The sequence below is a fragment of the Emys orbicularis genome, chromosome 1 (genome assembly GCF_028017835.1).
Source record: "Emys orbicularis isolate rEmyOrb1 chromosome 1, rEmyOrb1.hap1, whole genome shotgun sequence".
In the NCBI taxonomy this organism is placed as follows: domain Eukaryota; kingdom Metazoa; phylum Chordata; order Testudines; family Emydidae; genus Emys; species Emys orbicularis.
Genome location: NC_088683.1, coordinates 48,697,505 through 48,769,593, shown reverse-complemented (window position 1 = coordinate 48,769,593; position 72,089 = coordinate 48,697,505).

Here is a 72,089-nt window from a genome sequence, read left to right as displayed (position 1 = left end):
CTGAAAATTACAAATTACAGAAAGGGGGCATCACATCAATCTCTTGTGGATTTGTAATGTACTAATCAGGATGCTCTACGTTTAAATAAGGACATATACTGTAGTTTGAATAGATGTATGCCAATATTTCTGAATCTGGACATGTGAGCCAGGGAAAATATCTTTCCTCACAATATATGCACAAAGTAAGATATCTGATTTTTATATATAAATTTGATGCACTTTGACTTATAGAAGTTTTTTGTCTAGCCTAATATTCAGATTCTTATTGCTTATAGTGTAAAATGTGAATGGCTAGTAGTCATTCCAGTGACATACAGCAGTATAACTAAAAAAATAGCATTTATCCTATTGTAAGGCATTTGCATCATGAAACCACATTGCAGGAGCATCAAACATCAATAAAGTACTTACTGCAATAAGATGAATGCCAAGGGTCCAGTATTGCCCTCCTTTGCATGGGTGAAGCTCCTATTTATTCATTATAATTTTATTTATATTACAGCAGCAACTAATAGTTACAAATAGATCAATCACTGCCCCAGTGAGTTTACAATATAAGATTAAGAGCAGACACAGCAAATGGGTTTAACAAAGAAATGGAGATGGGTAAGGGAGGAGAGATGAGGTGACACTAATACAAAGATTTAACATAGATGAGCTTTGCACATGATTTGTATGCAGTGACGGTTTTTAGGTTATGTGATAAACATATATATCAATGTAAATGAGGGAAGCATGGGACCTAACTCTTTAGTTTAATCCCACTGTAGAGCATTTTGATTATATATCACCCTATTGTCTGACAAAAAAATGGCATCAGAACTATGACTCCTCATTTTCATGGAAACAGTTATAAGAATAGGGAAAAGCACAATATGATCTGTTCTCTGGATGATGAGAGAAAGTTGTCACTGTTACATTCATATTCATCAATGGCTTATGTATTTTTTGCACTTGATGTTCATTGCTGTTTTCTCTTTTGGAATCTCATCCTGCTCTCAGTGAATTCAAAGTCAGACCCCCATTTACTTCTTTGGGATAGGATCAACTTCCTAAAGACAAGCTGCCTCTTACTCCTGCCATGCTATCCCTGAGAGATTCAAAGCTACAGGGGTTTCTTCAACCCTCCTCTTCATTATAGAAGTTAGTAATCTGATGTGGGAACAGAAAAAAGTGTGACTTAAGTAACCATCATGGCTAACTGACACACCTCACATTTTGAATATTAAGCACTGAATCATAATGAACTGTTCATGAGAAATCCATAAAATAGTCTGAGTTCCATAAGTAAATTTGAATAACAAATTATTCAAGCAAATTGTGATCTGGTAGTGAGCATTTTGGCAGCAGATAAAGAGGCTAAATTATCAAGTAAATTATTCATTGAATTATTTGCTCCACTCTAATAGTAAAATACAAATGTGTAGAGCTACATGAGGGTGAGCAGAAGCCAAAAATGTGATGGTTAAATTATTATTGCCTGATATATTTAATAACTATCCATTATATATATGTGTGTGTGTGTGTGTGTGTGTATGTATGTATACACACACACACACACACACACACACACACTTTTCAGTCTGCCTTCTCTTTAGAATTTTCACAGACTGGAGAGAACCTAATGTCTAATGAAAGTTTAGTAAAATCTCCATGAAAATCTTAACAAGTGAGAAGCTCATTTTGTTGTGTACTCTTGTTGCTTTAGTTATATTAATAAATAAAAAAAGAGGGAAGTTAATCACCATACAGTCCTGGAGTTATACAGCATGTGTGAATGAAATAGGGGCATATTTAAAAGGAAGAGAAACATCTGAAAACTATTAAAGCTAACATTACAGATGGAAACCAGAAAATATTAAGTCTTACTGGCCATTTGCAGGTTTCCTGTAGAAAGAAAAGTGTTTGAAGCAGTGGAGGAGAACATAAAATCATAGCATTTATGATGGGAATCACGAGATGGCAGTCTTACACATTATCTTTTACTTTGTTTTCTGTGGCTAGGTCTACACTGCAGCGGGGTTCCGACCTAAGATACGCAACTTCAGCTACGTGAATACGGTAGCTGAAGTTGCGTATTTTAGGTCGGCTTACCTAGCGGTGAGGACGCGGGAAAGTCGACCGCTGCCGCGCTGCCGCCGACTCCGCTGCCGCCTCCTGCCGAGGTGGATTTCCGGAGTCGACGGCAGAGCGATCAGGGATCGATTTTACCGCGTCTTCACTAGACGCGGTAAGTCGATCCCTGAAAAACCGATTGCTACCCGCCGGATCGGCGGGTAGTGAAGACAAAGCCTTAGTGTTCTTCCTTTGAAGAAATGCTGTCTTGTTAGTTTTGTGATGTAGAATTTTTAGGGAAAGCAGTTGCAAACAGCAGCAGGAGAGTTCGCTCTGTGTCTTCATCTCTCTAATAAGAGTCAATTCTTGGGGCAGGGTTGTTTCCTGGGAATGGATATTGGTATTTGAGCTGACATTCCTGCAGGTGTTTTTTTTTTTTTTTTGTAGGAGTGTTGGTCCCAAGATATTAGAGACAAAGTGGGTGAAGTAATATCTTTTATTGGACCAACTTCTGTTGGTTAGAGACAAGCTTTTGAGTTTGCACAGAGCTCTTCAGGTCCTCCTTTTAATTGCCATTCAAAGGATTGATTATTCAAAGGGTTGATTATAGCCATTTCCCCCAGGGATAAAAGCATAGGTACTCTTACCAAGAGTATATGGACCTGAAGAAGAGCTCTGTGTAAAGCTCAAAAGCTTGTCGTTCTCACCAACAGAAGTTGGTCCAATAAAATATTACCTCACCCATCTTCTCTCTCAAAAGTACTTGCTGTAATAAAAGATACTGGATTTAGCAGCAGGGCATAGGTTAATCCTTAATTAGTTAAGGAGCTAGAATAGATAATGTGGCCAGGGCCACGCAAAACTTTGCCTTCCCTAGTTCTGCATTAGAGAACTTGATGAGGTAATGTAATGTGTATTCAGCTTTATTAACATGGTTCCTCCTCTCTACATCCAGGCTAAAATCCTGGCCAGACTGAAGTCAAAGGTAAACTACATTACAGCCACAGTTTTCAAACTTGGTTGCCTATCAGTGGAAGCTGTACATGCTCAGTATCTTCTGAGAATTAGCCCACTTATTTAGATGGATTTAGTTTTTCAACATTAGATACACAAGTTGGAGAACTTCTAAATAAAATTTGGCATCAGAAAACTGATGGCTCTGGTAGACTGGATGGAAACACTAGGTTCTTCTTTTCAACATTTTCACTTTTATACACAGAGTTGTATTTTAGTTGAAATAGTAGACAAAGGGAAAGTCTTAACTGAAAGAGACACTGATTTCTTATAAATAGTCAAGTTATTGGTATTATCCCCTGGTGCTCTTTTATTTCTGGTGGATGTTGACTAATATTGTGTGAAGGTGAATGATTAAAATGAAAAACTTTGCTACTGTTTCTCCTCTTAAAATTTTTTTTAGTGGGGAAACACCCATTTGCTTCAGTTAAGTATTTACTGAAGATAAATGCACACTCCCCTGTACACAGATGATTCTTTAATGACCCTTTGCTTAACTGATCTATAGAGAAAATTAGATACTTGAAAACCTATTGCACAGTGCTCTTTGTATTTCTAATAAATAAATAAATGGCCAGCTACTATGGTCAATGTTAACCATCCAGTAAGGCCTGAATCTCTGCAAAAAGGAAGCAAGACAAGAAAACTACTAGTTTCTCTTCAATAATTTATTTGTACTATTAATCTTCTTTGCTTCTCATCTACATGGAAATAAGCCTGAACCGCCCCCACAGCCTTCTACACAGCTAACAATCATTCTGTAGATTTTTTGCTCCCAGGGTCCTCGCAGGTCCTGGTTCAACCTCTGGAGGAGCAGCTAATGTGTACGTGCCTTTAAGATCAAGCAGAAGAACTGTCTCAAACTCACTTTCACTTATTGTTCATCTTGGTCTTGACAACACAGGCAGCAATAGTTTCGTGTGGCCACTAATCTACTGGCCCTCCTCCAAGTAGAGAAAGAATATGGGGGTGGGGTGAGAGTGGTGGTGATGGTGGAGAGCTGAGAATACTCAGTAAAGTGTGTGTGTGTGGGGAAGCTAAGCAAAAGGGGTGCAGAGAAAGGCGACAAAATTGCTCATGGGGAGAAAACGGACAGCAAAAAGGATACTCACTGCAATTGAATACAAGTGTAATGAAAATGTGGCTTCTATGTGCTTTGACATGGACAGAAAAGGGCAGCACCATTGGTTGGTACAACAGGGAAGGTCTCCTCAGATCTTCCTGATAATAAGGTGAGAAGTAGTCTCTCAGCTTGAAGGATTCAAGGCCATTTAGGGCTATAAATATAATCCCCAACCATTGAGTTGCAAGCTGAAGTGAATAGGAAGCCAGTACAAAGACTTCAGAGCAGATGTGGTGCTTGCAGTAGGTTGTCCTAACTAGAAATTAGGCAGCTGTATCCTGCACTAGTTGAAGCTTCCAGATGGGCTTCAACTGTAGCCTCAGGTAGACTATAATACAGTAGTGTATTCTGGGAGTAATAAAAGGAATGGATAACTGTTGGGAAACTTGCATTAGAGAAAATAGTCACAGCCTCCTGGGTAGTTACATCATGAAAGGCAATGTAAGCCACAGCTGCTACTTGAGAATCAAGGTACAGTAATGGGTACAAATGGACCCTGAGATTGCAAACAGGTTATATGTCCAAAATTATCTAGGTTCAGTTGTAGCTGATTCACTTTTGTCCAGTCAGGCATTGGTTGACTAATTAGGCTGCAAAATCTGTGTGTGAAGAAAATGAGACAAAGATGAGTCATCTGCATATTGAAGAGCATGCCTCCCAGAAGGTCGCTTAGGGTACGTCCAGACTACCCACCGAATTGGCGGGTAGTAATCGATCTATCGGGGATCGATATATCGCGTCTCGTCTAGACCCGCCACACCCTTCCTTGCTAACCTGGTGGTAAGAGACACAGGACCAGCCTTGCGGTTCAGGTTTCTCAATTCTTGAGTGAGGGATACAGTGCTTAGAAAATGCTAAGCGCTATCAAAGCTGACTAGGGTTTACTTGACTAACTTAAACTTAAAACAAAACCTAATAAACAAACTAAGAATAAAACTTAGGGAAACCAAGCTTAGCCTAGTTCCCTTGAAACCTATTACAATACATCAAATACTTAAAAGATAACAAAAGATCTATCTATCTATCTATCTATCTATCTATCTATCTATCTATCTATCTATCTATCTATCTAGATATATACAAGCAAGCAGGTAGGTTTGTCCTATAGGCTACAGTAGCTGTTCTTTGTCATGGGGAGAGAGCTCTCCCGGCGACAAAATAAAACCATTCCCAACAAAGGGCAGTAGCTTCATCGACAGGAGAGCGGCTCCCACCAACGAAGCGCTGTCCACACCGGCACTTTTTGTCATTAAATCTTTTGTCATTCAGGGGCGTGTTTTTTTCATACCCCTGAGTGACAAAAGTTTTAATGATGAAAGTGCCAGTGTTGACAAAGCCTCAATCTCTCCTTAGTGTATTTATTTTTTTACACATGCTGAACAGGAGGGATGACAAAATGGAGTGCTGTAGAATCTTGCAGTGTATGGGCCCTTTGGAAGGATGAGTTATGTGCAAAGTGCTTCCACCTTTAAAGAGCACCATCTCTTCCTTCCACCATGCATTTGCAGTATGCACAAAAACTTCCCATTTTCTCCTGTTTTGGAGGGGAAACTGTCAGGACCTGACTCAATCATCTCAATGCCTCTTGTGCAACTGCTTGTGCTGAACAGTGCTCTGAGCACATGTAAGCAAGCACAAGGCAACATTAGGAATGTACAGCAGAATTCTTTTGACCCAGTAACCATGACAGACAATGAAAGAGATGGAAAGACGTTGAAGCCCCCAGAATAAAAACATAATTTCTTGCCTTTTGTGGTTTAGTTAATGGAATTTGTAGTTTACAACTAAAGTTAAAAAAAAGAAAAATGAAATGTAAGTAAGTAAAATTCTTATGAAAACAATCAGTGTAGTTTTTCTAACATTTCTAGAGCTGCCCTTCAGAACACACTGAATACTTACCAGCAATTAGCTTTGTACTGATTGCAGTAACATTTTCTACATATCTAGACTATACTGATTATAGAGTACTCTCTGCTGTAGTCTTTGCTGAGAGAAAGGGCCATCTATTGTGTCAGTCATGCTCCTCGTTAGCTGTCCATCCCCACCACTGCACCTGCACAAGGACTCTCTCTCTCTCTCTCTCTTTTTTCTTATGTTATGTCTTCATTTCCTTACGTGTAAAATAGTAACATCAACAAGTTGGATGCCTGGCTTGGAGTTTCACTTGATGTTACATGATTCATTCTTTTTAGCATTAGATGCTACAGATCCTATCTTTAAATAAACCAGCTCCTTTCATTTCTCTGTCCTGGTGCACTTCTTGAACACTAATACATTGGTTCAGTAGGGGGCCAGCTACCTCTTACCCTTTTGAAGCACTTCCATATGTGCAAAATGCTAATGTAGTATGATTAAAAGGGTGGACACAGTTGTTCCCCCCTCTGCATTGTCTCATTATTGTCTCAACATGACATTCCTCTTCTGGACATATTTCACATGTAAATGTCAACTCTCATCAACCTTCTTTCTTCTTGATTACTTAAGACAATTAGCAGCTTCATTATTTATTCAGCTGCCCTCATTTCCCCTCACTTTAAATTCATCACTGCTTTGAACTTGGTTTGGCTAGCCTGGAGATCTTGAAGAATTTAAAGCTTATTTCTTCTTTTTAAATGGCAAGTTTGCTCACCAGGTGGATTTGTCTGAGTCCTCCCAGGTCCTAAATATACTGGAATGTACAGTTTCCATCCAATGGTAGCTTTAGCAAGGGCATGTACTATGAAAGGGGAGGGGATTCTGCTATACACATCACCCCCCATTTAAATGAATGTTAAAGATGGGGATGTTCATCAACAGAAGGAACCCCACAATTCTAATGCAGTGGTTAGTGGCTCTAGCTCTTTCCTTTTAACAGACAGCTTGTATTGGAATGCCAAAAGTAAGGCCTCATTACTGAAAATAATAGAATCATAGAAATGTAGGCCTGGCAGGGACCTCTAGAGGGCACTGAGGTAGGACCAAGTAATTTAGGCTATCCGTGACAGGTGTTTGTCCAACCTGTTCTTAAAAAAACCTTCAATGATGGGGATTCCACAACCTCTCTGGAAGCCAGTTCTAGTGTTTAACTATCCTTACAATGAGAGTTTCTTCCTAATATATAACCTAAATCTCCCTAGCTGTAGATTAAGCCAATTACTGGTCCTGCCTTCAGTGGACATAGAGAACAAGTGTCTTCTGGACTCTCGCCAATTTATCCACATTTCCCCTCAAGTGCGACACTCAGAATTGGCACAATAGTTCAGCTGAGGCCTCACCAGTGCTCAGTAGTGGGACAGTTACTATACCCCAGAATGCTATTAGCCTTTTTCAGAGCTGCATCACACTGACTCATTCAATTTGTGATCCACTGTAACCACCAGATTCTCTTTAGCTGTATTACCGTGTAGCCAATTAGTCACCATTTTGTAGTGGTGCCTTTGATGTTTCCTTCCTAAGCGTAGTCTTTATTGACTTTCCTTTTGTTGATTTAAGAACAATGCTCTAACTTGTCAAGGTGATTTTGTATTCTAATCCTGTCCTCCAAAATGCTTCCAACCCCTCCCAGTTTGGTGTCACTTGCAAATTTTATAAGCATATTTTCTACTCCATTAACCAAGTCATAAACAAAACTATTGAATAGTACCAAACCCTGGACTGACCCCTGCAGATACGTTCCCCAGAGTCTGACAGTGAACAATTGATAACTACACTTTGAGTAGGATCTTTCAACCAGTTATGCACCCACCCATTTTACCATAATTTCATCTAGGCCAGTGGTTCTCAAAGCCGGTCTGCCGCTTGTTCAGGGAAAGCCCCCAGTGGGCCGGGCCGGTTTGTTTACCTGCTGCATCCACAGGTTTGGCCGATCGTGGCTCCCACTGGCCGCGATTTGCCACTCCAGGCCAATGGGGGCTGTGGGAAGCGGCGCAGGCCGAGGGATGTGCTGGCCGCCCTTCCCGCAGCCCCCATTGGTCTGGAGCGGTGAACCGCGGCCAGTGGGAGCTGCGATCGGCTGAACCTGCAGACGCGGCAGGTAAACAAACCAGCCCGGCCCACCAGGGGCTTTCCCTGAACCAGTGGCGGACCGGCTTTGAGAACCACTGATCTAGGCCACATTTTCCTAGTTTGCTAATGAGAAATTCATGTGGGACTGTCAAATTCCTTACTAAATATCAAGTTATCACATCTATAGCTCCCTCCCCACCTCCATCCACTAAGCCAGTAAACCTGTCAAAGAAGGAAATTAGGTTGGTGTGGCACGATTTATTCTTGACAAATCCTTGCTGGCTATTCCTTTAACCCGATTATCCTCTAAGTTCTTACATACTGATTGATAATTTGTTCCACTCAATATCTTTCCAGGTATCAAAGTTAGGCTGACTGGTCTAAATCCCTGAGTCCTTTGTTCTCTTTTGTAAAGATAAATACTATGTTTGCCTTTTTCCAGTCCTTCTGGTACCTCACCCATTCATGAGTTCTCAACGATAATTGCTAATAGTTTCAACATACCCTAGGATGAATTTCATGAGGCTCTGCTGACCTGAACGTATCTAATATCTTTAACTTGTTCTTTGTCTTTGCATTCCTTCCTCTTTTTAATATTAATTGCATTGAGGATCTGGTAACTATTTACCTTTTTATTGAAGACTGAAGCAAAATAGGCATTAAATACCTCAGCTTTCTTGATATCAATTATTAGTTCTCCTTCTCTGCTAAATAGAGAATCAACACTTTCCTTTGTCTTTCTCATACTCCTAATGTATTTAAAGAACCTCTTTTTATTGCCTCTACATCCCTTTCTAAGTGTAACTCATTTTGACCCTATATGCTGGTGCTATTCTCTTGTATTCCTCTTTAGCAATTCATCCATGGTTTTCACTTTTTGTATGATTCCCTTTTGATTTTCAGGTCATTAAAGAATATCATTCAGTATCTGACCTGTTTACTTTCAGTTTGACTGACACATGAACCAATGTTAAATACTTATGCAATGTAGTTTTGTTGTGAGGGCATAATATTCAATCTAATAGGAAATCTTCTGTTCTCTTGCAGGAGTTGCATTTGCTAAGTAACATGAATAAACTCCTATTTGACTTCAGTGGGGTGAGGATTACAACCTATGAGACCTAGTCCTGAGGTCCTTACTCAGAAAAACTCATATTGAAATAAAGTGGACTTCTGCCTGCATAGGGACTGGTTGAAGGCTGATGTGTGACTCTAAGATTTGGCCCATGCTTACTGGATATGTGGGTATGAGAAATTTTTAAAATTTAGGACTAAATCCTGCTTCCACTGTAGTCAAGTTGAAAACTCCTATTGACTACAGTGGCACAGATTAGACCCTTATTCCCACTGTCCAAAGCCAGACAAGAACAATTTAAATACCACAAATAGAAGAAATTAACGTTCATTCTGTTTCAATTTCTCAGATCAAATTAATTTTTTTTAAATTTTGGTTTTGTTTATTCTGGTTTCTGAGCCCTAAATCTCTTCATTAGAGACCTGAAATGTTATCATCCTAGAGGTCCTTTTCGTCTTATGAAGTAAAGAATGAATCCCCGGTTAAATGCTGCTCCAACACGCTTAGGACAAGTCAACGTGTACTCATACTTCATGACAAGTTGCAGTGTAAATCCACAGTGCTCCACTGTCCTGCGCACTGAGTGCCTGTGAGGACCCTGCTGATGCACCCTAAAAGTTCCTAGTTTGCTTTGACATACAGCTGTTTGAATCAGCAGTACATCAGCACTGTAGATTTTGCCATGCAGTAAGCGTACATGTAGACATGCCCTTATTTGAATTCATGAACATGCAATGACAAAAATAGGGGACATATGTACTATTGCTTCTGCTGCTGTAAAAATCAAAACACTGAATATTCAAGTTCAGTCTGAGACAATACTCCTAGTGGTTTCTTTTTATTTTATTCTTATGAAGTATTAGATAAATAATGTGAATAATAACACAAATCAGCTATTCCATTTCAGTAGGATAGCTTTACTAGGCCATATCACAGCATGATGCACACAATTTTAATCCAGGGAATTCTTTTAAATGTATAGTATAGCAAACTGTGCTATTGTTTGTGAGAGATATGTATAAATCTGGAATCTTGATTTTTTTTTTTTTTTTTTAAAGCTGGGAATTTAGTTATTTAAAAGGAAGCCTATTTTAAAAGGTTTAATTTTTTTGTTATACTGACATTCTATAACAAGCAAACTACATTTCGCAGTCAGAAATTTTAGTTACAATGAATCAATGTACTCTAAATAACTGATTTTTATAAAAAGGAAAAAAAAAAAAAACTACCCAGGGACCCATTCAGTGCTCAGAGGTCTTATTCTAGCTCACACTGCCAGGTGTTTTGTTAGACACAACCAGCTTGTCCTTCTGTATCAATGATTGCCACAGGCACTGTTTGCACTTGAGTGGCTTGATTCCAAAGTAAGCTGTAAAACAAAGTTGAGAAGTTCACTCCCATAAATTATAAGCAAGACTTTACCACCTGGTGGGTCTTTTCTGGGTTGTCCCTGGGGAATTCAAGAAACCTGCCTCAGATAGGTGGTGAGGGGAAGGCCGCATTTCTAAAATAATGTAATTCAAACTGAGGTCTACAGGTTATCCAACACTCTGAGCACCTTTTCCTAATAGGATATAGGCTATCTTATACAGCGATCCCTGGCCTACTGTTGTTAGTTACTATTTTAATTTCACGGTGTGACACTCTGTATCTCGAGGGAACACCATGTTCATCCTTATAATATGATTATATGGTATCCAATGCAAAGTTTGTCATGTCGGGTGTCCTTCGGAAGGCTCATGATGCACTGAGCATTGTTGTTATAGTAATGTTATAGATTGTAATTTCATGTATATAGTTATGAGGCTGAAAATGTGTCCTCATGGCTTAAAACAAGCCCAGGCAAAACTCTCCAGGAACAGAGGGGCAGTTCACACCTCATCAGGGCATGTATGGGACAAACCCAGCCCAGCCTCACAGGAACAAAGGACACTGGCCTAGGCAACAACAAAGGATCTGCTGGACACTTGAGTGAGTCACCCCCCTTCCCTTGGTCAGTTTGGGACTACGATGAGGTAATGCTCACCTGACCCTGAAGGGTTGGGGGGCAAAGCCAAGATAGAAGAAAGAACATGATAAAAGGGAGAGATGTTTGCTATGCTCTTCCTCTCTCTTCCACTTCCATCTACAGACACCATCACCAAGCGACTGAAGCACTGATCAAAGGGGAGAGCCTGGCTGAAGGGTAACCAGCCAGCCTGCAGTGAGAAGCATCTAAGTTTGTAAGGGCACTGAAAGTGTTAAGATCAGCTTAGAATGCGTTTTGCTTTTATTTCATTTGACCAAATCTGACTTCTTGTACTTTGACGTATAATCACTTAAAATCTATCTTTTGTAGTTAATAAATTTGTTTGTTTATTCTACCTGAAGCAGTGCGTTTGGTTTGAAGCATGTCAGAGACTCCCCTTGGGATAATAAGCCTGGTACATATCAATTTCTTTGTTAAATTGACTAACTCATATAAGCTTGCAGCATCCAGCGGGCATAACTGGACACTGCACGATGGAGGTTTCTAGGGTTGTGTCTGGGACTGGAGATATTGGCTAGTGTCATTTGGTTGCACAATAGCTGGGAGCAGCTTACATGCCAGAGGCTGTGCACGAACAGCCCGGGAGTGGGGGTTCTCACAGCAGAGCAGGGTAAGGCTGGCTCCCAGAGCCGAGGATTGGAATGGCCTAGCAGATCACTGGTCCAAATAACATCAGGGGAATGTCACACATGGGTTCAATAATGCTTAGCTAGGGGTTGCCTGAAGTTTATCATCAGGTAACAAATAAAGTTCCATTTAATCTATTTGCTTGCTCATGAAACAAAGAAGCCCAATGCAGAATTCCTGCTGATTTCAACAGTTGCCAGTTAGGCCCGCCACCACCATTTCCAAGAATGTTGGGAGAAGAGGATTCTGATATTAATCTAATGTGGAATTTCAGGACACATGGAAATTTTTCCACCAGTCTCTGCTTTTGAGATCATGGATGTGAAACAGCTATCAGAATGTTCACAGTTACTAATGTGTGGAACATCACATTTTCCTTTTGTCTTAGGTTGGAAATACAGGTTCTGTCTGTAAAATAGCTTCTGTGCTCTTCTTCAAAGATTTGTAATTTATGTACAAAGTTTCTGCTTCTCAGAAACATTGAGGCAGATGCTTCACAAAAGCACGTTAATTTTACCAGAATTTTGTTTAGGAGGAAAACTTGGGGGAAAAAAGTTACAGCAGTGTTAAAATGTCCTGTTTCGACATTTTTTGGAACAAAACTTCTTTGATTTTTGTTTGTTTCGAAATGACTCTCCTCACAGCTAGTGTTTTAGGCTGTCCACATGAATTTGCTGAATCACTGCATCACTCACATACACCTTTCACATATTGCAGCTCTTCACAGCCATGTGGGACTTCCTGTTTTAAAATGTGAAAGCTGAGATTCTGATGTAATCACCTGACTCCAGGAACTGGACCCTATGCTGGAGCTGTAGTGCCTCTGGCCTAATCCATCTGTGCAGTCCCTCAAGTTCCTTTGGATTTGGAAGGACCAGTGGCCCTCCCCATTAGAAAATAGAAGATGTTGGAAGCAGCCCAGCTGTAATACTCTTCAGGATGAATACCAAAAGCAGTGGGAGGGGATAAGGCTGTTGGCTCTTCCCTGAAAGATGGCAATAGGAAGTATACGGTCTGGATCTTGGTGAGCAGTGATAGAGAGAGGAAGAAGAGAGAGAATGGGGGACTTTGCAAAGAAAGGTGTGAGATGCTCCACTGGAGGTGTGTTTAAGAAATTCACACTACTGGAATAGCAGGGTTCAGCTTGTAAATGCTGCCACCAATCGCACCCTGCAAAGTTCACACCGCTCTACTCCTGAATCCCATAGGTTGTAGCTCTAACTGCTTAATACCAATTCTTCCTTTTCAAATTTATTGGTAACTCCCATGGTAATGGTGCAATTACCATGTCAGCTGTAATGCTGTTAATTGTTGTTGACGAAAGCTTGTAAATTAAAGCTTTGAATTCTACAGCTTGTATCAACAGCAATATGAATTAACATGATAGCTAATTAAACCACAGTACTTCAGCATGGTACTGAGTAGTGGATTCATTACCAAATTCTTAACTAAGACTTTGGATAATCCTCACTGAACACATGAGGAAACAAGCATAACTGCACGGCGATTTTTTTTTTCATTGCTACCACTCTGACATTAGCATCTATTGAAATTTATGGGGACAATTTTAATAGGCCACCAGATGTCAGTATGACCTTTTGTAATGTAAAGTAATATAATTAACTCACTTTCCATCAGGCACAACTGGGGAGTTTGTACATACCACCCAGTGTTTTACGAAAAGTCCTATTTTCTGTGAATGAGAACAGCACATATCATCCATTGTTAAATGCATCCTCCAGCTGCCAGCAAGACTTTTAGTTTATGCAGAAGGAAGGGCAAAGAATAAGGCTATGTCTACACTTATGGCAGCGTGTAGAGTACAATGGAAGGCAGGCTGCATCCCATACTTGTCACGGAAGTGTGTAGCAACACACTGCTGTGAAAGGCTCTGGCAGGGGGAAGGCAGTGGGGAAATTATGAAATTCTCATTCACTCATTTCCAGAAGCTGGGATTTAAAGTAAAATATTTGCTATCTCAAGCTCTGCAATGAAGTCATGAGAGGAGGCCACACTGCTAGAGTTCCAGTATGTAGGAAGCTGTGACATAAGTTGATTCTACAGATAACCTCAGTCTCTTTCTCCCAGTCAGGAAGTGGGAAGTAGTACACTTGCAACCATAATGCCTTGTGTTGAGATGCCATAATCACTTACAAACTAAGCAGACTCTGGCCAAATAAGGAGACATAAAAACAAAATCTAGAATCAGCAGAAGGGATATTGGGGATTTAGTAGGTGGCACTCTTTTAGCAAAGTCATTATTAAACTGGTCACACTTTTTATATTAAGGTTCCATTTATGTGTGGCTTATAAGTTAGAGATGTTATAAGCATGGTGTAGACATGAGTAGTGCATGTTTTAGATGATAATAAGCATGTCAATAGGAGTTTATAGGTGGTTATAAGCTGTGGTTAAAAGCAACCCATTGATCTGTTGGAATCTATAACAATTGATTAACCATTTATTAAAATATCTATTAATAATGTATTAACCCTTCACAATGGTTAAGTATAACCATTAAACCACATTCCTTAGAATCTAATTAGGAAGAACATAAGAAAATAAGAATGGCGATACTGTGTCAGACCAAAGGTCCATCCAGCCCAGTATCCTGTCTACCGACAGTGACCAATGCCAGGTGTCCCAGAGGGAGTGAAACTAACAGGTAATGATCAAGTGATCTCTCTCCTGCCATCCATCACCACCCTCTGACAAACAGAGGCTAGGGACACCCTTCCTTACCCATCCTGGCTAATAGTCATTAATGGACTTAACCTTCATGAATTTATCTAGTTCTCTTTTAAACCCTGTTATAGTCCTAGCCTTCACAACCTCCTCAGGCAAGGAGTTCCACAGGTTGACTGTGCGCTGTGTGAAGAACTTCCTTTTATTTGTTTTAAACCTGCTGCCCATTAATTTCATTTGGTGGCCTCTAGTTCTAATATTATGGGAACAAGTAAATAACTTTTCCTTATTCACTTTCTCCACACCACTCATGATTTTATCTACCTCTATCAAATCCCCCCTTAGTCTCCTCTTTTCCAAGCTGAAAAGTCCTAGCCTCTTTAATCTCTCCTCATATGGGACCCGTTCCAAACCCCTAATCATTTTAGTTGCCCTTCTCTGAACCTTTTCTAATGCCAGTATATCTTTTTTGAGATGAGGAGATCACATCTGTACGCAGTATTCAAGATGTGGGCGTACCATGGATTTATATAAGGGCAATAAGATATTCTCCATCTTATTCTCTATCCCTTTTTAAATGATTCCTAACATCCTGTTTGCTTTTTTGACTGCCACTGCACACTGCGTGGACGTCTTCAGAGAACTATCCACGATGACTCCAAGATCTCTTTCCTGATTAGTTGTAGCTAAATTAACCCCCATCATATTGTAGGTATAGTTGGGGTTATTTTTTCCAATGTGCATTACTTTGCATTTATGTAAAGGCAATGCACTGCTGGAGGAGCCCTTATTTAGATGAGGGGTCACATTTTCAAAAGAGCTAAAGTGACTTAGGAGTGTCGGGAGCCTCAGTTATAACAATTTACACTTGCTGTGGATGTGCTCCTGAATCCCATTGAAACTGAGGTCCTGAACACTGGTTAAAAAACCCACTGTTTCCACAAGAGGAATGTTTTTTAACCAACTTCAAGTTCCAGCACAGAACTGTATTCTCCTATCAACACTTCCTCTCCTCTCCACCTACAACATATCTTGACTGGATACAGTATCCTTCACACTTTGTTGTCTTCATTAGGAACTGAGGATGCTCTACATAGGACTGTGCCAATTTTGACTAATATTAGTTAATGACTGTACAGCATTTTCAAAATGTAGTAAACTATATATAGGTGCCAAGTATTCATTATTATGGAGAGGCAGTAGCTTCTCCACTAGAGGTGTTCAGAGGGTGGAAGTACCATTTTATGAAGGATTTCAAGATCTTGAAACTGGGTTTTGTTCCAAATCAGAATAAAACCTGACAACTGCAAAATTCCCTGTGAAGGAAAATTTAAAGTCATTTTGGGTTTGTTTCCTATTTTGGGCACTGGCCTCTCTATCGGGATTTTCAAAAGCATTCAGAGACATCTGGGGGTTTTTTTTGTATGTGTGTCTCCTTACTTGGTCAGAATCTGTCTAGTTTGTGGGACATGATGGTATCTCTACATGAGACGTTATGACTGCAAATGTAATACTTCCTACTTCTGACTGAGAGACATCTGCTACATACCAGAATTCTATTTTATTTTGAAATCTTGCAATTTTTCATGTTTTACTTTAAATCCCAGCTGCTGGAGACAAGTGAATATGAGAATCTGTTTTCATTGTTTTTAAAAAAGTAAGTTTCTAGCATTCCTGGTTTCAGAAAAAGACTTGAAAATGCACCCAGACGACTCAAAACCCAGAAGCAAATAAGAACTCCAAATGTATTATCTTTGGCTTAAAAATAAAAAATATTAATCTTATGATTTTGGGGGCACTGACCTATAACTTCTTGTTTTGTGTCAACAAAATTGAAATGTTTCATTTTGACTTTTGTATTATATCCTTTCTTTGACAGGATAACAAGCCTTGTGGATGGGGGGAAGCGGTAGACGTGATATATCTTGACTTTAGTAAAACTTTTGATACTGTCTCGTATGACCTTCTCATAAATAAACTGGGGAAATGCAACCTAGATGGAGCTACTATAAGGTGGGTGAAAAATTGGTTGGAAAACTGTTCCCAGAGAGTAGTTATCAGTGGTTCACAGTCATGCTGGAAGGGCATAATGAGTGGGGTCCCGCAGAGATCAGTTATGGTTCTGGTTCTGTTCAATATCTTCACCAATGATTTAGATAATGGCATAGAGAGTACACTTACAAAGTTTGAGAATGATACCAAGTTGAGAGAGGTTGCAAGTGCTTTGGAGGATAGGATTAAAATTCAAAATGATCTGGACAAACTGGAGAAATGGTCCAAAGTAAATAGGATGAAATTCTATAAGGACAAATGCAAAGTACTCTACTTAGAAAGGAACAATCAGTTGCACACATACAAAATGGGAAATGACTGCCTAAGAAGACATACTGCAGAAAGGGATCTGGGGGTCATAGTGGACCGCAAGCTAAATATGAGTCAACAGTGTAACGCTGTTGCAAAAAAAGCAAACATCATTCTGGGATGTATTAGCAGGAGTGTTGTAAGCAAGACACGAGAAATAATTCTTCCGCACTACTCCGCAGCTGATTAGGCCTCAACTGGAGTATTGTGTCCAGTTTTGGGCACCATATTTCAGGAAGGATGTGGATAAATTGGAGAGAATCAAGAGAAGAGCGACAAAAATGATTAAAGGAATAGAAAACATGACCTAAGAGGGAAGATTGAAAAAAAAGATTTTGTTTAGTCTGGAAAAAAGAGGACTGAGGGGGAACATAACAGTTTTTAAGTACGTAAAAGGTTGTTACAAGGAGGAGGGAGAAAAATTGTTTTTCTTAAATTCTGATGATAGGACAAGAAACAATGGGCTTAAATTTCAACAAGGGAGATTTAGGTTGGACATTAGGAAAAAATTCCTAACTGTCAGGGTGGTTAAGCACCTAAATTGCCTAGGGAGTTTGTGGAATCTCCATCATTGGAGATTTTTAAGAGCAGGTCAGACAAACACCTATCAGGGATGGTCTAGATCAGTGGTTCTCAAAGCCGGTCTGCCGCTTGTTCAGGGAAAGCCCCTGGCGGGTCGGGCCGGTTTCTTTACCTGCTGCGTCCGCAGGTTCGGCTGATCGTGGCTCCCACTGGCCGTGATTCGCGTCTGCAGGTTCAGCCCACGTCGCTTCCCGCAGCCCCCATTGGCCTGGAGTGGTGAACCGCGGCCAGTTGGAGCCGCAATCAGCCGAACCTGCGGACGTGGCAGGTAAACAAACCGGCCCGGTCCGCCAGGGGCTTTCCCTGAACAAGCGGCGGACTGGCTTTGAGAACCACTGGTCTAGATAATACTTAGTCCTGCCATGAGAGCAGGGGACTGGTCTAGATGATTTCTCGAGGTCCCTTCCAGTCCTATTATTCTAATATATAGGATTATAATAATAATACAAATCATTTATGGCTTTAACTTTAATGTATGCTTACTTTTGACCAACTTAAACAATGGCTGAATAGTACTACTCACCATTGATGTGACGGATGAGGTTGTTCAAGCAAACCAAACACAATGTTTGGAGTGATAGATGTCAAAATCTTGACAGCTCTGTCTGACAATTCGGGCAACTCTGCTCGCATTTGGATCCAAAACTCAATCAACTGCTTTTGTTGGAATTCGGTCTTGAGTCTGCCGTCAATTGAGATGTCCAGAAGATTCTCTTGTTTTTTTTTATTGACAAGTCTTGTGGCATGGGTACTGCAGAAAAATTTGTGGAAAGGTACGGACCCGTCTGTTTGCGTTTCCCATTGATGGGAAAGTACTCACGTAATTGCCTCGTCAGTTCAGTGAGATGTTGCTTGATGTCACCTTTGACATTGTCCTGCAACTGTAGTTCATTTGTTGTCAGGAATTTATGCATGTTTTGGAAAATGTCAGTGTTTGCCTTCACATAGTGAGCCCAGGATTCCAGCTTTTTTATCATCGCTGTCCAACGCTTTTTCATAGTCAATGAAGGCAATGCATAAAGGGAATTTGTGTTCCTTTGAGTGCTCCAATAGGTGATTTATAGTGAAGATATGGTCCAATGTATTGAAATTCCTTCGAAAACCTGCCTTCTCTCTCGGCTGCTGCTCGTCCAGATTCTGTGAGAGTCGATTTGTTATTATTTTGGTAAATAGCTTGTAGACATATGAGAGTAGGCATATTGGATGATAATTCTTTAGATCTTCGTGATCGCTTTTTTTGTACAGCAAATGGTGTTGGACTCCTTCCAGTTGGATGGTATCTTCTGCATTTCCAAGTAATGGCTAAACCTCTGCACAAGGGTTTTCCAGAGGTCATGGCCTCCAGCTCTTATAATTTCAGTTGTCAGTCCATCTTTTCCTGGAGCTTTTCCTTCCTTCATTTGGTAAATTGCATGTCAAACTTTGCTGACGAGGACCAGGAGTACGCACTCATTGGTCTGTTGAAGTGTTGGTAGTGGGGCATTTATCTGAGACACAAACAGCTTGGTGTAGAAATCTTTGCAAACAGCTTCCATCCCTGTTCTGTCACTTACTACTTTTCTGTCCCTGTTCTTCAGCGCCATTATTGTCGACCTGTACAGCGTCTATTCCTGTTTGCATTTTTGAGGCTTCTGCGATCTTCAGCCATCTTTAAGAGCCTTTCATTTTGGTACTTCTTGAAGTCCTCCCTTTAGTCGTCTTCTTATCAGCTTGCAGAGGAGGGAGTACTCGAGTTTGTTGCCATCATTTCACTTCATATTCCTCTGCTTCTGTAGCAAATTCCTCGTTTCCGCCAAGATTCTTCCCTTCGCTTTTTTTGGTTTTTCTTTCTTGGCTAATTTCACACATTGCCTCAACTTATCAGCAAAGTTTTTATAGTCCTCATCACAGTTATCTATGAGACTCCAGTCTTCCTTGGAAATGTTCACTTTCAGGATTGCCTCGTTGAATATTTTCGGCCGCTGTCTCTGATTTGGCATCTGCAGAGCTTTCTTCTCCACCTTTATGTTGAAGTTAAGCCTCGCTCTCAGCAAGCGATGGTCACTACCAGTGTTGAATTGTGGCATTACTGAGATGTCTTGTATGATGCGCTGCTTGTCAATCGATCTTGTTCTTGTTCTTTGCATTGGGCATGATCCATGTCCACCTTCTCTTAGTGTTTTTCTTAAACCAGGTGTTGCCAATGAACATTTCTTTTGTCTCTTCCAGAGTTTCCAGTCGCTCTCCTTGTGAATTCTGTTTGCTGATGCCACACCGTCCAATGAACTTTTTGCCTTCTTTCTCTCTTCCAAACTTGGCATTAAAGTCTCCCATCACAATCATATATGTGAATTTTTGAGTGAGGGTTTCCTCAAGCTCCTGATAGAATTCTTCTACATCATCATCTTCACTTGTGCTTGTGGAAGCCTAGATCTGGATAATCTTGAGGGTACTGTTCTTGTTCAGTTGGAGGTACAGCACTCTGATGCGTGATGACTTGAACTTGCAGGAGATGATTTTTAAAGACCATTCCTTGTTGATGATAAAACCAATTCCTCCAACAGTTCTCGTGCCTTCTCCTTTTCCCAGCATGATGGTGCTTCCATCTCTCCACTTCATTTCCATTTCCTTTCTTTGTCGTGTTTTGTAGAGACCAAGGACATCACAGAGTCTCCTGGCCCTCTCCTCCATTAGATGGGTGATCGAGTAGTCCCTCGTCAGTGTCCTGCAGTTGTAGGTACACACTGAGAGGGCAGTCCTTTTTCTGGCCCCTGAGACTCTTAGCAACCTCTCATTGATTGAACTCCACGCTGCCGCAGAATGGATCAAGGGACATACAAGGAACTGGGGCCCATTTATTCATGTTATTTTAGCCATTTCTTCAGCCACCCACTGGCTATGCTGTCAGTGACATGTTTACCTCCTCAACGTAACTAGCACCCAACCTCAAGAAGGAGGACAACTGTCCCCTCCCTGGTTTGGCAGTTTGACATCTTAATAGCATGGCAGGAGCTACTGGAGAATACACTCTGCTATCATCACTGTCAGAAAAGCCAGGGTCACTGCTGCATCACTTTGAGGCATTGAGGTAGGATTTTGCTGCAGGAGGGCACAGAGGAGGGAATCGCTTCAGTGACACTAGGTAGGACAAAGAATGTGTTGCCTATGAGATCTTTTGTTTCCAGACTTCTGAACATATTTGGTTATCCCCATATTCTGTATTGCCCGATTCTAGTTATACACCTTGATCACAGTAATCAGGAGAAAGTTCCACGTGAGATGGGCACATAATATATATATATTTATATAAGGTATGGAAGGAATCTAATTTGTAAATAGAAATCAAATCTACCTGAGACTGAAACTGGAAGAGCAGCTGCAGAAAACAGGTAGTTCTGCACAGGAGGTGAGGGGATGAAATGGGGCTTAGCTGGGGCCAACCTTCCCCTGCAGTACCCCTTGAACACAGAACTGTGCAGGCTAGGAACCCCACCCTACTCCCAGCTGGTATCCATGTGGTGTCCCTCCCTGCCCCCCAGTCTTTTATAAAGGAGGAGCCAGACACGGACTGAAGCTGGCAGAGCAGGTGCAGAAAGTATTTTTGAACAGGGATTGAAGGATACAGACTGCTTTTTGCAGTTTTCACTGAGTATTCTCTCCCATGTGCTGACTGGCTGTTTGATCAACCTCTTCTGCCCTCTCAACCCCAGTCTCCAAGCCCTCCTGCCCTCTCCTTCAGTCTCCTTTTCCCTCCTGCCTTTCTCTCTTTCCACCTAGCTCATGTCCTCCTAACTTGACTCCTCCAAAATGATTTAAATAAAACAAAAGCAAAAAAACCCTGTGGCACAAACATGACATTTCCAGCCATGGCATCATTCACTATGCACTGTTCCCCTATCCTTTGTCTATCTTGTCTATTTTGATTGTTCGCTCCTTGGGGTGCATGGTCCTATCCTTTGTTGGCCCTTAACACAGTACTGCAATAAATATGAGAAAATAATAATATTACCTAATATATTCATTCTTGTAGCCACATGTCTTTAATATCTGTCTGTAAAGTAAAACTTAAACTTTAAATTGTCCATTAATGGTTCTGAATACGGAATCTGATACATTTGAATTGGTGAGTGCCTTAAGTTAGTGTAATATACCCCAGGATATACTGAATAAAAGATTTTCTCAAGGGTACTGGTAACTGTGCAAGGTATGGTAATATTAGTCTGCAATGCACCAAATGGAGTTAAGTCATTTTCTATGCTGAGAGAACCATTTTACAGTTAGGCAAATGTGAAAGGCTAAGCAATATAGGTCCAAATCTTGGAAACCCATTCCCTCTTTCTTCCAGGCTCTTGTTAGTTTGCTGTGGTAGAAGCTTACCTGTCTTTGCTCCCCTGCATCCCTCCCAAACAAAATTCAAAATGCTTGTATTTAAGCATTTAAAGGTAGCAGGGGAAAATATCATAGGTAACGTTCCCATTAAGTATGTTTATTTCCTATGTTCATATTTGTAGCTTCAGTGTAGTTCAAAAGACAGGGGTTGTTCAAATTCTTTTCATAATTTAAAAAGATCATCTCAAATAACATCACACAATTTTACTTCTTGATACATGATTTCTGTCCATGTTGGATGGAAAAATGTTGGCACTGAGTGGAAGCTGGTCTTTTTCGCTATGTCTATTAAATTAAATGTGGTCCAATTAACTTTAAGTAAATGTCCAAATTTCATGATTAGATTAAAAAGTAGAGGAATAGATGTAGACTGCTTCTAACATATCACTATACCATCAAAATAAATGTTTATTTATACCACTATAAATGAGTAGAATTAGGCCCAATGTATATGTTCTTAAACTATGTTAGGAACAATGAAACAATTATACTGAGAATCACTGTCATATTTATCCAGTCCCACAGTGCGCTTAATATCCCTGGACAGGGTAAAGATTATTCACTGAAGAGTCATTTGGTTAAGCAAAAATGCTGAATGCTGAAAGTCTCTGCGTGGTCCTACCTGCATTAATTTTTGAAATTGTACTATTTGTCTATACAAAAAACCAAAACAACAAAAATGTTATATTTTAACACTTAGGCTGTGTACTTGGTGGGAGCATGTGCTATTTTCGAGGGTCGCACAGAGATTTTTGGGGGCCTGGGGTAAAATCTGAAACTGAGGCCTCCCATCCTTCCAAAAACCAGGGGTGCAAAAAACTCAGAGGTGAGGCCCTGGGGCGGCTGGAGAGCGAGCCTGCCCCATAGTCACCCTATTGTAGTGACTCCTGTCCCACAAGTCTGGGCCTGGCTCCCCACTCCAGACATTGCGACCTGGCACATGGGGTCACGGCACCAAACCTGAATGACTGTTGGTGCTGTCAGCATTTCTATTACAGTAGCACATAGATATCGTAACAGAAACTGGGGCCTCATTATGGAAGGCAGTGCAGAAACACAGTAAGAGACAGACCCTGCTCCCAAAAGATTCTGCACTCTAATTATCCATTAGATAAAGGATGAGAGGAAGGTAGTGTTATGCCCATTATACAGGTGAAGAACTGAGGCTCAGAGACCAAAGGCTAGATTATTGAAGGCATTTGGGTGTCGAGTGGGATTTTCAAGCGGGCCTAGGTGCCTAACTCCCATTGAAATCATTTGGAGTTAGGCACCTTGGTGCTTTTGAAAATCCCATTAGACACCCACTTGTATCTTTAGGCACCTAAATGCCTTCAACAATCTGGATCTGAGTGACTTGTCTAAAATCACACAGGAAACTTATGGCAGGGCCAGAAATTGACCCAAGGACTCCTGAGTCCCAATTCAGTGCCTTTACCACAAGACCATCCTTTTTTAAAATTCGATGTGTTGATGTTTCCTCATTTGTGGACATACAAAGTACAGGAACTAGAAAAGTGCACACACCTCTTATCCTATTAAAAATACATAGGGCTAGATTATGACTGTGGAGCCACAGCTCTGAGTAGCTAGTGGAGGGGAGCAGCACCTCCCAGGAAGACACTATCTCTCTGGTGCTGTTCCTTTAGCATGGGGCTGCACAGATGGAGAAGACTGTCCGCCACAGAGTGCTAACCCCCCTCTGCAGACCAGCATGGAAGATGGGCACTTCCCTGACCCAGTCTTCTGCTCTCACTTTCCTCTTCACCCACTCTTTGGCAGCCAGGAGGAATAGGAGCAAGCAATCTCTCAACATCCAAGAATGCAGGGACTGAACTGTGAGAAACCTCTGGGCAGCCATGCAAAGGGGAGCTTCTAGTTCTCTCCCTCTGGGCAGGGACACTCAGTCTGGCCTTAGAGTGCCATTAACCCGGACAACTTACTTACAAGAGATACACAATCAGGTGTAAATCATTCTGTAGATAACAGCATAGTAAAGCACAACAATACAAATTACAGGTGCAAACTGAATCCAACTCCAAATTCCCCTTTATCTGTTAAAATATTGCCTGGGCTCATTCTACTCTGCAGCCCTAACTTCATAACAACCTACCTCTAATGTGCTTTTCCAGACTATGTGTCCCTTCTTAACTCTTGGTTCCCCTCCCATTTACTCCCCAGGATTAATAATCACTCTTGCACTTCATAAGTCCTATAGGGAACTTTCCCCCTCGTGCTCCAAGAGTCACTTCCTTTCTTTAAATCACTCCTTAAAAGCTTTCTTATCTCTTTAGCACAGGATTGACTGTGTCTGTAAAAGCATTTTGTGATCCCATGTATGAAGGCCACTATATACAAATACATTGTACTGTGTCTGAAATGATATTTATTACTTGACTAATTTGCCACACAACTGAACAGTAGTGCAGGGTCTGAGTTGTGTGGAGATGGCACATTACATAGATTAACAGCAAGGTATCAGGTTGAGTGTGTGTTTGAAATGCAAGAATACTACTAATAGGGTACTAAGTTAGTGCATGATTAGAAGGCTCAGCTTGGAAGCTGATACAGCCAACTGTATTAAAAATTGAACTCTCTTTTCTATGCTTCATGAACACTTTGTCCCTTTGGATTTCTTCCACTGAATTTAATAAGGGCTAACTTTTCCCTATTCTGTCACTTCAGTAGCAATGTAATTGACATATTTTGTCAGATAAGCCCATAATCAAAGCAGGTTGGCATACTTTAATATTTTTGGATTTAAATAATATTTCCCAGCTTGACTCCAAATTTATGTTTCTGCAGAATGGATATCTTGCAGAAGTTCCAAGTAACAGCACCATGTACATCAGAGGAAAAAGAGCAGAATCATGCAACCAGAAATAAAAACCACAAAGCAATTCAGTGTCCAGTAATTGAGTAAAATTCATGGGAAAATTTCTCCTACAAGATGTACCTAGTAGTTCTCCACTCCAGTATTTTGCTCTTCCTATATCTACCAAACTCTTATTATTCCTCTGTGATGCAGTGTTATGCTGCAACCTTCTAGCAAGAGTACTTAGATTAAAAACAAACGTTCTGTGTATATGCTGTGCACATAAATTAGACCAAAAGGTGCAGCTTGCATCTATCAGGTACCCATGTATCATGGTGATGAACATGGTATAATGCATCCGACGAAGTGGGTGTTCACCCACGAAAGCTCATGCTCCAGTACATCTGTTAGTCTATAAGGTGCCACAGGACTCTTTGCTGCTTTTACAGATCCAGACTAACATGGCTACCCCTCTGATACTTAACATGGTATAAGACTCACTGAAGTTAATAGGTGTCTTTCCATTGGCTTCAGTGGCCGTTGGATCAGGTCCTAAATGCTGAAATAATTACACAGTTGTGAGTGGGAGATGTGGACATGAAGAGAGTACATGATACCAGAGCAGAGAGATTCCAGAGGAGAGGTTCTCTTTAGCAATCCCTGTGACAGATAGGGCAATATCCTGGACAATCATTATTGAATTAAGTTTATGTATCATTGTGGGCCAAGGATTGTATGTAATTTCATGGGAGAACAGGACAATAGCCCTCAAGAAACTAAGAACAGTAGGAGGTGATAGGCATATGCACTCAGGTTGTAACTCCTCCAGAGAGCTACCACTACCTGGAGAGAGGCTCAGATATATTGGTCCAAACTGAATTCTCCAGGGACCAAGAGACAAAGAAAGGGCTTTTGGTTAAATTGCTTGAGTTAAAATTGACTCTGCCTTTGATCTGATCCAAACTTCTGTCCAAAGGGCCCCCCAATCCTTTCCTGGAATGGTAAGAAGGACTTGGCCCAGTCTGAGCCAAAGTGGTTGTGAACTGGTAAGCACAGAGAAAACTCTTGCTGTGATTTGAAGAACTGCTCACTAGTCAGAGCCTGGAGTTTCAATGATCTCTGGTAAGCTTATTAGCAAGCATGTGTAACCTATACCAAGGAAAGTAAGTCAAGTTACTTAGCAACTCTGTGCTATAGAATTCCTCTGACAAAATATTTGCAGAGACCATTAATTCATATTCTTGCAAGAGACTACAGCTGTTATTTTCTATAGGAATCCTCTAAATACTAAAAGCAGAAAATTATAATAGGAGTTACTTTCTTGTTTTTTTCTTCTGGAATCCAGTGCCAGCCTCTTCCATAAGACAGTCTCTCTCACTCACTCTCACTTAGCAATTTCAAATATCTTTTTACTGACTAACACTCCAAAGATAAACCATTACAGTACAGTATTTACAATGAACCCCAGCTAGACTAACAACACCAATTACAGTTTGTTGTTTTTCATTTAAAATGAAACAAAACAAAACAAAAACCCCACAGGGCCTAAGCCTTAAATATATATATATATATAAACCTCACAAAATAAGTACAGGAATTGGGACTTCTGACAATTGGAGATCTTCTGCTTTCACGTAGGCTTACCCAGGTTTTTATACTGGCAATTAGATAAAACATTTAGTTGTATCACATAACCAGGTGTTTCTGCATCCACAATATTGAGCACAAACACAGCTTTAAATATGAAAATCTGACAATTACTTTAGTTGCTAAGCTCACACACTCTGGTTCAATGATGTAATACAGCTCACATTTGGCCTCCAGTCGTGATTCCTCCTTATGGTGTTTTCCAAGTCTCAACCCCACTGACTTCTGTAAAATTACAGGAAACTGTATTGAGATCCAACCCACAGGTTCAGTCTGAGTTACCCCTGGCAGCTCTATGTTCTCCATGAACAAATTTGCACAAATACAAGTGTCCTACTTACTAAATTCTAAGCTTTCTTCTTAGAAGAACAGAGTAAGAAAGCAGACTTTTAGGCAAGTGGCAAACGTCACTGTCCCCTTAACTATAACCCACTGTGTATGTGTATCTGCATGTATTCTCTATATCTGTATCTATCTATAGCTATATAAAATAAAATAAAATAAAATAAAATAATTTTTCTTCTTGAGAAGGAGGACTTGACAGATACCTTAACATATAACTGCTGCAGACCAATAAAGTCCAACTAACCTATACAATTATAGGAAACTGCATTGAGATCCAATGCATTGATTCAGTTTGGGATACTCCTGGTAGCGCTATCTTATCCTTGCTGGGCTGGTCAGGATCTGACTGGTGCTCAGAATGGTTGCCAGTTTTGTATTACTCATCAGTCAGCAGCTTCCAGCTCCTAAGGAAGGGGGTATGTGTGTACATGCAGGAATGCCTGCCCTTAATTAAGCCTTCAACTCCAGCTTCAGAACAGCTACTGAGCATGTTTAACAGCTTCCCGTACTTCCTTTAGTGTGCTGAAAAAGCAGCTACTTCTTTGCAGTCATTCAAGCCTATATACTGCCACCTTGTCTTGGAATCATAGGACTGGAAGGCACCTCAAGAGGTCATCTAGTCAAGCCCCCTGCACTCATGGCAGGATTATGTAATAACTAGACCATTCCTGACAGATGTTTGTCTAATCTGTTCTTAAAAACCTCCAATGATGGAGATTCCACAACCTCCCTAGGTAATTTGTTCCGAATGTTTCCATATCAACTCAGAGCAAGTAGAAACAGCAGCTATAATTTCACCAGTGAAGTTTTTGGCTGAATACCAAAAAAATAAGGTGAAAAAAGAGAGAAAAGGGGATTACATGTATAGGTTCTAGTTATTATTATTTCAGTGTTTTTTTCTGTAGTGGTAACATAACTGTGGGCATTACACTGTTTCCCATCTCTGAGATGAAAAGTAAAACAGACTTGTTTAGGCACTCTGACTTTGTTGGGGAATTCACAGTGTAGGCAGCCTGAAAATACCTTAGTCAGCAGGGAGAGAGATGTGTGTCTCCACTTGATAGGTGACTGCTGGGAAGCAGGAAGCCTAAGAGTGGGTGCCCTTGCGAGACCATTTTTCCTCATTTTTTTTTGCAGACAATAAAATCCATCTCTGGATATCTATTCTATTAAATCCAGTAAGTCCTGAAATAAGGACTGCAGCATCCTTCCTTGTGACCAAAGTACTCATATTATGGTGCTGAGGGCCATGTGAGTCACAAGCTAGGGAAACTTTCTATCGTCCTATCTACGTTTTATGTTACTTCAACACTGAAATGGGTGTTGCAATGTCAGACTTGTAACAAGTCTGGGATCTGGACTGTGTTGACAACTTCTAATTATTATTCTTCCTGTGCCAGTTTCTCAATATAAGACCAGAACTTGCACTTGGGCTCTCTCTCTTTGACTCCCTGGTGGCTGTGACTCTTTAGCTGCTAATACTTTCCATGGAAATGCTTTAACACACAGCAGCACCTGCTGCCTGTACATGTCAGTGAATTGATAGGCCTCCTTTATGAGTTTCTCAGCCATCAGCTGTAATCTATCTTGAGGTTTTTTGGCAGCTGTGAGTACCCCCCAAATGACCAAGTCATCTTTTATTTATTCCGTTTGTCCTATACATGTTCACAACCAGGATCAAACACAAACAGGCTTGTAGCACCAGTGTGATACTGCTGTCACAGAGGAATGAATTCTTGCAGATGAGCTGGTCGGTGTGATGTTATATAGACTCCTGCCTAAGCCCCTCTCTGGCTGGCTCCTCTGCCCTTGTACAACTGGCACGCTACTTTGTGAAGGGGCACAATGCCATCCTAACAGATGGACATGAATGTATGTAGCTGAGAGAACATGTTTGGTTGTCAAATGTGTTTGTTGCAAGCAGCATTTCACAGCCAGAAATATTATATCAGCCATTCAACCTGAGCTTCTGTACTTATGGTGAAGACTGATAGTCCAATCAGAGCTGCATTAACTTCCAAATTATTTTTTTAAAGTATGCATTTCCTGCTAACGTGAGATTTTTGGCTCTGGAGAATTAACATTTGTATTTCTTAGAGGGTAGGTATGGGGAAGGAGTAGTATAACTAAGGCTACGTCTACACTGCAGACCTTACAGCGCCCCAGCTCTACCGCTACAGCTGCGCTGCTGTAAGGTCTCCCATGTAGCCGCTCTATGCTGGCAGGAGAGAACTCTCCTGTAGGCAGAATTAAAACACCCCCAATGAGCACCGGTAGCTATGTCGGTGGGAGAGCATCTCCCGCCAACTTAGTGCTGTCCACACCAGCACTTTTGTTGGTGAAACTTATGCCAGTCAGGGGTGTGTTTTATTTTTCACACCCCAGACTGACAAAAGTTTTACTGACAAAAGTGCTAGTGTAGACAAAGCCTTAGTCTTCAGCTACCTGGGTCTATTTCTAAAAGACTTCTGTGAAGCAGAGTAGTAAAATGTCTCAGTGTAGGGACCAAACTACATTGAACAGGTAAGAAGATAGTGAGGAAGCCTGTTCCATTGTAACGTTTCACCTGAATAGAGACCATTGTCATTATAGAGCAAATCATTAAATTTTATTACATTTTTAATTTTGTATCTTGGACTCAATTAGCTATATTTAGCGGAAGCTGGAATCTGGCTTATTTGGTGAGATATCATGAGATATGCATTAATCAGTATTTTTAACTGTTTTTCCATCTCTGCTCCAGCAGAGAATGAGTCACAGAAATAAAACTTCTGTTTGCTCCTATTAGACTGCACATGCTTAATAATTAGCTCTAAATGTTACGATTCTCCTACATGAAATACTTAATCTGTGAATTTTGCTACAAAGTGTTGCACTACATGATATTAAACAAGATGGTTAGCTATATTGATTAGATGTGGGGTGAAAAGTTGCTCCTGCTAGGTGTTAATGTCTTGGATATTTCCTATAACCTATTTATTTCAGCTTGCTGAAATATTTATTACTAAGCTGTGGAAAACCTATTGGAAGTGTACAGTTAAACTGCATGTTAAGCGACTTTGCGCATATCCTGTGATAATCTTCCCCCCCTAATCAGAGTCTCTCGCTCTCCTCCTCCTCCCACTCCTTTTTCCCAGGATCTTTTTGAAGAAGGTTTTTAATGAAGTAGGGATGTGTGGGACAGAAGATCATTGTCCCATGCTGAGTAATTTGTCCTTAGAATAAGATTCCAGAATAAGGTTAAATATAGTCCCTCTTACTCACAGATGATTGTTTTATTACTTCCAACAGTTCTTATGCAAAAGAAACAATATTATGTTGTTCAATGGTCAGAGTACGTCCACTTTGCACAGAGTATTTCCCTGTGACAAATTAGCAGGCAAATAATTAATGAGGGTTCCCATAATAAAATGTTGGTAACTATTTTTTAACCTGAGCATCTTTACTATGGAAAGAATACTTGTGTATTGCTGCAAATGTAAGTAGAAGATTCATTCCTTTCAACCAGTTAACAGCCTGTCCAACTGGTTACTCAGTTAAATGTCGAAGTCTGAAAATATTTTGGCATCTGTTATAGAAAGACAAAAGTCCATAGCTTTTACTTTTTAGATGACCCTAAAAGTAAATAAATACTAGGTTATTTTTCATCCTGGGTAAAACCTTAGGGTCCAGGTCAGCAAGGTATTTGGCACATGCGTAACTTTGAGAATGTGAGTACATTGAGAACATTGAAGCTGCCAGAAGCTGGGTGTGGACGACTTGATAATTGCCCTGTTCTGTTCATTCCTTTTGAAGCATCTGGCATTAGCCACTGTTGGAAGACGGGATAGTGGGCTAGATGGACCATTGGTTTGACCCACTATAACTGTTCTTATGTTCTTAAGTTGATCGGACTACTTGTACTTAAAATTAGGCACATGCTTCACCACCTTGATGAATCAAAGATATTGTCATAAATATGAATCTCAATATTTTTGACTGATATTATTGTTCTTGAATTCTGGAGTCATGAGGGCTAGTCAACATTTCTAGATCTTACTTTCCTACCTCAACCAGTAAGTTGTAATGTTTTGAATTATAGACAGGCATATGAACCCCATTCTCCTAGCACAGCAGTTCTCAAACTGAGGGTCCTGACCCAAAAGACTCATGGCCTTCTGTCTTCCTCCCTTACATGCTCTTTGAACTTTGATCTTCTTCCCCTTCCTTGCACTTAAAGTATGAGTTTTTCCCGTTTCATTCCAAAATCAAAATTACTTAGAAAAAAAAATAGTGCACATTTTCCACTCAAAAATAGTTTCTTTCGATGAAGAAGAGCCCATTTTCAAGGGAAAAAAAGGTGAAGTTTGAAAAGCAAGGGAGAAATTTGCAATGAAAGCACATGAAAATTCATGCTACAGGTTTTTGATGCAAAAAGCCCAGTACACAAAATATCACAAACAAACTATATTTAGGAGGTGCTAAGAAATCACTAAACATTTCATCAAACCACTCTCCTTGGAATGCCCTTTGTAGTCAGAAAAAAGGAATAGCCATGAACTCATTGTTATCAAGTGATTTCTTTCTATTGGAATAAGTAGCCATTCATGCCGATTGCGCAGTTGGAAAAAACAAACAAACCCTAGTTAGTACTAGAAAAGTGGATCCTGCAGGCACTTTCTTTTCACAGGCCTGCAGAAGCTAATTCAGTATTTAAAATTACACACAAAACTGTCTTTGAACTGCAAAGTCTTGGGCTTCTGTCTGCCTTATCAGGAGCCAGTTGTCCTCTTGTTTTTATATCTTCTCCATTACATTTGCAGCAGTGAAAATAATCTCCTAAATTCAGGCATAAAACCAGCTTGAGTGCCTTTTGTGAATCACTCCAAGCCCTGTGCAAACAAGGGCTCATCTAAATGAGTTTAGATATTAGATATCTGTCTAGAAATCATTGACGTATTGGAAAATGAAAATGACAGTCTGAGTCCCTTTTTTAGTGAATCAAATGATTCAGAACACCTAAGAAGAAAAGTCAATATTTAAGTCAATCCAACACTGATTTTAATTAATCTTGCCTTTGGTTTCAGTGAACCTGATTCTGTTCTGGTGTATGAGGAGTTACTCCATTAAAATCAAAGAAGTTGCTCTGGTTTGAGGTTAAAATCAGGCCCCAAATCTGGGACCTTATTCTCCCCCCGTACAGGGACAGGAAACAGAAAGTCCTGGCAATTCTCCTGGTAGGGTGGGGTACCCTTGGCCTCTCCCACAGAGGTCAAGGGTACCCATAATCTGTGAATGAGCCAAGTTCTATGAGACTCTTCCTGCTCTGGTGCCCCAACCAACAGGCAACATGCTCTCCAGCAGCCATAGTTTCAGCACTGCCATGACATTGGCTACTCCTTGAATCCACTCTAAAGGGATGTAGAGACTGGAGGATCCTAGCTGGCTTCCTTGTCCCATGCTCTGTTGCCTTTGGTCTGCAGAGAATGAAGCCCAGGGGGTTCCCCCAGGTCTCCTGTGGGGTTGTAGATGAAGAGCAGAACAACATCTCCTTACACAGGTGAAGGACCCTCCTCCATTCACAGACAAAGAAAGGAGCACAGGGTCTTCAGTTTTCAAGATTGAATCCTCCCAGCAATTTTCCCACCTCCACCCCCCTCTGTTTTCATGACATATTGTTTTCCCCTAAATTGATAGTACTTAGAAAATTCCACCTGGGGACGGGAATTGCAACAAAAAAATAAAACTCAAAATCTTTAATCACTTCGTCAAATCTTGGCCTTTCAGCAACTCCTCCCTATGGAACTAACAACATAAACACTGATCAAATATCCTCATACTCACTGCCAATGCATACACTACATTGCAAATAACCAATGCCAGGAAGTAGAAACTCAATTGTCCTTCTCTTTGGAGTAATAATGTCTCAGCATATTTAACTTTGGCTTTCATTGGAAAACGTTAATTGATTGTGAGGTTCTAACTGAAACATAACTATAGATCTAAACAGATCATAACTTTGGTGAACATGGGATCTGGATTTAAACTTCACAGCTGTCTCTAATCCCAGTGTTAACCCCAAGGAGTTTACCTTGATTCTTGGCTCTGTGTGCTTGTAACCCAGGGGGAGGCACTGTCCCTGGGAGGAAGAGAGGCCAAGGGCAGATTCACGGTCTGCTAGACAGCCTAGAGGATGAGAGGACAAGCACTACTTGGAGCAACAGGGGCCCCTGTTGGCTATGAGGAGGATAGAGGGTGCCTGGATGGCCACCAGCCCCCTGCTCAGAGGAGGGGCAGTGCCTGAGAGAAAGGAGGAGGGCAGAGTCAAATGATTGACAAGTAAAATCCTGGGAAGAAGAGCTATCCTGACCAATAGGAAGCCCCTGGGAGCATTGGAGAGGGGAGAAGCCATTTTTGGAGGGGTCTGGAGCCAGTCACTGAAAGGGCAGGAATTGCTGTGGGTAGGGTTGCCAATTTTCTAATTGCACAAAAGCAAACACCCCTGCCCTGCCCCTTCCCCCTCCCTCTGTCGCTCGCTCTCCTCACCCTCACTCACTTTCACCAGGCTGGGACAGGGGGTTGGAGTGTGGGAGGGGGGTGAGGGCTCCAACTGAGGGTGCGGGCTCTGGGTGGGGCTGGGGATGAGGGGTTTGGGGTGCAGGAGAGGACTTCAGGCTGGAGCAGGGGGCTGTGTGCAGGGGGAGAGGTATGGGCTCTGGGCTGGGGGTGCGGGCTCCAGGCGGGGACATAAATGAGGGGTTTGGGGTGCAGGAGGGGGCTGTGGACTGGGGCAAGGGGTTGGGGTGTTGCGGGAGGTATGGGGTGCAGGATCCGGGAGGGAGTTTGGGTGTGGGAGGGGACTCCGGGCTGGGGTAGGGGGTTGAGGTGTGGGAAGTGATTAGACTGGATTCATACTGCAGCTCCCAGGAAGTAGCCACCAGGTCCCTGAAGCACCTAGGTGCATGGGTGGCCAGGGAGGCTCTGCGCACTGCACTTGCGCCCGCAGGCACCGCCCCACAACTACCATTGGTTGCGGTTCCCGGCCAATGGGAGCGGCAGAGCTGGCACTCAGGGCGGGGGGAACGTGCGAAGCCTCCCTGGTCGCCCATCCGCCTAGGGGCCGAAAGGACCTGGCGGCGGCTTCTGGGAGCCGCTTGCAGCTAGGGCAGGCAGGGAGCCTGCCTTAGCCCCAGGCCCCCGCTGTGCTGCTGACCAGACTTTTAACGTGTTTACTCTCTCCTGCTGCTCTGTTGGAGTTGGTTTGCGGGTGCACCTTGCTCTACCCAAAGACCACCTGAGCTTCAGAAAGCAGTGGCTCTTATTTGATGCTCCCACAAAGAGCTGGGTGGGATAGCTGTTACCTGGTGTCCCCTGTGAACCCTGGGGAAGAGGTACTTGGCTCAAGGAGTGTGTGCATGTCTATATAGAGCAAGTCACTGCTCACCACACCGTTCTTAGGAGCAAATCCTGTAGGACCCAGATCTCAAGCAAACCCACAAGGGTTTGCCCAGCTAAAGCTTTAAATATTTTGTCCCAGACTTTATTTTCCTGGTACAAGGAAGTTTATATTGCAAGGAGAATAGAAGACCTCAGCCTTACTGTTTCCAAAATATACCTTGTTAAATGTGTGTTTTCAAGTTTCCACCTGATTAATTTCAGTAAGGGAGGCAAGTAGCAGGATGAAACTAAACCATAAAGCACTGTGTAACCAAAGGTCACTTTGCTCTCCTCGTGTCTCCTACAGTTCTGGAAAATGTTTCCCTATAGGCTACTTGGATGCTATACTTGGGCTTGCCTCAGGGCCTGTTTGGGCCTACAAAGCCAGAATATTTTATTTTGGGTCTGTCATGCATTTGGGGATACTCCAATTGCCTCTGGTATTTAATCTGGTTCAAGAACAGACTAAGAAGGTTTCCAGTAAACTGCTTAAAGCAACAGAGGGTCCTGTGGCACCTTTAAGACTAACAGAAGTATTGGGAGCATAAGCTTTCGTGGGTAAGAACCTCACTTCTTCAGATGCAAGTGATGGAAATCTCCAGAGGCAGGTATAAATCAGTATGGAGATAACGAGGTTAGTTCAATCAGGGAGGGTGAGGTGCTCTGCTAGCAGTTGAGGTGTGAACACCAAGGGAGGAGAAACTGCTTCTGTAGTTGGATAGCCATTCACAGTCTTTGTTTAATCCTGATCTGATGGTGTCAAATTTGCAAATGAACTGGAGCTCAGCAGTTTCTCTTTGGAGTCTGGTCCTGAAGTTTTTTTGCTGTAAGATGGCTACCTTTACATCTGCTATTGTGTGGCCAGGGAGGTTGAAATGTTCTCCTACAGGTTTTTGTATATTGCCATTCCTGATATCTGACTTGTGTCCATTTATCCTCTTGCGTAGTGACTGTCCAGTTTGGCCAATGTACATAGCAGAGGGGCATTGCTGGCATATGATGGCATATATAACATTGGTGGACGTGCAGGTGAATGAGCCGGTGATGTTGTAGCTGATCTGGTTAGGTCCTGTGATGGTGTTGCTGGTGTAGATATGTGGGCAGAGTTGGCATCGAGGTTTGTTGCATGGGTTGATTCCTGAGTTAGAGTTGTTATGGTGCGGTGCGTGGTTGCTGGTGAGAATATGCTTAAGGTTGGCGGGTTGTCTGTGGGCGAGGACTGGCCTGCCTCCCAAGGTCTGTGAAAGTGAGGGATCATTGTCCAGGATGGGTTGTAGATCACTGATGATGCGTTGGAGAGGTTTAAGCTGAGGACTGTAGGTGATGGCCAGTGGAGTTCTGTTGGTTTCTTTTTGGGGCCTGTCTTGTAGCAGGAGGCTTCTGGGTACACGTCTGGCTCTGTTGATTTGTTTCTTTATTTCCTTGTGTGGGTATCGTAGTTTTGAGAATGCTTGGTGAAGATCTTGTAGGTGTTGGTCTCTGTCTGAGGGGTTGGAGCAGATGCGATTGTACCTCAGTGCTTGGCTGTAGACGATGGATCGTGTGGTGTGTCTGGGGTGGAAGCTGGAGGCATGAAGGTAGGCGTAGCGGTCGGCGGGTTTTCGGTATAGGGTGGTGTTAACGTGGCCATCGCTTATTTGTATGGTGGTGTCTAGGAAGTGGACTTCCCATGTAGATTGGTCCAGGCTGAGGTTGATGGTGGGGTGGAAGCTGTTGAAATCATGGTGGAATTCTTCCAGGGTCTCCTTCCCATGGGTCCAGATGATGAAGATGTCATCAATGTAGCGTAGGTAGCGAAGGGGCGTGAGTGGACGAGAGCTGAGGAAGCCTTGTTCCAGGTCAGCCATAAAAATGTTGGCATATTGTGGGGCCATGCGGGTGCCCATAGCGGTGCCACTGGTCTGGAGGTATATAACACGGCTACCCCTCTGATAGTAAACTGCTTGTGATTTTAAATGCTCCACTGCTGAATGAATACATGAAAGTTTTCAGCAACTTTTTTTTTAACATTATAAATCTGTTTAGAAGATTTTTCCTGGACTTTCACTTATGCTACCGCATGCAGTTACAGGATTGCCACTGTAGAAGGATGTTCACCTCAGCAGAGGACAGCTATGTTTATGTTTCTTCCCTGGACTTGAGAAGGATACCTGTTCTACTTTGCCACACCAGCTCAGACCAGGGGTCCATCTAATTTAGCAACAAGACTCTGATACTAGCCAGGGCCAGATGTTTCTGAAGTAGTTATAAGAATTCCTGCGGCAATGAGTTCCCCAAGTTAATTGTGTGTTGTGTTTAAAAAAACAACCTAAAACAAAAGCTTCCTTTTACCTGTTTGCCTTTTTATCCTTTCAATTTCATTGCTCCTCACTTTGTTATTATGTTATATAGACATGTGTGTACCTAATTTATATTCTCTATACCATTCATTATTATAGGAGGGCTGATAGTGCCACCTATTACTAAGGTTGGATTGCACTTCCCCTAATAAGACCTTGTTTTAATTGCTTTATTACTTTGCAAAATTTTAACAGTTTGGGCAGAAATTCTACTTGCAGGTATCTGCCTCAGCCAGTGTTTTTGAAATTTGAGCCAAAACAATTTAGCTGTTGCTGAGAACAAGGCTAGGAAAAAATACATTGTTTTCCCCAATTTGAAAATTCTGATGGTCTTTTCATTGAAATGCTCTAGCTCTTCCATGCTCTAGAGCAGTGGTTCTCAAAGCCGGTCCACCGCTTGTTCAGGGAAAGCCCCTGGTGGGCCGGGCCAGTTTGTTTACCTGCCGCGTCTGCAGGTTTGGCCGATCGTGGCTCCCCCTGGCCGTGGATCGCTGCTCCAGGCCAACGGGGGCTGCGGAAGCGTCGCGGGCCAAGGGACATGCTGGCCGCCCTTCCTGAAGCCCCCATTTTGACATGGAAGTTTTGAGAAAACTCATGGTTTTTTACCCCATTATAAATAGAATTATTATGAGTTCAAATCTCACTTATGAGTATTTAACATTCCCTATCAGGGTCCATTTCTGCATTTCTTGCGTACCCAAACTCCCATTGATGCCATAGAAATGGTACTCATGTTAGCAGACAAGGAATAAACTAAAATAAATAAATACCTTGGACTAACTTAAAAGAAGCTGTTGAGAATCTCTCACTCATCAGGCAAAGGGAATAAATACTCCTTGTTTACCTCATGCCAGTTTCTGTTCAAGTTTCAGTTGTTGATTATTGAGATTATATTATAGACTGTGTGACTATGTAGTCATTCTTCTTTCTTTAGTGCTGGTTTGGTATGTTCCCCTAATAGTTTTCTGGTTTCAGAGTAGCAGCCGTGTTAGTCTGTATCCGCAAAAAGAAGAGGAGTACTTGTGGCACCTTAGAGACTAACAAATTTATTTGCGCATAAGCTTTCGTGGGCTACAGCCCACTTCATCGGATGCATAGAATGGAACATATAGTAAGGAGATATATATACATAGTTTTTTGAAGCTCTTCAAGCAGGGAGTTCTATATCATGCCTAGGATCATTGCATGTTTTTAGCCTTTCATGTCAGAGGAGATATTACGAAATAGTTTTTGGAAGAAGGAAGACTGTTCTTCCCATTCTCCCTATACTTGATCCCAAACACATTATTTCTTTCACATCCAAAATCGCTGATGTAAATGGTTTAGTTCATAGTACATGGTGTATTAAATCTTGTGGTGGAAGTAATATGGGATTTTATGTAAGATACTTGTAGGTGGCAACGTTAACTGCATTCTCTGCAGTCCACTTAAACAGCAGTTATACACAAGTGTATTGCCTTGCACAGTTTTCTACCACTTGGATTTGCCAAAATTTATCCAGAGAGTATATAGCTGTAGTAATTATTTCATGTCATGTATTTCCAGAGATAAGTTTTTCACTGCTTCTAACATTGCTGCCATCTGAGACAAGTGCTCACAAATCATTATTTCTTATTAGGCACCTCTGAATATTCACACTTTTCAAGACCTCTGAGATTTTTTAGGCTGTCTGCATCTTTCAAGCTCTTGCATTTATATATTGATATAGCATGGACCTGACTGTCTTGGCATGCTGGTGTAAATCAACAATAATTCTGTTGAAATCAATTGTTCTACCTGAGCATAACAGTTATGTAAGTGTAAGCGGGGGAATGGTCCCGCTATTGTGGGGAACTTTCCTGGCTTCTGCACTACCCCGGTGAAGTGGGCTAGCGAAAGGATCCGAGTCCTCGCTCCCACTTCCTTTATCCAGAGGCCTCCCTGCCCTTGAGGACTCCCCTTCCACTCTCCTGTCTGGCAGAGTCCTCGTAAACCCCGACAAGGCTGGGCCCAGGATTCCTGGGGGGCTTGACCCCCAACCCTGCTGTGGTCACCTAGGACAGGGGCTAGGGTGTCCCCACTCCGGGGTACTCTCTCTGCACTGGGCACCTCCCTGACCCACTGATCATTTTATACAATTTAAAGCAAATACAAGTTGTTTAATTAACAATTACTTTTTAAAAAAGAATAAGGAAAAATGGGAAAGGTTAAAGGAAAACCCATCACCCTGCTCTGTGGCAGGGATCATCACAAGCAGTGTCTCTGGAACGTCAGGGCAGTTCACAGTCTGTTCCTTGTAGGTCCCGGGCCTCCTTCTCAGGCCCTGGCTGTGCTGCAGAGACGCTGCAGGTTGGACACTTGTTCTGGCGGTGGCCACACGCTCTCAGGCTCTAGGTGGCAGGACCCTTCTTCCCAGCGTCGCCCCCGCCCTGTCAGGGTTACGATCCCCCTCCAAGTCTGGCCTGCAAGGCCTCTTGGCTGAGGTATCTCCCTGTGTTGGGCCCACTGCCAGGGTCCCCCTCACTCTCCCCAGCTGCTCACCGCACCCGGCTCCGGACTGCTCCAGCCCCAGCTCCAGCCCCAGCTCCAGCTCCACTCTGCCTCAGCACGGCTGCTGCTGCTGCTCTGCCTTCAGCTCCCTGGGCTGCTTCTCTGGCCTCTCTGGCTCTGGTTGCTACAGCTCTGCCCCCAGGACAGGTCTGCTCTGCAGGCTGCTTCTGTGACTCTGCTCCCAGCTCTGACCTGCTTCCTGGCTGCTTGTCTGGCCCCTCTGGCTCTGGTTGCTGCAGCTCTCCTCCCAGGGCAGGTCTGCTCTCTCTGGGCTGTGCTCTGGCTTTGGGGCTGCAGCTCTGGCTTTTGGGGCTGCAGCTCTGCTCCCAGCAACTTAGCTCGGGCCCCTGCTCTCTCCTTAGCTCGGCCCCACTCTGTCTGACCCAGGCAATTCCAGCTCACACGGAGGACGGGACCCCCCTTGCCTCCTGATTCTCTGATTAGCCTGCCCGCCCTGTCAATCAGGCTGATCTGGAGCATTGGCCTCTCCCCATTGTTCCTGGGGACTGTCAGTCTCAGGCTCCTGATTTGCCATCGACCCTTCCCCTTTTAGTGCTGGGAGCTAGCCAACCAAAACACCCCCACTGAATGTTAGTAAGGGGGCAACAGTCCCCTTACATAAGGGATGGAAGAATCTACCCCATATTTATCTGATTTACTCTTTGGGAGAGAAACGCAGGACGAGCAGCACTATTGTAAATTAAATTTTGTATTCATTGTTTACATGTGATGTTTCCATGTTTACTAGTGATGAGAACAGGCTTTCTGCCTACTTTCACATTGCGGAGCACACTGTGAAAGCAAAGGGGCTGTACTGTAATTAGTATCTTGCTGCAGAAATATGTGTTATGTCCAAACCTTGCCTCTCCCTATGGAAATATATCTAATTGGTGGAGCATCACTAATGAACAATGCACTTATGCAGCCCTCAGCCACTAGATGCTGCTGTTCCTCACAAGCCAGCTTCCCTAAAACTCAATATTTGTCCTTACTGGTCACATACTATTGTCATGATGGAATCAGTCCGCAATCATTCCCTGCAGAAATAGAAATGGGATGGTAGAAAAAAAGCCTACATTTTAAAATTAAATTATTTTAACCCCTAGGGAAAATTATACCGATGGTGGTGCACCAAAACATATAAGGATGGAAGCAAACTAAAACTGAACATTCAGAATGATCCTCTACTTAGTGCTGAAAACATTATATTGGCAGGGAAAAGGCAACCACATCATTTTAGTCCATCAGAGTGGCTACAAGATACTAAAGCGAAGGCTCATTGATGGCATTGGGCTAATCCAAGTGAGATGGCAGAATTTTTAGAAGATTTACTATTTTCAGAAAAGCTTACCAAATAATTATAGAAACATTATAGGGTCCCAGGGCCAGACACTATAACAAAGTGGTGATGTGAAAGTAATTGACAGCAAAAGAAATATAATGGGGTTGTAATATTGCCTTAAAACGGTTACAAAATTGTATAGTGTCCTTTACATTGCAGTCCAGAACTGTGCAATTGATTCCAGCAGACCGCTAGAGTTCCTTAACGTTGATGAAGTTCAGGGAGCAGTAGGGGAAGGTCATTTAATTTGTCACCTGTGTCATTCTCAGACTAGAGAAGCACTAGTTTCCCAGGCCAGTGGTGAGAAGATTAAAAAGCAGGTGTAATGTAGGAGGAAATATACAGACTTGGCAAGAGAAAGCACTAAAGTAGGTGTGGGGAGCGGCAACTCTGTCACTTCAGCTACTGTGGAGAGAGAGAATTTCTCTCCTTAGCCCAGTGGGCAGAAGAGTGCAGACTTGGCTGGAGAATGCATCAACAATATAAATGAGCTTGGCTGCAGTCTTGAGAGGTGCAATAACTGCGCTGGTTCTCAAAATGAGCGGGTAGGCGTTTTATATACATATATAATTTTAATGACACTAGGTACACATTGCAGAAGGACTCTAAATAAAACAGAAAACTACAGAGGCAATAAAGGAATAAAATGAAAATGAGGAAAAAATGTAGTAAATTTGTCAGCATTATTGTAGTTAAGGATTCTTGCATAAATAGTATTCACAGGTACCAATCCTACAAACACTTACTACTGGATTAGGGGTTAATCCTGCAAAAATCTGCATGTGTACTTAACTTTAACATGAGTAAACTAGTGTATGAAGTTAAGTATGTATGTCTTTGCAGGATTGGGGTTTTTAACACTTATTGTCATGAGTATTCCCACTGAAGTTAATACAACTAATCTCAGTAATAGTCATTACCCTCCAATAGCAAGTGTTTGAAGGACTGGATTCATACTGTAAATAAATGATGTATCAGCCAATCAATGATGGCTAGGTTGTGTGGACATCAGAGGCAGCTAATTTTAGTTAATTAATTAAAAAACCCTAAAATCTTCATTAGTTTTGGAACCATTAAGAAACATTAAGTTATATGATAGCTACATAGGTAACCATTTTCTCTTAACCCCTTCTCTCTTTTTAATCGTCATATTCACTTGGGTCATGCTTCAAATGAGCTCTTTGGAGCAGGGACTGTGTCTGTCTATGTGTTTGTACAACACAAAGCATAATGGGGCCCTGATCCTGATCATATAGATTATCCTACTGTATTACAAATAATTGATTATAATTGCCAATAATACCCCTAACATTACAGCACAGCCCATAAAAGCTTGAGTGTTCTCTGCACTGTAATGCTCAGTGGCTCTTACCCATGATCTCTTTACAGATGTTTGCTTGTATGGCCATTGGATCCATCATGGTAGGCCAGGTGCAGGCTCCAAAAATGAATATCCATAGAGTGAAATCCTGGCCCCATTTAAGTCAATGGCAAAACTCCCATTAACTTCAAAGGGGTCAGGATGCCACGGAACCCAAGCAAGAGCATCATAAGTCTGTTATCCAACATTACTCTTCCAACTTTGTGTCCCCCCCCCCCACAAAGTGCAGTTGGGCAAAGTGACTAGTGATTTGGGGTGTCTCAATTTTGGGGTGCAAAACTGGACCCTCTTCAAAGGGGCTGATTTTCAGAAACCGGTGAGTCCTCACCCCTCTCACTGAAAACTAGGCTCCTTTAAGGTGTTTCAAAACCGAGGCACCCAACACCACCAGTCACTACTGAAAATTTAAGTTGACGAAGGACTCATGTTGTGGCGTCTCTGATCTTCTGGTGTTTAGCAGTTTGCTACATGTACACTAGCTGTCTTGCTTTCACTCACAGGGATGAAGGGATACTCAAGGATTTACTAGAAAAGGTTTATAGATGGATCCAGGGAGAATATGTCAATATGATCAAACTTCTATGAAGAGAATGTGCTACTAATTCAGCTTCTCCTATCCAGAGCACTCTTCTTTTCCCTTGGGTTCCTGTATGGGAAAATGTTTGTTCTCACATGAAACAAAGGTGAAAGTAGTGGGAGGGTGGCATTAAAGGGTAGCCCATGAGTTGTCTTCTCAACCTGTCCCATGGCTTGTTGTAGATGCGCTGCAGCAGCATCATTATCCGCTGCTCTAAATGCTTAGTACTATAACATAGCACTCCAACACAGCAAGATATAAATGCCTTTTAGACTTGTCTGAACAACAGACACCTAAGAGCCATGTTTAAAACTGGTTTTTAGAGTTACAGCTTTCCTTAGGACAGGACATGGGTGTCAGACTGTTGGCATGATTAGCAGACTCATTCAGTCCTCACATAAATGTAAGATTCAGCACTGCCAGCAGCAGCTGATGTAGCATTCCAGCGCTGGGCACACTGAGCCTTCTGCTAAAGGAAATGGACTAGGACTGGGTGATCTGAGTTTTTCTCTTTTCATCCAAGAGGGAAACCGGCTAGGATTAGCTTCTTTGTACACAGGGAAAGAGAAACTAACTGGGGTTGTGCAAAGATTCATGGTCTCACAGAGAGCTGGAGAAAAATACTTCCACTGTCTGGTAGGGGCCAAAGAAGTAGGTGGAGGAAGCACAAAAGTTAAAATAGGTATGAAAATAGAAGAGTTAAAAAGGGAGGGAATGTGCCAAAAAGCCAGAGACAGAAGAGTGATAAAATAAAGAGAGAGGAAAAGAGAGAGAGAGAGAGAAGAGATGGAAAGAAATGATGGGAAGGGAGAGGAGGAAAAATGACCGACAGAAAAATAAAAAAGGACGTGGAGATGGAAAAAGAGAAACACAAAGAGAAGGAAGGGGGAGAAATGCACAAACCAAGGTGGGGAAGACAAAGGGAAAAGGATAGGAGAAACACAGAGCAGAATTAGCTCTGACCCTGAAGCTGCTAAGTATTAGGTGGTCATGGAATTACACCATTTATTTTACAATCAGTAAGGGCAGTGCCTTGCTGGTCTCAGCACTGAATGAGGAGACGGAGGGCACAAGGAACACCCCCATCCTTCCCCTGTGCTGAAGTGGGGCACAAGTGCAATCCCTGTGTTCTTCACACCAAACAGGGGGACAAGGAGGTAGCCAATGGCCCCACCACACTTAAACACTGTCCGTGCAAGGAGCAGCATGCAGTACCCCCTGGAATGGTGAAGCAGTATTCTGACATGCTTGGGAAGTGAGATCAGGGTGGAATCCTGTCTCTAGGAGACTTCCTCCTGGAGGTGCAGAGAGACACTACCCCCAGCACAGTGCCATGCCTTACATGCCATGCCCTAAGGGCTTGATTCTCAACTGCTTTGCCCCTAGTGTGGTCACTTGTGCAGAGTGAGTGTAAAATGTTGCCATTCTAATTACACTCACCACACAAGAGAAAAAGTAAAAGGTGCAAGGCTTTGGGCACTCTGTCACTAAACTGTTAAGAGCTCTTTACTGAGAGGTGTTGATTACTGACAATTTCTATTGCAGATTAATCCTTTGTTCTAAGCAGTTAGAACTTGATAATCATTTCTGATCTTGTGACTTCCCCTAGGCAGTGTCCCACTGTTGCCATCTGGTCCTGGGGATTTCCTTTGATCTCCATATTGGCCTTTTCCAATTGGCCTTTGTTCCAGATATAAGAGCTTGGAAAGTGGATTGATCCTTTGATACAACCCAGTCTTTGGACTTCAGTAATTATCTTTGATCCAGCAACCATTGGCAGGGACAATTTTGCCTTCTTGGTTTTGGCAGTGATCCTCTCTACATTCCAATCGTGGTTTGCTGGCAGACAATTTTCAGTTCTGGTTTCATTCCCTGTGGCTAGGCTTTTGTGTGAAACTGGGATTTTCTTGTGAGTATTTCCAGGTTAAGGAGAAAGGAGCCAGACAAAAGGCAGAGAAAACTTCATGGTGAGACAACAAAGAAAGACAGAGCTTTAATGGAATCTTTGGTACCATCTCAGTGTACTGGGAAATGCTAGCTGGGTAATTTTGCAAGCCTGTTCAGGCAGAGTGCTGCAAAGAGTTTATACAGAGCCCACACAAAATAGATCATTATTTAAAATTGCTTGTTTATGGTTCTAGCCGTTGCTTATTTTTATTTTCCTGTGATTTATCAAGAAGATAGCATAGAAATGTGAGGAAATTGCTTATCAGATAAATAACATCTGGACAGAAAAAGAAGTGGATGATTTCAGAGTCAAGCATAAGCCCACTAGAGGAAAGAATCTCATCTGAAAGATGGCACCTTCAGTGGAAAAGTGGCCCAAAACATAACACTGGGGCAGTGCTCCAGCACTGACTCAGAGGGAAACATGCTGCCGGCTGAATCATGAGCACTATTTTGGTCAGCACCTGTTCATGGATGAGATGTTCTCCTTGTACTATAAATGAATGGAGCCCTGGTTTCCAAGAAGGAAAGGGTGGCTGCTCATCTAACTGAAACACCACTTGTGATCTGTGTTTCAAAGGGCATGTGTATCTTGGGGGATTTATTTCTTGGGTGAACCTATATTTCTTGGAAACAACAAGGAATCCGGTGGCAACTTAAAGACTAACAGATTTATTTGGACATAAGCTTTCGTGGGTAAAAAAACTCACTTATTCAGAGGCATGGAGTGAAAGTTACAGATGCAGGCATTATATAATGACACATGAAGAGAAGGGAGTACCTCACAAGTGGAGAACCAGTGTTGACAGGGCCAATTCGATCAGGGTGGACGTAGTCCACTCCTAATAATAGATGAGGAGGTGTCAATTCCAGGAGAGGCAAAGCTGCTTTTGTAATGAGCCAGCCACTCCCAGTCCCTATGCAAGCCCAAATTAATGGTGTTAAATTTGCAAATGAATTTTAGTTCTGCTGTTTCTCTTTGAAGTTTGTTTCTGAAGTTTTTTTGTTCAAGAATAGTTACTTTTAAATCTGTTATAGAATGTCCAGGGAGATTGAAGTGTTCACCCACTGGCTTTTGTATGTTACCATTCCTGATGTCCGATTTGTGTCCATTTATTCTTTTACGTAGGGACTGTCCGGTTTGGCCAACGTAAATGGCAGAAGGCCATTGCTGGCACATGATGGCATATATCACATTAGTAGACGTGCAGGTGAATGAGCCCTTGATGGTGTAGCTGATGTGGTTGCGTCCTCTAATGGTGTTGCTGGAGTAGATATAGGGACAGAGAGGGCAACGAGGTTTGCTACAGGGATTGGTTCCTGGGTTGTGTTTCTGTGGTGTGGTGTGGTGTGTAGTTACTGGTGAGTATTTGCTTCAGGTTGGGGGGTTGTCTGTAAACGAGGACTGGCCTGCCTCCCAAGGTCTGTGAGAGTGAGGGATCGTTTTCCAGGATAGGTTGTAGATCGTTGATAATACGCTGGAGAGGTTTTAGCTGGGGGCTGTATGTGATGGCCAGTGGTGTTCTGTTATTTTCCTTGTTGGGCCTGTCCTGTAGTAGGTGATTTCTGGGTACCCGTCTCGCTCTGTCAATCTGTTTCCTCACTTTCCCAGGTGGGTATTGTAGTTTTAAGAATGCTTGATAAAGATCTTGTAGGTGTTTGTCTCTGTCTGAGGGGTTGGATGTTTAAAAGCTCACTGGTGCTGTTTGCTGACTATTTTAGACCTCAGCACAATCAACATTCCCATTGTTATTGCTCCTTGCTGTGTGCTCCATACTATCTGTGAGAGTAAGGGGGAGACCTTTATGGTGGGGTGGGAGGTTAGGGCAAATCGCCTGGTGGCCGATTTTGAGCAGCAATTAGAAGAGCACAGCTAGGTGCGCTGCGCATCAGAGAGGCTTTGAAAACCAGTTTCATGACTGGCCAGGCTACGGTGTGACAGTTGTGTGTGTTTCTCCTTGATGCAAACCCGCCCCCTTTGCATTCTTTCTTTATTAATTAAAAAAAAAGTGAGATAACTGACAAGGTAGCCTGGGTGGGGTGGGGTGGGGGAGGAGGGAAGGACAAGGCCACATTGCTTATTGTAGCCACACTACAAATCAAAACTGTTTGAATGACAGCCTTCTGTTGCTTGGGCCATCCTCTGGAGTGGAGTGGCTGGGTGCCCGGAGATTCTTGGGCATCTGCGTGAGGAGGATATGGAACTTGGGGAGGAGGGCAGGCAGTTATACAGTGGATGCAGGGGGAGTCTGTGCTCTTGTTGGCTTTCCTGCAGCTCCACCAGATGCCTCATCATGTCCGTTTGCTCCCCCATTAGCCTCAGCATTGTCTCCTGCCTCTGCTCATTGCGCTCACTTAATGCTTTCCTGGCCTCTGCCACTGAATGCCTCCATGCATTAAGTTGTGCCCTATCAGTGTGGGAGGACTGCATGAGCTTGGAAAACATGTCATTGCTAGTGCGTTTTTTTCGCCTTCTAATCTGCGATAACCTCAGGGATGGAGATGATAGGGGGAGCATAGAAACATTTGCACCTGCAGGGGGGATAAAAAGGGAGAGTAACATTTAAGATGATACATTTCTGAGAACAAAAGGGAGACTCTTTCACAGTGAATCAAGCAATTCACAGCAGACAGCACTTGTGCTTTAGGTACAAGGTCGCATTTTGCCTTTTATATTGAGCGCCTGCGCCTGTATGGTGACACATCACACACGGCTGGACAACAGAATTCGGTTTCCAGGCAGCCATGGTAAGCCAAAGGATACGCGGGGTTGGCTTCTTACTCCTTCATAACATGTGGGAATGGTTTCAAACTGCAGCACCCTCCTTTCCCATAGCAAGCAATGTCGGTTGGGTTTCACATTTAAAAGGAGGGGCTGCTTTTTTCGGCTGGATGTGCAGCACACATGTCCCCCCACCCCTCCGTGTGGCTATTCTCCAGGATGATCCCTTTTAGCCAAGCACAAACAGCCCAGCATGAACGGGGTCCTTTTACTGTTCCCTTACAAAAATTCCCCTATTTCAACCAGGTGACCATGAATGATATCACTCTCCTGAGGCTAACATAGAAAGATAAAGACCGAATGCTGCTTGAATGCGACCAAAACCCAGGACCATTCGCTGCCATGCTTTGTGCTGCAATGATTCCAGACTATTTGCTACTGGCTTGACGTGGTAAAGTGTCCTACCGTGGAGGAGGAAATAAGGCAGCCTTCCCCAGAAACCTTCTGCAAAGGCTTTCAGAGTATCTCCAGGACAGCTTCATGGAGATGTCCCTGGAGGATTCCTGCTCCCTCCCCAGACACGTTAACTGACTTTTCTGGTAGCTGTACTAGCCGTGAATGCATCCCAATTCTTCAGGGCAAATCAAACATTAAACACTATTGCTTTTAAACCCTGTACTGCAGTTACAAATGTGCACTCGCCAGAGGCGCCTTCTCCAGATTCAGGGTCGGGGATCCTGCCTTGGGAGGGTATTGGTTCCAGGGTGATTAAAGATACTGGCTGCCAGGGAGAACGGATTCACCGCTTGCCTGCTGCGCATTCTCCTCCTCCTCCTCCTCTTCCTCTTCCACAAAATCCTCCTCCCTGTTGTGTGAGATTCCCCCCTTACAGGTGTCCACGGACAGTGGTGGGGTAGCGGTAGGGTCCCCCCCAGAATGCCATACTGCTGATCATAGAAGCGGCATGTATAGGGCTCTAACCCGGAGCGACTGTTTGCCTCCTTTGTCTTTTGGTAGGCTTGCCTGAGCTCCTTAACTTTCACATGGTACTGCTGTGTGTCCCTGTTGTAGCCTCTGTCCACCATGCCCTGTGCAATTTTGGCATATATATTAGCATTTCTTCTTTTTGATCGGAGTTCGGCCTGCACAGATTCTTCTCCCCATACAGCAATCAGATCCAGTGTCTCCCTTTCGGTCCATGCTGGAGCTCGTTTGCGATTCTGGGGGGACTGCATGGTCACCTATGCTGCTGAGCTCGCCACGCTGACCAAACAGGAAATGAAATTCAAAATTTCCCAGGGCTTTTCCTGTGTACCTGGCTAGTGCATCGGAGTTCAAAGTGCTGTCCAGAGCGGTCACATTGGAGCACTCCAGAGCACATTGGGATAGCTCCCGGAGGCCAATACCGTCGAATTGTGTCTGCACTACCCCGAATTCGACCCAGCAAGGTCAATTTTAGCGTTACTCCCCTCGCCGGGGAGGAGTACAGATGTTGATTTTAAGAGCCCTTTAGGTCGACGGAGAGGGGTTGGTTGTGTAGACACATTCATTTTAAAATTGACCTAACCCGGCTAAATTCGACCTAACCCCATAGTGTAGACCAGGCCTGAGAGTATAACTGTCGAACATTGTAAACTGGCCTGTACCTGTAAAATAGCATAATACATGAATTACTTAAGATGCAGTATACATTCTACTATTTTTCCATAAATATCATAATCTTTGACTTTTTCTAGTTACATAATATTTAGCCAGTGGGAACTTCTTGTCATTGCTACTGTTTTGCCTGTAGTAACAGTTCTTTTGCTATGTTTTTATTAGTAATTGCATTTGCTGTATTTAATCTTCATGATAGGATTATAGCTCTACTGTTTCTCCCCACTTTTTGACCAATATGTACTACTTTTGAGGTGCTGGTTGAGGAGGAAGGAATGAGCGGGATAAAACTCCCTCTTCTTGAATACTAGGCAGGCTAAGCTTTTCAAAACTGACTGGGGATTTTTGGTTCCCTAATTATTGTGTGCCCAACTTGAGACTTGTCTGATTTTCAGAAAGTGCTGAGCACCCATTCACTGAAAATGAGGCTCCTTTGCAGTGTTTCAAGTTGGGCTCCCTAAAATTAGAGCAGCCAAATTTAGGCCATAGGACATGTGAAAATTAACTCATGGCAGGTTTGATTCTGACCTCTGTCGCATCACTGTAAATCAGGTCTAGCTATTGAAGCAATGGCAGGGGTGTTAGGCATGATGTCCTGAGCCTAATAAGGCAATTACATTCTACCTAGCTAACACCCCTCTATATTTGCAGCTAATTGAGCTATATTCAATTTTCTTCCCTGTATTATTGTGCAGTGTTGCAAAGAGCTTTTCAAAAGCTATCACCATCCACCCAGGAGACAACTGCATTTCATTAACAGGCCAGTTCAAGTAAAGCTGCTTCCGTGTGAGAAGTCATTCAGAGGTGGTGGAAGCAGTAAGCTCCCAATAGGAGTTATGGGGGCAAACAACTTAATTAGTTTTAAGAGACAGTTGGACAAGTTTATGAATGCAATAGTGTGATGGGGTTACTTGCGATGGTAGGGGGAAGGCTCAACAGCCTTGGGACTCACTTCCAGTTTATGTCTTATGTTCCTAAAAGCTTCAGCCAGCCACCTACCGGGGTCAGGAGGTGATCCCCCTCCCAATGCATTGTGTTTTTTTCCTCCTTCCTCTGAAGCATCAGGGATGGGCACAGTTGGAGATTGGACAATGTAAAGGGTGGGCTGATGCTCTGAGATGGCACCGGGCATTATCACTCAGAGGTGTTTAGCTGTCTGGTTCTTGCTCACATGCTTAGGGTCTAACTAATTGCCCCATGTGGGGGCAGGATGGAATTTTCCAGTAGGTCAGACTGGCAGTAACCTAGAGAGTTTTTCACCAGCCTCTGCAATGTGTGGGTGTGGATCACTTGATAGGATTAGCTCACTTAATCATTTCCCTGCCATTGTACCGAGGGACGGGGGGAAACTTGGGCACTGGTGCACCTCATTCCTTTCTGTTCTCTCCCTGGCACTGTAACAGGGTGGCTTGCCTGTGGGCTGGAGGAACCTGAAGCCGAGTCAGCCTTGATTACAAGATGAGCCACACCTGAGAGGAATCAGGTGATTCCTATATAAATATAAATATATTCCTTCTTGCATCTGAAGAAGTGAGGTTTTTACCCATGAAAGCTTATGCCCAAATAAATCTGTTAGTCTTTAAGGTGCCACCAGACTCCTTGTTGTTTTTGTAGATACAGACTAACACGGCTACCTCCTATATAAAAGGCTGCAGGGGCGTGATGTAGCTGAGAATGCCACAAAGGCAGTAAGAAAGTTCAGGAGACTGGTGGAAGGTGCAGATAAGAGGAGTAAGTTTGGCTTCTGCAGAGCCCTAGCTAGATAAAGCCTGTGAGTGGGAGTTAATGAAGGGAAGATGAGCTGGAAAACTTTTCTTTGTTTTGGACTTTTCAGTTCTGCTTTTTTGGATGATCTCTGTTGCTAGCCTGAGGAGAACTGGTGAAGAGTGAATTAAAGGATTGGAGCTTAGAACGTCACTGGGGACTGAGTCCTTAAAGGGATCTGGGTGAAGGGGAAATAGAGACAGGACAGCCACAAAGCCAACCCTAGCTATGAGGAGGGACTTGAAAGGCAGTAGGCAGCAACTGTATTACAGGCACTTAATAGTTAAGTCTTCTGTGGCACTAATACTTTGATCCAATTTTAGGGGTTGGGTTTAGTGTGAGGATGCTGGGTGATGCAGGTGCCCTGTGATCTGCAGGAGGTCTGACTAGATCAGTGGTGGGCAACCTGCGGCCCACGGGCTGCATGCGGCCCATGAGAGTAATCTGATTATGGGCCACAGGACATTTTGCTGACGTTGACCATCCACAGGCATGGCCCCCTGCAGCTCCCAGTAGCCGCGGTTCACCATTCCCAGCCAATGGGAGCTGCGGGAAGTGGCGGGCCACAGGGACGTGCTGGCCGCTGGTTCCCGCAGCTCCTATTGGTCGGGAATGGCGAACCGCAGCCACTGGGAGCTGCAGCAGGCCATGCCTGTGGATGGTCAATGTCAGCAAAATGTCTTGCGGCCCGCAATGAGGTTACCCTGATGGGCCGCAGGTTGCCCACCACTGGACTAGATGATCTGGTGGTCCCTTTTGACCTTAAACTCTATGACCAGAATGGGGCATGTATCTGTAGAGGAAATCAGAAAAGTAATAAATGGAGACTTCCTGTTAAGCAGGAAGGGGTGGATGAAATCTATGCTATGACCCATTGAGGGCTGTGATGACCGGGGTGGGGGGGGAGGTGAGGAATCTATATTAGTCAAGGTATTCAAGCTGTTGTTATGACAGAGTTCTCAGTGATCACAGAGCAGACAGCATTCCACATCATGAGCCACTGTGACATGAGCAATAATAGCCCAGTAGCATTTAGGCCTGTCTCTGGGGGATAGGGCTCCAGCAGCTGCATGTTGCAGTGCACATTATTGTCTGAACTGACTAAACTGCTCTCTGCACTGTATGTTTAGTTTTTGTTTCTTGGGTAACTTCAGATCCTGAGATGAAGAAGAAGAAGATGATGATGATGATGATTAGCCATTGTACTAGGCACAATACAAACACAACAAATCCCTGCCCTAAATATAAGATATGACTTTGATTGCAAAAACTGGGAAAGATTAAGCAATTCTTAATAGGGCATTCCCCATCTTGGGATGAATACTTCAGTTTTTTTCGCCACCAGGTTTGGGCCAGAAGGAGGAGTTCAGGGTGCAGGAGGATGCTCCGGGCTGGGAGGAGGGGTTTGGAGGGCAGGAGGGGGATCCGGGCTGGGGCAGGAGATTGGGGTGTGGGAGGGGATCAGGGGTGCAGGCTCTGGGTGGCGCTTACCTCAGGCATCTCCCAGAAGCAGCAGCACGTCCCCCCTCTGGCTCCTACATGGAGGCACGGCCAGGTGGCTCTGCACGCTTCTCCATCCACAGGCACCTCCCCCACAGCTCCCATTGGCAGCAGTTCCAGGCCAATGGGAGCCGTGGAGCTGGCGCTTGGGGTGGGGGCAGCACACAGAGCCCCCTGGCTACCCCTACGCCTAGGAGCTGGAGTGGGGACATGCTGCTGCTTCTTGCCTTAGCCCACGTGCTGACCGGGTCTCTTTTCAACCATGTGTTCCGATCGAAAAACAGACACCTGGCAGCCCTAGCTCTACTCCACACTGATTAGGCCTCAACTGGAGTATTGTGTCCAGTTCTGGGTGCGATGTTTCAGGAAAGATGTGGACAAATTGGAGAAAGTCGAGAGAAGAACAATAAAAATGATTAAAGATCTAAAAAACATGATTTATGAGGGAAGATTGAAAAAAATTGGGTTTGTTTAGTCTGGAGAAGAGAAGACTGAGAGGGGACATGATAACATTTTTCAAGTACATAAAAGGCTGTTACAAGGAGGAGGGAGAAAAATTGTTGTCCTTAACCTCTGAGGTTTGGATAAGAAGCAGTGGGCTTACCTTACAGCAAGGGCGGTTTTGGTTGGACATTAGGAAAAACTTCCTAACTGTCAGGGTGGTTAAGCGCTGGAATAAATTGCCCAGGAAGGTTGTGAAATCTCCATCATTGGAGATTTTTAAGATCAGGTTAGACAAACACCTGTTAGGGATGGTCTAGATAATATCTAGTCCTACCTTGTGTGCAGGGGACTGGACTAGATGACCCCTCGAGGTCCCTTCTAGTCCTACCATTCTATGAGTTCCAAATGCTTACTTGTCTATAGACTCTTCTGGGAGCAGTATCCCCCTTCCCTTCTATAGAGGGGAAAGAATGGTGGAGCTCAGGCACCCAGGACAATGGAGTCCCAACCTGATTGGGGCATTTGTGTGTCACTGCAATATAAATGTTTAACAGCAGGACTTTGTACAGCATTGGCACTTAACTAGTTGACTCCTGTAGTAATCAAGGTTGTAGACTGTAGCCCAGACTATTTTCTCTTTATCCTAATGGACATACAAATTCTTGTTCCGGCACTCCAAAGTCAAATTAAGTTTTGGTAACAAAACCTACTGGAGCAGAACATTCCATATTTCTATGAAGTATTCGTTCACTTTTGAACAACTGAAATTTTTCCTTCTGATTTGACACATGCAATTTTGCTTTCAGTGTTTATATATTGTCTGTACTTTTGACAAGTAACAGTGTATATTAAACTGTTATTATGCTATAAAACAATGACAGCATATTTAAAAGGAACAGAAAACTCTGCATTAATTAGGTAGTATTTTTCTGTTCTTGGCAGCTTTCTGAGAATGGAAATGTAAGTATTTGAGGGGTTCATTGCAATGGAAATTGAAATGATGGCATTTTGCTATTCTCCAATCTGGGACAGCAAAATTTGTGGCAGAACAAGTCATTTCAGGTTTGTGACTGAGCCAGTACTAGAACTGTCTCTATTTTCTCTTTAAAGGGCAGCTCTACATTGAAAATTGACTGTAAAAATGGCTTTGTGGGGATCTCATTAATGATCTGGAGGATGGCGTGGACTGCACGCTCAGCAAGTTTGCAGATGACACTAAACTGGGAGGAGTGGTAGATATGCTGGAGGGTAGGGATAGGATACAGAGGGACCTAGACAAATTAGAGGATTGGGCCAAAAGAAACCTGATGAGGTTCAACAAGGACAAGTGCAGAGTCCTGCACTTAGGACGGAAGAATCCCATTCACTGTTATAGACTAGGGACCGAATGGCTAGGAAGCAGTTCTGCAGAAAAGGACCTAGGGGTTACAGTGGATGAGAAGCTGGATATGAGTCGACAGTGTGCCCTTGTTGCCAAGAAGGCTAACAGCATTTGGGGCTCTATAAGTAGGGGCATTGCCAGCAGATCAAGGGACATGATCATTCCCCTCTATTCAACATTGGTGAGGCCTCATCTGGAGTACTGTGTCCAGTTTTGGGCCCCACACTACAAGAAGGATGTGGAAAAATTGGAAAGAGTCCAGCAGAGGGCAACAAAAATGATTAGGGGGCTGGAACACATGACTTATGAGGAGAGGCTGAGGGAACTGGGATTGTTTAATCTGCATAAGAGAAGAATGAGGTGGGATTTGATAGCTGCTTTCAACTACCTGAAAGGGGGTTCCAAAGGGGATGGATCTAGAGTGTTCTCAGTGGTTCCAGATGACAGAACAAGGAGTAATGGTCTCAAGTTGCAGTGGGGGAGGTTTAGGTTGGATATTAGGAAAAACTTTTTCACTAAGAGGGTGGTGAAGCACTAGAATGGGTTACCTAGGGAGGTGATGGAATCTCCTTCCTTGGAGGTTTTTAAGGTCATGTTTGACAAAGCCCTGGCTGGGATGATTTAGTTGGGAATTGGTCCTGCTTTGAGCAGGGGGTTGGACTAGATAACCTCCTTTGGTCCCTTCCAACCCTGAAATTCTATAATTCTATGAAGTCATGCCTGACCAATCTGATTGCCTTCTATGATGAGATAAGTGCCTCTGTGGATATGGAGAAAGCAGTGGACATGATATATCTTGACTTTAGCAAAGCTTTTGATATGGTCTCCCACAGTATTCTTGCCAGCAAGCTAAAAAAGTATGGACTGGATGAATGAACTATAAGGTGGATAGAAAGCTGGCCTGCTCAACGGGTAGTGATCAATGGCTCGATGTCTAGTTGGCAGCCGGTATCAAGTGGAGGGCTCCAGGAGTCGGTCCTGGGGCCGGTTTTGTTCAACATCTTTATTAATGATCTGGATGATGGGATGGATTGCACCCTCAGCAAGTTCGCAGATGACACTAAGCTGGGGGGAGAGGTAGATACGCTGGAGGGTAGGGATAGGATACAGAGGGACCTAAACAAATTAGAGGACTGGGCCAAAAGAAATCTGATGAGGTTCATCAAGGACAAGTGCAGAGTCCTCCACTTAGGATGGAAGAATCCCATGCAACTCTACAGGCTGGGGACCAACTGGCTAAGCAGCAGTTCTGCAGAAAAGGATCTGGGGATTACAGTGGATGAGAAACTGGATATGAGTCAGCAGTGTGCCCTTGTTGCCAAGAAGGCTAACTGCATATTGAGCTGCATTAGTAGGAGAATTGCCAGCAGATCAAGGGAAGTGATTATTCCCCTCTATTAAGCACTGGTGAGGCCACATCTGGAGTGTTGAGTCCAATTTTGGGCCCCCCACTACAGAAAGGATGGTGACAAATTGGAGAGAGTTCAGCAGAGGGCAACGATAATGAATGTAAGGATTTTTAGGGAGCCTGTCTGACCAGAAGACTTCAGGGAGCCTTTCAGTATACCTCCCTCTGGGTCCCACTTCAAGCCAATCTTTCAGAGCTGGAATAAAAGAAACCACCACACGGATATGGACTCAGAACAACAATTTATTTACTAAAGGAGAAGGAAGGAAGGGGAGGAGGATGGATTAAGGATACTGAAGATTTGGAATATAAGCATACACATGCACACACACACTCAATAAGCAAAGATGTTTTTCTACCTCCTTCTGGTACTGCTGGTGGCGAGGCTGCAGAATCCGGACTGGTGAGATCAGCGATGGACACCAATGGTGGATCACAGGTGTCAGACAGGTAAGTAACCTTATCTCAGACACACCCTATCCCTTGCTGCGTCATCTATGGGTGAGTGTCAGATCTAACTAACCGTATCTAGTCCAAGAGTACACATCTGTTTCCCACAGGAAAATAACTAATAAACCCCAAGATGACAACTTTGTTCAGTGAGTGGCTACTGCAGGCCAGTAACCAATGTGGAAGGAGTACCACACCACAGAGAGAGAGCTTTTAGACACCCGAGCCCCAAAGATTCCAGCGCTCAAGAGCCCCTAGCCCCTCCCTTCATTTGTTTATATAGAAACCGGTTACTTAGCAACAATTGATTCCCACTCTTTTCACTTTCCCGCTTTTTCCCCAGAATAGGGGAACAAGAAACTGTCACAACATGGAGGTCACCTTGTTCTTATCCAGACCAAGATGGCCACCTAATAAACAATGTCCTAAAATCCAACTGGGTGTGTGCCTTCCCCAAAAATTTGGCAGGGCTGTAATTAACAGGGGCACATGACTTACGAGGAGAGGCTGAAGGAACTGGGCTTGTTTAGTCTGCAGAAGAGAAGAGTAAGGGGGGATTTGATAGTTGCCTTCAACTACTTGAAGGCGGGTTACAAAGAGGATGGAGCTAGGCTGTTCTCAGTGGTGGCAGATGACAGAACAAGGAGCAATAGTCTCAAGTTGCAGTGGGGGAGGTCTAGGTTGGATATTAGAAAACACTATTTGACTAGGAGGATGGTGAAGCACTGGAATGGGTTACCTAGGGAGGTGGTGGAATCTCCATCCTTAGAGATTTTTAAGGCCCGGCTTGACAAAGCCCTGGCTGGGATGATTTAGTTGGTGTTGGTCCTGCTTTGAGCAGGGGGTTGGACTAGATGACCTCCTGAGGTCTCTTCCAACCCTAATCTTCTATGATTCTATGAGAGAACAAACAACAAATGACCAATGTTAGTCCTATTGTTTAATACATTACTGGAAGGGGCTCAGATACTATGGTGATGAGCATGGGTGGCGCGGTTCCGCCAGCTGCGGGAGGCTAGCCCCAGCCCTAGCCCCTTCTTCCCCAGCCAGAGCCCAGCCCTCTCCCCCCCCCCCCAGCCACTGGCCATGTTCTGCTCCAGGCTAGACCCCCACAGTCCCGGAGCACTGGGGTGGCGGGTGGCCCCAGCCTCCCCAGCCTGGGAGCACCAGGAAGGCAGGCAGCATACAGCCGCAGTCCCCCCAGCCCCGGAGTGTGGGCAGCACACGGCCCCAGCCTCCTCAGCCACTGAGCATAGGAGGGCGGGCAACGCAAAACCCCAGCCTCCCAGGCCCTTGAGTGCTGGGAAGGTGGGCAGTGCACAGGCCAGGTTTCCTCAGCCCCAGAGCATGGGAGGGTGAGTGGCCACAGACCTCCCAGCCCCAGAGCATGTGAGGCGGGCGGCGCGCAGCCCCAGCCTCCTGAGTTCCGTAGGGCGGGCGGCACGCGGCTGCAGCCTCCCCAGCTCTGGAGTGCCGGGAAGGCGGGCAGCGTGCAGCCCCAGAGCACTGGGGGCTGGAGCAGGACTGGAGCCGCCGTACACAGGGAGCAGGTCAGGGGCACGCCTTGCTCTTTGGGGAGGCACAGCCTACCCCAGCCTATGTGACCCGCTGCCCGTGGTGTTGAGCATGGTTTAAGAAGCCATATAGAATGGAATAGAGTGATCTGGCCTATGTCCCTGCTCTTAACCCCCCTCTCTTTGGGAAAGACCAGTGCTCAGTGAGTGCAAGCACAGGGATTGTGACAGGCATGTGGACCAGAGTGTAAGTAGGCGAAGGTTTCTTGTGCCCTCTTCCTCCCCTCTCCCCACCAATCTCCTTGTGTACCGTCACAGGGCTAGTCAAACACCAGATCTGATTAGAGTTTCATAATTACAGTAATGATCATTTTTTGATATTGAGACATAGTGTCATGAGGCTTTTTTAAAAAGTCAAAAGAATAAAAGGTGGGTCAAAATGTCTTTCTAGCAGATATTCAGTTTCCCTAACATCGACTGTAACTGTATATATGACCAGTGAATGAATGCTGTTTCTCCAGACCACAGGAGAGGATGACGACTAAAATTAATATAATTTCCTCTCTGCAATATGACCTAGCTACATCTCGGAATAGGGATAGATTTCTGCAATATTTTTTTTCAAAAAGACAAAATTTTTCTGCAATATTTATACTATTTTTAACCATCATTGCTGTGTATTTGGCCAATGGGGGTCAATCAATGACTTATTCAGTTTTGAGTGAATGGAAAAAATAGTGATTATAGTGATTCATTCATGCTGTTATATACTTGGAAGTTAGCACATATATTATTTTCCCTCACAGCTCAGGGAAGCTAAGATTCCATCCAACCCTGCAGTAAATATTTTAGAATAACAAGTATATGGATATTTTCTTTCATCTTCTTTATAGTTTTTTTTCCTTATGGAAGGACATTTATCATAATGTAATAATAAAAGGTTTCAATGGTAAGAAGTATTGAAGTTCATGCTAAGTAGGTTTTATTTTTTTACATTAGGTTTTGGAAATGAAAACAAACACATCAGTGATTTTATGTCATTCTCTGCAAGACAGGAAAGAAATGTGCAATTAACACTGCAAGTAGTTTTAAAAGCTTCTTTTCTAACAAGAAAAACAAGTAATAAAACCAACTGCTCAATTTCTTATGAACTAATGCATTTCCAGTTTTAAGGTTTTCTGGCATAATTTTTAATAATTAAAAGAATTCAGAAACTGCTGCCGTGAACAGCTCCAACACTTTATGATACAGCTGCACTCAACATCCTTCATGTAGCAGCAATATGAAATGTGTTCAAGTTTTTCCCTCCCTCAGTATTGTTTTAATTGCTTTCTATCTCATCTCCCTCCAAATGATTTTCAGGCTAAATACAGTATTTACTACAACTATATATTACCAGGCTAGAGTCACCATAGATCAAGTTTTCTGCTATTGCTATTTTAATGTGCTCTTTGACCAAGAAGGATTTTAAAATGTTAGCAAAATGTATTTAATGAAGACTAGTATAGGTATAAAATAAGTACTATATATGGTGAAAATTGCAACCTCATATACAAATAAACAAACAACCCCTTCCGCCCTAGCAGCCCACCAAAACTAAACCCATCAGCAACCAGGATTTTAAGTGTCTGAAATAATGTATTGTAAACATACAACTTTTGAAAATGAACACTAGGGTTCTACTTGTTAAAAAGGCATGCTCCATTTGCAGAGGTCTCCCTCACGCTTTCTCATGAAATGAGAAAGAGAACGTACCAGGAAAATGAAAGGTCCCCCTTTTTCGCTATACATTAAACTCTCTTCACCAATAATATAAATCTCTCTGAAGTACTATGGCTGCTTGAGGTAGACAGTCGACATAGGGAAACAGTTTATTGAAAAAGTAAGATGTTTTTCTTAGAAGAGGAAAAATAAAAATATCTGTAATACAAAGCTACAACACAGTGAACCCCAAATGAACACAAATGGCAGCCAGTTGCCTTCGACAGACTCCTAGATGTGTAATGTTGCAGCAGTCAGAAAACAAAATCCTAGCAATCACAAATAGCTGCATGCAACACACTGGGACCAAGGGTGAGAATTAAGGATCAAATGGAAGAGGAGGCTGGTGGACCCAAAGAAAGAGGTTGGTAAGGTGGGACCACCAAGCATTCTGGTTGAGAAAATGGCTGAGTGGAAGATCAGGTGCCAGTACTGAGTGGCTTTGGCAAGGATCTGTCAAGTCAGGCCATGCTATATACATCCTAGAACATCCAGATGACAATAGATACCTTCCAAAGTGGAAAGGAAGAAGATTGGTGCCATGTGAATGAGCTTCCCATAAGATGTTATGAGACCCGGGAAGTCAAATTGCTGTAATGAAGACCTTTGGGAGAAGGGACCTATGCTAAATTCTTCCTTTGGGTTAGACCTCCTTAATGCTTGTCTTATATGATAACAATTATTGGCTGGAAAGACCAATATGCTATATATTGTTGTTAATCATTTGTGTATTATATCAGTGATCTTTCTAGTCAAAGTAATGACATACAAACTACTTCTTATAGTGGATTCATTGTTTGTATGCGAAGACTTCATTATCTGTTTCTTCATATTTGGAAGAGCCTTCATACTGCCCTTTTTTTCCCCACTCTCATCAGCCAGGGGAACATTGGCAGCCTCTTCATTTCCTTAGCTGGAACAACAGCTGTTGCTGAAGTGTTTATGAACATAGAGATTTCAGCCACAGAACTCTGTAGCAAAACTTCCTTATAAACAGAGTAAATCTCCATTCTGAGTGGCATGAAAGTCCATAGAAATGCATAGGAGCAATTTGGGACTTCTACTGTTCTTTATCAGAGGGGTAGCCGTGTTAGTCTGGATCTGTAAAAAGCAACAGAGAGTGTTGTGGCACCTTTAAGACTAACAGATGTATTGGAGCATAAGCTTTCGTGGGTGAATGCCCACTTCGTCGGATGCATCCGACGAAGTGGGTATTCACCCACGAAAGCTTATGCTCCAATACATCTGTTAGTCTTAAAGGTGCCACAACACTCTCTGTTACTCTTCTTTACTTTGGAGTAAAATCTTCTCCCCTTTCCATAGAGGCAGAGGTCCCCAGATGTAGTGAAACTAATGTGGTTCTGCTGTGTGTGGCTTGTGCCATGGGAAAGGATGGGGGCAGAAGTAGTGCCATGCTGTGGAGCACAGTTTTTTAGGGGTTCCCTGTACATTATCACACAGGGAGTATTGGGAGGTATGTGAAGGACAGGAAAGGAGTGGGGATGGGTTGATGTGGAGTCCCATGAGTCACTACAGCAGCTCAGCCAGGGAGGAGACCATGGTGCACCACAGGAAATGTAGTCTGTCCAGGAAGCTCATCCCCTAGAGGAGAAATGGGGCATAAATAACCCACACTACAACTAGCATGAGGCTTTTCCTATTTCAAAGCATCGGTTCTCAGCTGAAAATTTTTTATTTTTTGGCTGAAAAATCTAACTTTTCCATGGACTAGCCCCCCCCCAATTTCCCTACCAGCTCTAATCTGTTCATAGAGCAGAGAAGATTTGCAGTGCACAACCTAGCTGATCAGTCGCTTGCTGGTTCCCAGGAGTTGGGACCTTTGCCAGAACATCACTACGACTGAGCTCTCTGTGATTGGGCTCCCCTCTCTAGTTTACCCCGTGTACTAACCTGAACATCAGAGAGATGGTGATATAGCATTGTCATACATTCTGGCTGTGGCACAGATCTGCACCCAGGCCTGGCCAGTCTCCTGTTGAGATGTGAGGAGCCTGTGTTTAGCTGCTCTCTGAATTGCTCCTTCCTAGTCTCTTAAATCTGCTGATGTAGAGAACTGAGAAGATGCTGTAGGCTGCATTTGTATGTGTAGGATTGCTCAGTGCAGGATCCCTGTCGGTAGACGACGCTAACCATAGAGAAATAGTTTAGAGCATAGTCCCCGAACCCACCCAATGGGCATAGACTTGGAGCTGTGGCTAGAATGACTGTCATTCCAGCCATCTAATCCTAGCCATGGGGGCATGGAGCAGTAACCAACTAGGGAGTCAAGGGGCAGGGTGTAGTGAAAGCTAGGCATTCAGTAAGGGTCAGCAGCACACCCAGATTATCCCTTGGCTACTGATTGAAAGCTGTCAGGTCCTCTTCCCAGTCCAGGGCCAGCAACCCAACCACAGCTTTCATCCAGCCCAGGACTAGGAGCAGCTTCAAGGAGTCACCAGAGTTACTTAGATGGTAGTTCTGGGTAATTCCAGAGCTAATCAAGAGCATAGCAATTCCTCTGTTCATGAAGCTCATTTTGTTCTGCAGCCTTGTCGGACTAATTATCAGGATATCTGCAGACATTTGTGTAAATAAAGTGATATGTATTAACCAAATATGCAGATGAGGACATCAAGATGTATGCATAAAATCTCCAGATTTCTAAATTTTCAGACTTGGTGGAGATACTTTAACATTACCCACAGATAATCACATATCTGCACAAAAAGCATATGCAATCCTAATTATTGTAACTTCCAGGCTCCACTGTATATCATGAACAAACTCGTCCAGAGGTGTAATCCAGTTTCTTCTATTCCTTTAATTCTCACCAAGATAGCTCTCAAAAAGTCCTCACAAAAATAAACTATCAAAATAACAGATCATACCAAAGTTTCCCAACATGTTTTATGCATGTCTCTAGTTCTGGTCATTGTAAGTCACAAAGAGTATCGTAGCATTACAAAATAGCAGGGAAATTGTATGAGAAAGCTCTTCCCAGAATATTATATTTTTAAACATAGGACAATTATTGCAGATTGCCACAAACTAAAGTATGCCCAGAACAGACAAAACACATCTTTATTTTTATGGAGATTATAAAAATTACTAAATTGATATTTCATTGAACCAAATGTTCTATTAATTTAAACCTTCTGCCTATGTGGACAGATGTTCATTCTCTTTCTCTCTCATATGCTTGCGCACACAGTGGTTTCTGTATAATATGCACTACCCTACCTGGTAGTTACTGCAGCACACTGACCATTGGGCTAGAGCACAGCCTCTATCCAGTTAGATCACTCTTCCCCTTCACATAATGCTATGCTGTAGCATAGAAGATTTTGTTCCCAATTAATTTGAGTTCTTTTAGCGATAAGAGCAAGTACAATGGATTTTAATTGTCCTTAAAGCAGGTTGTCATTAGGCTTGAAGTTCAGTTTATTTCTCCTAAAGTACAAAACAGTTGTGATACAGTTGGATAGACACTCAAAATACCAAACTGCTATAAAGCCTTCTCTATGCCAAAATGAAGACCATGCCATTCTCCTATTCCTCTTGTGCAGTAAATGGCGCTGATTTTTAATGTACAGTAGCAAACATCTCTTAAAAGAGAGTCATAAGCCGATTCGTTTATAAGCCGACCCCCCCCCAAGATGGATAAGTAAAAATGGAAAATTTTTATAACCCGTTCATAAGCCGACCCTATAATTCAGGGGTCAGCAAACTTTGGCTCCTGGGCCATCAGGATAAGTTGCTGGTGGGCCGAGATGGTTTGTTTACCTCGAGCGTCTGCAGGCACGGAGGTAAACTTAAATAAACAAAGTGTCCCGGTGCGCCAGCTGCTTACCCTGACGGGCCAGGACAGCAACTGATGGGGAAATGTTTTTGGGGGGGAGAAGCTGGGAGTCAGGGGAGTAACCCCTGTGACCACCCCCCCACATGATCCCACCCCTAGCCCGGGACCCCCACACTCTCCCCATCCCATCCCTTCCCACCTTATCTGGGGAGGGCCAGGGGAGGTTGTCTCTGACCTGGCTGGAGCTGCTCCGGCAGGCTGGGAAGCGCGGCTGCAGCCTACTCCGGCGGGCCAGACCGGGCTGCGCGGCCGCAGCATGTTCCAGTGGGCTGGGCTGGGCGGCATGGCCGCAGCATTCTCCTGCGGGCCGGGCAGTGCGGCCACAGCCTGCTCTGGGGAGGCAGGGCCGAGCGGCATGGCTGCAGCCTGCCAGCCCCGGAGCTGCAGCTGCTTCAGAGGCTGGGGGGAGAGCAGAGTGGCCAGAAGCGGAGAGACTCTGGCCCCGCCGCTTCCCTTCTGTCTCTGCTGGCTGTGCTGCCTCTCCTTGCTCCCTCTGTTGGGGGGAGGGGCTGTGTTCCACCTCCCCCTCTCTATACCCGTTCATAAGCCGACCCCCGTCTCTGGTGCTTCCCTTTTTTACTAAAAAAATTCGGCTTATGAACGAGTATATACGGTATATGGTTATTTTGTATAGAGCTAAAAATAATAGCTTGAAGGAATAACACCACTGACGGTAACTTTGTATGAAGTTGCTTGTCATAAACAAGCAGGCTGATAGACTTTTTAATAGCTAACTTGTAACTATATAAGTTAGACTTTTAAACATAGAATGAAAACTGAAGGCATCCCTTTGTGATAAACACAGTTGGGTGGAAAAACACTCCATGTGTAGCTATTTTATTACTCAAAGGCAACAGAATCTTCCAACTACTAAAACTACCAGCCATGCTTTGTGTATTCATCAGCCTTTCTCATCCTGTTAACTCTGACCCCTGGGGGTTGATAAGCTGAGGTCTTGACTTCAGAGGGACGTAAGCACATATTTTCAGTATGTGCTTAAGTGCTGTCCTGAATAGGAGTGCTCAGCTGGAATGGAACCATATTCTTGTCATCTGAATATGAAGCCTAACTTCCTTTAAACACGCAGAGAGACAAGATAGGTAAGGTAATATCTTTTATTGGACCAACTTACATGCATGAAGTTGAGAGACAACACAGACAATATAGTAGACTAATTAAGATGGAAATTACAGGTTTCAGAGTAGCAGCCGTGTTAATCTGTATCCACAAAAAGGACAGGAGTACTTGTGGCACCTTAGAGACTAACAAATTTATTTGAGCATAAGCTTTCGTGGGCTACAGCCCACTTCATCGGATGCGTAGTATGGAACACACAGAAAGAAGATATTTATACATATAGAGAACATATCTTCTTTCTGTGTGTTCCATTCTACGCATCCGATGAAGTGGGCTGTAGCCCACGAAAGCTTATGCTCAAATAAATTTGTTAGTCTCTAAGGTGCCACAGGTACTCCTGTCCTTTTTAGGGAAATTACAGTTCATGTTGGGCAAGAATTCAGGAATTCAAATTTTTAAAAGATATAATCAAGGAAAAGATTTGTATTAGAGTTTCACATTGATCATCACCCTGTTGCTCATTCAGCTAGAGGTTCTCTACTGTGCTCTAATATGCCATATGTAAACAACTTCTGACAGCTGCTATTTCCTTTACATTCAGCCTCCAAACAATGGTTTTGGTAGTCAAGAACCAAATTAGAACTGTATTAGGGAAAAGTTTGTTTTTAAAGGTATTTTTAAAGATATTACCGGTAGTTATATTTTGCCACAAACATATCTCAGAAATGGTTGTTCTTCCAAAAGTATTCAAAACTAATCATTTTCCAGTATGCTCTGTTAACATGGAATACTCTGATATATGATTTTGTTTGGGAGAATTTCTATTATTCTATATTGTTTTAATCTCTCAATTATTTTTGATAATTTGATCAGTTTTGAGTTTGTATGTATTTTTGTCAATATTAATGTGGGATTTTCACGGGTGACTTTGTTGAAAACAAAGGAAATACAAACATTTTAAATATGTTCACAATCACACAGACATCTCTCAGTTGTTTAGTTTATGCAAATTCAAGAGCAAAGTGCTACAGAGAGTGCTTTCCAGTAACTCATTATAAAACCACTTTGCACTTACATAGTACCTTCAATCAAAGGATCTCAAACTACTTAACAAATATTAATTAAACCTTACAACCCCTCATGAGTCTACTTCTTAAAAGAGTACCACCACATTTTGCAGGACACCGTAAGTTGTATGAGCAATGGCTGTGATGCAGGGACAAGGAGGAGAAAATGGGGATATTTCTAGCCTAGGGAGGTTGTAGACTCTTCTTCATTGCAGGTTTTTAAAAGGAGATGGATAGTTATCTGTCCTGAATGGTTTAGACCCAACAAATCCTGAAACTTGGCATGGGGTTAGACTAGATGACCCTTGTGGTCCCTTCTAACTCTATTATTTGGTGGGCAATGGAGAATATAATGATGGGAAAGTAATGTTCCTGAATGGATTCCTTATTTCAGCGGAGCTTATTGTCCTTTATTTTAGAGTCTGTATCCCCCTATTGTGATATTGGTATCACATCCATTTTACAGATAGGTAAATGGAGACACAGATAGGTTTAAATGACACTCTTCAATTGACACATTGACTCAGTAGCATAGCTAGGAATGGACCCTGGCAGCCTGCATCTCACTGTCACATCCTTTAACCATTAGACACCATTCCCTGCCCTTCTTAAATATTCAAAGACCTGGCTTAAGTTTTGGTGCATAATTTGAACTATGAACTAAGTACCTTTGCATATGTATAAAATGGATTCAGACTTGTAAACTTGTTTTTTCACTCTCATGTATATGTACAATGGGCTTTGTGCTTTTGGGGCCAAATTTGGACCTCTCCTACTTAAGAGCTTTGAGGAGAGGGTATAGGGAAACCTTTTCCTCCTACTGCACCTGAACAAGTGTCAGCCACATTATTGAAGCAAATGCTGCCTGCGCATAAAAGGGTGCTAACATGACCGGTGGTGCGATACACTCCCGTTCATGATGCCTTTGGAATGTAAGCAGGTGGGGCTCATCCGTTAGCTGGGGAAGGTGAAATCATGCTCCTAACTGGCATAAAATACTCTCAATTCTCGTCAGGCTCTTGTCTCCAAAGCTTCCCAGCTGAACCCCTTCTCCCCCCCAAGCTGTTTCTTCCTCCCTACAGGTATCCTCCTATCAGGCCTATCATCTGAGAAGTGTGGAGCGATTCCCCTCTCTGGTCCTTACTTGACCCTGGATCTCTCCTGTCTCCCATCTCTAAGAGGATGGAAGCCCTGCATGTGATTTCTTGTGGGGCACATGCCTAATAACAAATATGTAGCTTGAAACTATGGCTCCCAGTTTTAAAGGATTCAAAGGCTGTAATAGGTGCATTGGAGGGCAGGCAGCCACCTTAAAGCCCAGTGGCCTGTTAAACAAGTGTTTGGGACCATGGTAATAGTGCCACTATCCCTGTGAACTGTAGTGCCCGGAGGCTGGCCCTGTTGAGGTGAACATAGTGTAGTTTTCTAAAGGCGTAGTAAGTGCCTGGAGACATTCCACTTGCTTCTGCGGGCAGAATGCCTCCAGCCATTCTTGGCTCCTACCCTTCCATAATCCTGCATCATAAAAGTGTCTGTTTGCACAAGCCATAACTGAGCCCTGAGATGTCAAAACATAGAAATCTCAAACTGTGTACTCAACTGTGCCCTTTATGTATATACAACTCAGGGCATCATTTGGAAGTAGGGCAGTCAATAAATCGCATTTAACTCATGCAATTAATGCAAAACAAATTAACTAGATTAAAAAATTAGTCATGATTATTTGCAATTTTAATCACACTGTTAAACAATAATAGAATACCAATTTACATTTATTATAAATATTTTCAGATGTTTTTCTACATTTTCAAATATATTGATTTTAATTACAACACAGAATACAAAGTGTACAGTGCTCACTTTATATTATTATTTTTATTACAAATATTTGCACTGTAAAAAAGATAAATAGTATTTTTCAATTCACTCATTCAGGTACTGTAGTGCCATCCCTTTATTGTGAAAGTGCAACTTACAAGTGTAGAATTATTTTTTGTTACATAACTGCACTGAAAAACAAAACAATATAAAACTTTAGAGCCGACAAGTCCACTCAGTCCTACTACTTGTTCAGCCAATCGCTTAGACAAACACATTTGTTTACATTTACAGGAGATAATGCTGCCCACTTCTTATTTATAATGTCATCTATAAGTGAGAATAGGCATTCACATGGCACTGTTGTAGCTGGTGTTGCAAGGTATTTATATGCCAGATATGCTAAATATTCGTATGACCCTTCATGCTTCGACTTGTACAGTGAAAATATTTGTAATCACAAATAAAAATTAGGGCTGTCAATTAATCACAGTTAATGCATATGATTAACTCAAAACAAATTAATGCTTTTTTAAAAACGAGCATTAATCGCACAGTAGGGTGCTGTGCTCAGGGGGGCGCCAGTGCCTGCCTCTGGAAGGGGAGCCACTGTTCCCGCTGCCCTGTGTCCCTGCCAGCAGGTATATGGGATCTTGGGGAGCAATTACCACACAGGTGGGGTGCCAATTAATTTCTTTATTAAGAAAATGCAAAAACAGGGAAAATTCAATAGTGAGGGGTATGGGGTTTGTTAAAGTAGACAATTGGGGAGGGGTTTCTTTTAGTAAATGGGATAGGGGGTTTCAATAGTGGGGTACAATACAGTTGGTAACCAATTAACACTGAAGTATAAATGTAACAGGTAGCTAACAATTTCTATGTAAAGAGTGTGTCACAGCAGCATATAACCAACTAACAGTATGGGTAAAATGTGTTAAATAACCAACAACTTTAGGTAAAAAATGTGTCACAGTGGTGTAAATGTAAAATGTGAGGTGTGTTAGAGAGAAAAGGGGTAACCAATGGGGTTTTATGCTAGAAAGAGAGAGAGAGCAGACAGGCTGTAAGTTTAAACAGCAGAGAGAAAGAGAGAGAGAGAGAGAGAGAAAGAAAGTGGTAGAGAAGTGAGGTTGGGGGATGGGGGAAGAGGAGCACGTGGTGGAGCAGAGGCCAAAGGCAGAGGGAGATTTAAACTCAGGGAGACACAGAGAGCAGACAGGCTGCAAGTTTAAACAGCAGAGAGACAATTATACAAAACACAGCAAAATCTTATCTATGATTTAACTTAACCAAAACTACACAAATTAGCAAGTAACAAAACACAATGCAACAGTTCTTTAAGCCTAACTTACAGGGTACAATGCAAGCAATCTTCTAAACCTAACTTAACTACAGCTATGCAAAATGAAATTACAACTTATCTAGACTAAAGGACAAAATCTAACCTAATGGGTGCACCTTATACTAGGGGTAGTTCCAGAGGGCAGAGTGGTGTGTGCCCAGGATACAGCTCCAAGGGGGGAGGGGGATTTAACTAGTGGTGGCTGCAAGCTGGCAGCCCAGGATACAGTCCAGGAAGGCACAGGCTTATTTCTAGCAGCAAAGGCGCTGCAAAGCAAGAAACAGATTACAGATACAGACCAAGGAGTTTAAGAGAGGTTTTAAGACACAGACCAAGGTTTAGCTTTAGTCTGTGTGCTGGGGAAACAGAGCCAGCAGCTAAAGTAATAAAAGTATAGAAAGTTTCACAGAGGGATTCTTACCAGTCCCCAAGGCAGCAGCAAAGGCAGAAGCAGCAACAACATCAGAAGAAGCAAGGAGGGCTCGGTACGGTCTTGATAATCAGGAGGTCTCTCAAGCAGCAATTCGTTCTTCGTGGGGGGGGGGGGGTTTAAAAACGGGGGTATGCTCAAAAATAAAACGAGAGCGGAGAAAGGACCCCCCAGAACCCCTGGCTGATCAGACCAGGTAGCAATGCAGGAACCTTTCTGATGTTTGTTTCAAAAATGCCTGTTCTTAAAGGCAATCTCAGGCAGTTTCCCCACCAGTAATCCTGATAGGCTCCTTCTGTCACAGGGGAGGAGATACAGGGAAAAACTGCAGGTGAGCATAGAGACATGCCTGGGCAGAGTCCTGGACCATAGGCGTGAGTTCCCACCTCAGGACTCAAAAGCACATGAGGCCTATGACTCATGCCCAGGATCTTAAAAACACATTAGATCTTGCAGCTCTGGACATTGCCTACCCTACACCGAGCCCAGGTTTAACAAGGTGATAACAGGACCAACCCTTTGAACAGGGCAGTAGTCCCACTTAGCACGTAGCACAAGTGGCCATCCCTTTGAGAAGGGCAATGGCTCTTGGTAAACAACTTAAGGGGCCCTCCCTTTGAGAAGGGCAGTGGCCCTGGTAAACAACTTAACAGCCAGGGAGGGGCGGCCACAGGAGGAGAACAAAAACAAAATGGAGTAAGGGGACAGCTGTAAGAAACAAAATGGAATAGGGGGAAAGCTGTAACAGACACCCTGCTCCAGTCTCCTCCCCCAACCATGGAACCGCCCCATCCAAGCTGCTCCGGACCGGGATACTGTGTCCTGCCTGCTGTGCAAAGGGGGGGGGGGGGGGTCAGGGGCTGATGTTGATGTGGCCCCCTCCTGCGTACTCGGTCGCTGCTGAGCTGGGGTTGGGGAACTGGGGGGAGCCTGTCAGCTGTTGCTGCTGCTAGCTCAGGAGTGAGTGCTGCCAACAGCAGCTATTGCTGGCTGACAAAGCGTTCAGGCTCCTGAGTGCTCTGCTCAAAGAGACAGTGCTCCCCCAACACACGCACACACACACACACACACACACACACTTTTTTCCCCAACACACACACACACACACACACACACACTTTCTTCCCCCAACACACAAACACTTCCCCCAAGACACATGCATGCACGCACACACACACACACACACACTTTGCCCAACACACACTCTTCCCCAACACACACACTTCCCCCAACACATACACACACACACTCTTCCCCCAACACACACATTCTTACTCCCAACACACACACACACTTCCTCCCCAACATTAAAAATATTTAAATAAATGGTATTCTATTGTTGTTTAACAGTGCGATTAAAAGTGTGATTAATCACGACTATTTTTTGTAATCTCACGATTAATTGTGATTAACTATTTTTAATAATTTGACAGCACTATTAGGAAGATTTAGTCTTTTTCATTGATCACCTTTTAAAGAACTCAAACATTAATTAGATATTGCAAATTAATGTATTGTTCACAACTATCCAAGGAAACAGCATTTTCATGTTTATTTGTTGTATAGTAGAACTATACAAATAAGCAGCCAGTAGCTTGTTTTCAAGTATGAATATGAAAATAATTACTTCTGCCATAAATTTTTCAGTCCATATGGATAAGGTACAATACTGGCACTGATATGTACAGGTCCATCTGGCCAGAGCCTCATTTTACTGCATAAGGTAAAGCTTTCTTAATTCAACCATCTGGCTGAAGGACTGTTTATTGCCCAAAACATGTAAATAAAACAAGGCAATATGTACAGCACACATATATCTCATGCAATTGCAGGACAATGGTGTAAAGAGATTCAAAATATTGTATTAGAGTATTTATTTTTATCTTAGTTTTTCCCCCTTATATTCTCATAGCCAATAAATGTGTCATTTTACCTGTGGACTAACAGGTGTTGTATGTTACACAATTGTTACAGCAAAAGGTCCAAAGAATACATACATATTGAACAGTAGTGATACAGGCAACAGGCCTGATTTGAATTTCATCCTGCTGCCGTTCAGGATAACTCTGCCGAAGTCAACAGAGTAACAGCAGTGCAGAATCAGGCCCTTAATGTGCAGTTGTCATGGATTGTCTGTACTACAGATTTCCTGTATATCCTTGGAACAAATCATTTGAGGCCAAATTTTCAAATGGATAGCTAATTTTGGCAACCCCAATTAATGGACAGTTTGAAAATTTGGCTGTTAGCCCCTCATTTGAGTGAGATGCAGGGCTGTGAGGTACATTCTCTCATATCTGTAAATTGGCTTGAGGTCCTCTGATAATAAATGTCATATAAGCACAAATTATTTTTAAAATATCCATCATGTTGGATAATATGTAGAGATACAGTTGATCAAATGTAATAATAATAATAATAATTAATAATTAATTAAAATAATACTAAACCCCAAGGCCTGGAAGTACAGGTTTGACACTTAGCGGGGTATAGCCTGCCAACCCGACTGAGTATGGAGGACACAGATAAATTGAAAATTATTATGAATGGTATAAAGAAGGCCTCAGAAGAGCTTAGCTGGACTGCACACACTTTGCCTGGCAGTGTATGTTGTGTGGTGACGGGCCACCCCAGATTGATATCATGTAACTGTCCAAACAACCCAAGAAAACTGGAGATCATTGTCAACAAAAAGTGAAATGGACTTGTAGTGCATATCAAGAAGTAATCCAACGCTGGATTTTGGCAAAACTGGAAGAGAGAGGTGGATGAAATGACTGCTCCAACACTGGAAGGAGAGAAACAGCAAGAACACAGAGAAAGAAAAAGAAGGAAGTCAAAGAAGAAGTGAAGAAATAATAGTACAGACAAATAAGAGTAACCCAAAGGACAAAACTCAACTAGAAGTTGATTTGAGCCATTAATATGTGGTTGATACCAGCAGTATAGTACGCTACTGGAGTGGTCAAATGGAATCAAGAGGGGGAAAAAATTGATGTCCAAACAAGAAAGTTTCTGGTGATGCATAGAGTAATGAATATCAGTCAAGAAGTGGACAGGATGTACATCTGGTGATATGATAGAGAAGAAGGCCTGCTACCTGTGGAGGAAGCAATTGACAATGAAGAATTTCACATCAGAATATATGAGAAGTCAGCCAGAGTAAAAGATCATCTGGTCACAATAACAAGCAATGGGTGAGCATGCATTCCAGCCCAAAAAAGGACAAAACAAGACACCAAAGAAAGACTTGAAAAATTTACACAGAAATCAATGCATGGGCAGCAGTGGAGAGAGATCGAACTCATTAGTGATCAAAGATTAAGAGACTCATGTCTTGTAGAAGGATACCTCAAAAAGGAGACAGAGAGCCTCATTATGTGAGCACAAGAGAAGTCTTTAAGGCTTAACCTTGTTTAAAACTAAATTTACTAACAGAATTGCTCCCCAAACTGCAGAAATTGTTCCAAAATGGAGGAGCCAGTGAAGCACGTGTTTAGCGCCTGCAGGAGCCTGGCTGGGAAAGAATATCTGAACAGACATAATGAGGTCACCAAGTGTCTGCATTGGAGCCTCTGTGGCAAATACTGATTTTAACAAACTATGCAATATTACAACTACTGAACTAAAAGCTCTCTAGAGAATGAACAGCCTA